General features: G+C 48.4%; 1 protein-coding gene, 2 long non-coding RNA genes, 1 other non-coding gene and 1 pseudogene across 5 annotated transcripts in view; 3 read left to right on the top strand and 2 right to left on the bottom strand.

The window, feature by feature from the left end:
• Positions 1–5,779, bottom strand: part of LOC145716212 (uncharacterized) — an 11,919-nt gene extending 6,140 nt beyond the window's left edge. The window contains exons 1-2 of the long non-coding RNA XR_014138731.1: positions 4,921–5,779; positions 1–3,194 (exon numbers count right to left, since the gene is read on the bottom strand). The exon at positions 1–3,194 is cut by the window's left edge and continues 6,140 nt beyond it. This is a non-coding gene — a long non-coding RNA (uncharacterized LOC145716212). The remainder of the gene's footprint in view (positions 3,195–4,920) is intronic.
• A 4,060-nt stretch (positions 5,780–9,839) lies between these two features.
• Positions 9,840–21,654, top strand: LOC115939937 (uncharacterized). Of its 2 annotated transcripts, XR_014138392.1 has the most exons (3): positions 9,840–10,183; positions 14,221–14,351; positions 21,126–21,654. It is a non-coding gene; the product is annotated as an uncharacterized LOC115939937 (long non-coding RNA). The 2 variants fall into 2 exon arrangements; XR_014138391.1 differs by lacking the exons at positions 14,221–14,351; positions 21,126–21,654 and adding an exon at positions 11,105–11,449.
• Positions 21,655–38,980: 17,326 nt separating this feature from the next.
• Positions 38,981–39,053, top strand: TRNAK-CUU (transfer RNA lysine (anticodon CUU)). Its single transcript has one exon. It is a non-coding gene; the product is annotated as a tRNA-Lys (tRNA).
• A 2,878-nt stretch (positions 39,054–41,931) lies between these two features.
• Positions 41,932–42,370, bottom strand: LOC102729909 (high mobility group nucleosome-binding domain-containing protein 3 pseudogene; annotated as a pseudogene).
• Positions 42,371–67,573: 25,203 nt separating this feature from the next.
• P2RY2 (purinergic receptor P2Y2) overlaps positions 67,574–70,955 on the top strand; it is a 33,707-nt gene continuing 30,325 nt past the window's right edge. The window contains exon 1 of the mRNA XM_081798787.1: positions 67,574–67,587. The gene's annotated coding sequence lies outside the window, so the exon portion shown is untranslated. The remainder of the gene's footprint in view (positions 67,588–70,955) is intronic.

Raw genomic sequence — 70,955 nt, forward strand, 5'->3', positions numbered from 1 at the left:
GTATTTATATATTATATGTAAATATAGATATATTCAACATCAAATAGCACAGTACGTTGGTTTTTTTTAAAGATTTTTTTTTTAATTCATTTGAGACACAGAGATACAGAGAGAGAGAGAGCATGAGCAGGGGGAGAGGCAGAGGGAGAGGGAGAAGCAGGCTCCCCGCCGAGCCAGGAGCCCAATGCGGGGCTCGATGCGGGGCTCGATGCGGGGCTCGATGCGGGGCTCGATGCGGGGCTCGATCCCAGGACCCTGGGATCATGACCTGAGCCGAAGGCAGACGCTTAACCATCTGAGCCACCCAAGCGCCCCTAGCACGGTACATCTTAAAGTGCCCACATGAATCAAAGTATAACACAAGCCAAACAGACACCACTCTAGCCCCCTACAAACAGAGCAATAAAACATTTCACCTAAAAACAAGTAAGGTGCATTTAAACATAACCAGTTACATTCATTTAACAATTCTGCCAGCCTAAACAAAGGGTACAAAGACACAAAAACGAATTAAGACTTACCCCCTGACTTCAAGGAATTCACATGAAGGGGGAAGCCAAAAGCATGTGCAAAATCAAAATCCTCTGAGATCACAGTGAACAACAACTTGCAAACTTAGTGGCAACCATTAATTTGCCAGGTGACAAAGTGGGAGGAAGGATATCAGCAGGCAAAGAGAACAGCACATATAAAGGCACGAATGTACAGAGCACAATTAGATAACTAGAAGTCCTGAGTGGCCAGGGCAAAGGGAATAAGAAGGAAGGATGAATAAGCATGAAATGGCAGTAATTACACCAGGAAAGGAAGCTTGTGGCTAGGATGCAGAGGGCCATATAAGCTACAACAAGATGTGTAGTCTTTATCTAGAAGGCCATAGAAAATGCAGTATATAATAAACAATGTTTTTTTTTTAAGATTTTATTTATTTATTTGACACAGAGAGAGTGAGAGAGAGAGTACAAGCAGGGGGAGCTGCAAGCAGAGGGAGAGGGAGAAGCAGGCTCCCCTATGAGCAGGGAGCCCGATGTGGGGCTCGATCCCAGGACCCCGAGATCATGACCTGAGCCAAAGGCAGCCGCTTCACCAACTGAGCCACCCCATAAACAATGTTTTTAGAAAGCTAACTGGTGGGGCGCCTGGGTGGCTCAGTCGGTGAAGCATCTGCCTTCGGCTCAGGTCATGATCTCAGGGTCCTGAGATCAAGTCCGGACTCCCTGCTCAACTTCTCCCTCTTCCTCTGCTCCTCCCCCGTGCTCCTGCATGTGCTCTCTCTCGATCAAATAAATAAAATCTTTAAAAAAGAAAAGAAAAGGAAAGAAAGCTAACTGGTGACAATGTGGAAGACAGACTTAAAAGAAGAGATTGAGGGGTAGGAGATGTGAGAACACTACTGCAACAGTTAGGATATTATTGCAATAACGCAAGTGAAATGTGATGGGGTCGGCAATAATACAAACAACTAAATAACAGAAGCAGAACAACCTACATCAACTTAGCAGTGACTGTGTGTCCCTATCCTTGACCATAAGCTCGGGTACCAAGGTATAGGCAATAGGGGAAAAAAAGAAAAGAATGTAAACAAGAAGTCTTTAGAAGATATAATCACAGGACTTAATGACCACTGACCTTCCATACCCCACAGGGAATTTTCACTTACACACTAAGTTGGCCTTTCTAAACTGCTTCTGAAAATTTATTACTTTCTTCACTTAGAGATTTCTACTAAAATACCTTATTTCACTTAATGGATGTTTAAAACTTTTCATTTTTAACCTTATGAAGAATTCCAGGTATTTTGTACAGGAATTATTTAAGTCTAAAAATTCCCCTATGGCCACATGAAAAACAAAAAGAAACAAATGCAGAATTAAAATAGAATACTTCCCAGTGAGAAAACAATGATCTTGGTATTTCCAACTTTGGATAAGACTAAATATATATGCCCTAGTTAGAAGTAGACAGTAGAAATAGTCACAAATAGTACCTAAATTAAATATGGGGCAGGAAAAAAGGAACTCTTTAAATTAAAATCTTTGGGCTCCAAACAATTCGGCTACCCAAACACATAATTTTATTGTAACAACATACAGTTCATATTTTTCATGAAATCAACATGAGGTCATGCACCACAGGAGAAAACAGGCAACTGACAGAGCTTACAGACCCAACTCCAATTTGATAAATGTGTTACTAAAGGGAATTAAGAATTGTAGCCACTCGGGCGCCTGGGTGGCTCAGTCGTTAAGCGTTTGCCTTCAGCTCAGGTCATGATCCCAGGTTCCTGGGGTCGAGTCCCACATGGGGCTCCCTGCTCTGCGGGAAGCCTGCTTCTCCCTCTCCCACTCCCCCTGCTTGTGTTCCCTCTCTCTCTCTGTCAAATAAATAAATAAAATCTTAAAAAAAAAAAAAAAAAAGAATTGTAGCCACTCTGTTTCAACATGCAAATTATCTTCCATCCTTTATAAAAATATGTTTGTTGAGCTGTCAATTTGTATTACAGGATTGTTAAAACAGTGGTGTCTCTTTCAATAAAATGAGTCATGCTTCCCTCTATAAAGATACTGATTTTCACAACGCTTACGAATACAGGTAACTTTAATGAAAAAATATGATACACATTTCGCACTAAATTTAATGTTCAAAGAGAAAATTATATTTGTCATGTTCTAACAAATAGTGCTAGTGTGCAATCATCTGAGGTTGACAGGTTCACCCCCAGATATTAACCATTAACCAGAGGTGTCAGTTTAAAAATCTCTGTGAAATCACTAAGGTCAGTAAATGTTACAATTCAGTGGAAAGATTATTTAAATAAGAATTTCTACTTTAATGATTATAATTTGACTAATAAATTTTTAAGATCCTTGTTTTTTCATGATAGTATATGTAGGTTATAGGTCCCGCCACTAAAGGAAAAAAAAAAGTTTGTATTGCGTTAGTTCCAGTTATAATTTCTAGCTGAGTCAAAGCTCTAACAGCCTTAAAGCAGGAAATCCAAAAGGAAATTCCATCATCAGTTCCTGGGGCTTGGTAATTCAATGGTTCTTTGAAACAAAGATATAAAAGTTCTCAAACTATTTACTATAACCTTACCTCATATCTTCAAGTAAATCACATTCTGCTTGATGTTTGGCTTGAAGTTTTGTCATCTGCTCAACTTGAGTGTTCTTCAGTTCTTGTGTAACTTTCACCTAAAATATACCATATATTATGAAGGCCATACTGCAACTTTAACAACAAAGTACTTAAGCAAAATACTTAATACCCGTCAGAATATATACCTCTTGCTCACTTCTCCCCTAAAGGCCATAAATCCATTATTAGCCACCTAATTTTGTTTACTGAGGACACTTAATAAGAAATCTAGCCAAATATCCTGAAAGAGGTTAAATGAAAGTAAAAGAGTATAAAAATTACAGATTAAGGAGGTGCAAAATAAACTGCCAGTCATTCCTTTTCATGCACAAGCTCAGCACATAATGTAGTAGGTCTTCTTAGAGTTTGAAGAGTCTGTCTTCTATTTCTTCCAAAAAAGATTCAAAGATTTTAACCACCAGGAGAGGTGAGCTGAGTATAGATGGCAGAAGTGACTATAGGAATGCCTAATGTATAATGGCCAAAATTTACACAATCATGAAATCATATGCATAAATTGACTACATAAATTATTCCATAATGGCTGCGAGAAAGCACAGTGTCTCAGGATGATGCCAACTCGCTGACAGCGCATCAAATCACAATCTCTTTCTCACAAAGGAGAAAGCAAAAGTGACCTTCCAGCATGTGCAGCGCTTTTAAGCCACCCCAGCAAGCCGGTCCCCGTGGCGGCTCCACTTCAAACAGAACAGCAAATGCAAGCTGTCCAGTGCCTCGCCAGCCAGGCCTGAACCCCAGGGTTCCAGGTTACAGTGGGCCTGGAATCCCCGCCGCCGCGGAGCCGGGCTAACTCCGAGGGGTGGGGGTACATGTGTGAAAGAAAAGAGTCACTTAACTGGAGAAACCCGGATTAAGAAAGAGAAAAAGAAGCAGCAGACACGAGCGAGTTAGGCATTCGGCAAATGTTTGCCCACGAGGGGAGGACAGAACAGCCTTCTCCACCCAATGCCCTGAGTAGACAGTAACCATCTGCAAGATTAAAAAGACAAGGACACAGCCTCAGCCCTTGGGAACGCTGGGGAAGAGGGCAGTGAAACAGTTCTCGAAGGGCGCAGGGGGGAGCCGCTGACACGCCGAGAGCACCCGTCACTCCCACCCCAAGCCCAGATCGCGGTGCACACGCCACACACTGCCCGGTTCTCGCTCTCCGGGGGCAGCACCACCGCCTCCCGGCCCCCTAGCTGGAGGGGCGGGACACGATTGGGTGTGGGGGGAGAAAGGCTTAATTTGTTTTCCCCTGGGGTGGGGGGCGGTGACTAGTCCAACTTCTTTTCGGCCGCCCCGTGGGAAATGCAGGCCGAACCTTACGGCTAGGCTGGAAACAAATTCCCTGAAAATTATCAAATGGGCGAGGGTGGCGACAAGCTGCTGGAGGGCTCAAACCTGGCGCAGACTAAACAATCACACAAGCACAGGCTCTGCAAAGCTGCAGGGGCTCCCCGCCTCCCCTCGGTGCAGCCCCGAGAATGCACTTTGCAGCGAGCAGCACTGCCATGCGCGCGCATACACACAAATGCACACGCGAAACTCTTGTGAAAGGTCTAGGGGTCTCCCGTGCGGTGGAGGGGACGAGCCCGGGCCGCCCCTTCGTCGGAAAGACACCTCATTCGCGTGGCCCTCGCCTGGAGCCGGCGGCAACTCAGTGACAAGCCCGAGGCGACGGCGGTCACGGCCCCTTGCGGAAAGGGGGAGGGGGCGCCCCAGCCGCGTCCCTTGTACACATCCCTCCCAAACCCCAAAGCCCCCCAGCTGCACCCTCACCTTCCTCGGCGGCGGCTGCATGATGCTGAAGGGACATCAATCCTCCCCCGACGGCGGCGTCAGCTAGGACGAGGAGATGGGGGGCCGTGAGGAGTGGCGGCTCGGCAAGCGCGTGTGTGTGTGTGTGTGTGTGTGTGTGTGTGTGTGTGTGTGTAAGGAGAGTCTGAGAACGAGGACTCGCCCGGCAGGGAGCAAAGCAAGGCCGGCGGGCGGCTGGAGGACCCGGGTCGGAGGGCGAATGTGAAGAGAAGGAACAGGAGCGCCGGGAAGGCCTGGGGCTCCGGCGGCCCGGGGGTGTGTGAGGGAAGGAGGCGGAGACAGCGAGGGGGCGGGGGCCCAGGAGCCGGGGCACAGGGTCTCCTAGCTCGCCGAGCGGCTCTCGAGCAGCAGCGTCGTCTCGCTCCCCGCCCGCCCGCGCCGCAGCTCCTCGCAGACGCGGCCCCCCGCCCCCACTCAAGCAGCCCAGCCCAGCCCTCGCTGGGCCCGACGCCCCCGCCCGGCCCGGGGAGGTGGAAGGCGGTGCCGCGCTCTCGGCTTCGGCTCCTCCACTCGGGCCGCGGGAATTTCCGGCCCCACCGTGTGGCGCAGCGCCCCGCTCCGGCGGCAGAAGGGACAACTCAGTCCAGAGCCGGGTTCCAGGGGCCGGGCCACGCTGTAGGGAGGGAGCTTGGCCGCGGCGCGGGGTTTCGGATCTCGGCGGGGGACGTGGGGGAACTAACGGATCGGTCGGCGAATAGGAGGGGTAGAAACGCTAGTGAAGCACGGATATCCCCCCGTTGTCTCCGAGAGTGGCACGTTCCAAACGCCTCCTGTCCTCCCTCCCCCACACCGAGAGCCAGCCGGGGGCTTCACGCGCGCTTTCCCGCCAGGCGACCGGGCGCGCGCCTCCGATCGGGGCCGCGCACGTGGGCGGGAGAGGGCTCTGCGCCGACGCACGCGCACAAGCCGCCCCCGCGTCCTGCCGGCTTTTGGGCTGCAGTGTTTCTGTGTGTATGTGTGTCTCTGTGTGTGTAAGGGGACGACTCTCAGAGTGAAGTTTTTACAGGGGCGCGGAGGGTAGTATGCCTGTGGCAGTAGGGGAGTTCCGTTTTTTACTTCTTTTCGGTCTTCCAACACCCCTCTCTGGCGAGCGAATGCGCTGGCCAGAGAGGCAAGCGTGCGGGGGCGAACATGGACAAGTTCTTCCTCAGCCGGCCACAGGTGCCTGACTGCTGCGGGGGCGGGGCAGGGGGATGTCTAGTTGCCCTGCAGAGAAGAAAACGGCTCTCTGCTACAGGGCATTCACGTCAAAGAACACGGACTCTGCTTGAAGGGAACCGTGAGGTCGTTAAGACCAGGACCCCAATTCACAAATGGGGAGGCTAGTGCCCATAGAAGAGGAGAGACTTTTAGTAGGTCACACAGCAAGACTAGACTCTCTGGGTCACGAAGGGTTCTATGGGTCATTAAAAAAAAAGGTGCAGGTGATAACCATGAGGAAAAGTAGCGGAGGCAGCAGGGGCAAAGGAAGAAGCTCGTTTGGGTAGTCAGGACCTGTGGGTGTCAGTCCACTCTGTCCGCCTCTGACTGGCTGGGTGAGCTCTGCCTTCTTCATCTGTCAGGGAGGCTATTCATCCAGGCAGCCCCGTTCACCCACGTTCCTGCCCTGTCCAGACCATCTGGGGGTAGGGGTATCAGCCTCTCTTGAGGTCCTTAAGAGAATGAAAATACCTCTTCCGGAGCCACACGGATGTGTGGAGGGTGAACTAGATCGCCCCACGGTTTCATCAGAAGTTGGGGTCCCAGACACCTGTTTCTCAGAAGTGTAGTCAGGCAAAAGAGGAAAGTGCCTGAGGCTTGGAGAGACCCAAGTATATTGCCCGAGGCCACAAGTGGCCAGAAATTGGGAAGATGGAACTTGAATCCAGGTTGTTCACACTGAATTACCTAGATTTTTGTACAGGAAGGTGATAGAATCAGAGCTATGCATGAGTCAGATTGTGTAGGAACTAGGAGATCAGGCTTGTGTTTTCTAGTTTCCTTGAGGCTATTCAAAAGTCAGCCCTTCACCAGAGTCCTCAATCACTTATCAAGGAAGGCCTGGGGCAATGGAACAGGTGGGCGGAGTCCCAGCTCCCTGACAGCTGTGGGGCAGCAAGCAGTTAGAGCTCAGGCCAGAAGTAGCCAGGCTGAGCTCCAATCTCAGCTTCAGCACCAATTCATTGTGAGGCCTTGAGCTAATCAGTTTCACTGCTTTCGGCCTTTCTCACATGTAAAATGGGGATATAATACCAGCGCTGCAGGCTTGTTGTATTAAATAGAATTTCTTCTACCACAGGGCCTGGTACATAGTCAGTGTTCAATAAATGCTTACAGATTCATCATTCATTCAAAAGATATTTGCTAAGATCCTGCTTTGTGCCAAGCCTTGTGCCAGACACTGGGGATACAGAGGTTAGCAAGACAGAATCTGCCTCAGCCTTCAGCAAGGCTGAGTTCCAGACCAGCCATTCCATGAATGCTGGAGGGGGAGTGGGGGAGGGGTAACAGTGCTTCCCCAGATGCGGTGTCATGCACACAGAAGGTGCTTAACAAAGATCTGCGGGATCTTAGTCCTGGGTGCAACTAGTCTGGCCCAGAGATTATCCTCCCTTCACCTCTCTTTTCTGGAGGTGAGGACTAGGAGTATAAAATTGCTAGATGTTGGGAGCTTTGGGATCCAGCCTCTACCATTGATAAGCTGGGCCTTTTCTAGGTCTTGGTCCCCAACTATGGAATAAAGTAAGTGAATGAGCCTGGAACTTAGTAGGCTCTTGACAGATGAAGTACAACCCTGGGGCTCTATTTTGTGGAGTGAGGGGGGCATCCTCCACCTGATCTGCCATTATTCTAAAACCAGGAACGGCATAGGCTTTCTGGGATGACTTCCTTTGGAGGTATGATAAAAAGCTAAGGGGCAACACCAGATGACCTGCTAACTGCTTTTTCAAAAATGTGTTTGTTCTTTTGTTTTAAATGTGTTTAACATTTACTAAGTGACTTTCCCAAACTCCAAACTTTCCTATTACTTTTCTGAGCTTATCTTCCCTATAATCCTGTGAGACTGTTATTTTATTCATTTTACAAATGAGGAACTGGAGACTCAGTGAAGATAAGTAATTTGCCCTGAAGTGATGGATTTGGGACCAGAATCCAGTTCTCCCATTTGCCTCTTGTTCAAAGGAAATGAGAGAGTTCACCCAGGAAAAAAAGCAGACTCAGGAGAATACAATCCATATATTCCAAACTCTACAGAGATGGGGAAAGGGATTTCTATGATTTAGGTAAGCCTGACTTAAAACGTACTGCTTTGAATGAGGCTGGGAACTTCCAGAGCCTTGCTCCCGCAGTGCAGATAAGCGCTGTTACCAGATGTAAAATCTCTTGAGATTCTTTGAGGTAATGCCACAGAGCTGTCCTGTGGCCACAGAGCAGCATGCATTATGGCCCCAGAGACAGAACTGGGACAGGTCTCAGCTGCATCTAAGGAAGGTTTTCCAGGCAGAGCTGCCCCTAGAGGGGGTGAGCTCCCCCATCCCTGGGGCAGTGCAAGTAGCTGTTGGCTCCTTTCCACCAAGGAGGCCACAGATGGGATTCTCACCCTGGGAAGGAATTAATAACAGCTACCATTTATTTTGCCTCTTCTATGTTTCAGGCATTAAAGTAGGCATGTTATTTACATTATTTCTAACCTTCACAACTTCTCATGGTACATATAAACCCATTTCACATATTTCACAGACTGAAGATCAGAAGCAAAATGACCAGCCCAAGGTCACACAGCTAGGACAGGAGAGCTAAGGCCTGGCCCCGGCTCCCTCTGGCTCTGAAGCAATGCTCTTCTTCCAGCGTGCATGCTGCTGTACAATCTCCCAGAAGGAACATAATTCTAAATTTAAGTGAGAGCCAGGATTAGAAGCTGGCCTAGAGGGGGCATATGAGTAGGCATTGGAAGATGAGCTATTCCAATATTCCACAGGGCTCCCAGGAGAAACTCCAGGGATGTGAAGTGGGCAGCAGCCCTTGAGCATGACTAGAATGTAAATAGCACCCCACCACGGTTCAGAGTGGCCACCCAGGACAGACTGGCACTCCATCCAAGGCTCTAGAGAAGGCAGCCACCATCCCATATGCCCATACTGCACCAGGTCACCTCCCACCCTCCTTGTAGCTAGGTTCACAGCCCTCTCTACTCCCTTTCCTGCTCTATCATTATCCCCCACTCACATTGGTGCAGGCTGCTCAGGAATACCTGTTAGCCCATCCAGATGCTAGCTATTCCTTGTTTGAGCCCCACTGAGGCTACCTGGCTACATTGCTGCAAATAATGCAGTCTGTGGACCCTACCCCCATTTACCTCCCTACTACTCTAGTTACCTTTCTCCCTGTATTTCCACTCCCCGCCCTCCTCCTCACACACACATACCAGCTTTTTCTCCTGCCTGAGCTAATCCCCTCAACACAGCCCTCTGGTAAGCCTGGTGTGGGAGCGTGCCTCCATTAGTCAGCTCTCAAGACAGAGAATCACAGCCCACTCAAAGAGGTTTCAAGATCAGGGACCAGCAGAAGAGGGCAGCGGCTCCCTAGGACACAAAGTGATTTTGTGGCAGAACTAGACCTTGTATTCTATCTAGCATCACTCAACAAGTCCCTTCTTCTGGGCTCAGTCATAAGCAGGTCTCTGGGGTAAGACCCAGGTCCTGCACTCCAGGAACTCCCAATCTCAACACATGGACCAAAGGTCATAGCCATGAATCCAGAACATGCAGGGTCAGGAGAGTCATAGGGACCCAGATTCCACCTGGTGGTAGTATGGGGTCTAAGGCCAGAGGTAGGTCCCTGAGAGGCAGGCACTGGGACAGGGAATTATCTGGTCAGCTGGTGCCAGGGAGTGTTACAGCTTGGGTGGGGGTGAGGGACAGCCAGTCCCAGGGCTATAGTAGGAGCTGAGAGTCACATGGTTTTGATATGAGGAAGCAGGAAACCAAGGTCTTTGCCAGCCACTTGCTGAATGTGACCTTTTGGGCACAGCTATGTGATCTGTAAAGAACTGAGGAGCTATGTATGCTAGGGACTGCCCATCTTGGGACACATCAGGGAAGCTTGAATGACTGCCTATGTGGGACACCAACAAGGGCCTTCCCACTGGGAGCTGCACTGTGATCACAGCTCTGTGAAACTTGGACTGATGGATAAAACAGTCAGGATTGGGAGGAGGATTGACATCGCAGGGACTTGGGGTCAGGTAAACCTGGGTGAGATGTTTGGTTCCTCTTCTGCCTAGCTTTGAGTTCTTGACCAAGTTCTGAAATCTCTTCACCTGAGTTCCTTTGTCCTTAAAAGGGGAATAATGACTTCTTGCAGGGTTGTGGTGGGAATTAAATGGGAATGTTTACATAAAATGCCTGCAACCATGCTGGCCCACCAATGTGAGCTTCCTTTGTGTGTGCATGTGTTTTCCTTCAGTTTCCCTTCGTTTTGTTCTGGTTTTGTTTGTAAAAGTAAAAAAAACAAAACACAAAAAGAGGAATTCCCATGGGAGGGTGTTGAGCCCAACTACAGTCCCAGCTTTGCCCCTGACTCATTGTGAAGACCCGGGAAGTCCCAGTCCTCCTTCAACCTTCATTTCCTCATCTGGAACACAGGGACTTCCACCAGGGAGTTTCTTCAAAGCCCAGCCTGAAGGCTTGAGACACCACCCCTTTGAGAGTCCCTTCCGTGTAGAGGACCCCCAGGCTGAACGGGGTGGCGGGGAATTGGGGTCAGGCAGTGACCAGGGGAAGGAGATGGGAGTTGTAGGGGTGGGACAGCAGCATGGGGAGGTGGCAGCTCTGTGACCACTGTACGCTGGTCTATGAAACTCAGCTTGGGAAGCCTGCCGCCTATTTTCCCACAGCCTGCCCAGTTAATGCCAAAACAAAACACGCTTGTCTGCTCCCCGCTGGAGGGCAGTGGGCCAAAATGAGTGTCCTGGAGGGCTGGCAGATGCCCTGGCATCCTGCCTCTCCTCCCTGGGCACCCGCCCTTCCCCTGTCTGCAGCACATCCACACACCCATGGCCTGTGGCCTGTGGCCTGGGCGAGCTGAGCACCGCCCTCAGCCAAAACTGGCCCAGGCTGCAGAGAGGAGCTTCCCCAGGACCTGTCCTCCCCCCTCTCATTTTCAGGGCTCCTAAATGGACACTCCAACACTTAAGCCTGCCTGTCTTTCTGGTCCAGCCTTGGCCCCGAGATATGATCTAATTCTCACCATGCTGATGTGGGCAGAGCGCGTGGCATCAGAAGCTGGGAGCTGCTGTCAGTCACTACGGGAGGGAATTCCCTGGCTCAGGAAAGCTCTTCCAGAGCAAGGGAGCAGGTGGCGCGTCTCCCTGAAGAAACAGACACCGCCAACGCGACAGGCAGAGCCAATCCTGGGGTGAGAAGCCTCACATCCGCCACCCCCGCCTTCTCTCTGATGCTTGTCTACACTGGGCACAGTAATAATAATAGCTTATACTTTATAATAGTTACTATGTGTCAGCATTCACATAAATAATTTAATTCTCACAACAACTTTGAAGTAGGTACTATTATTAGCCCCAGTTTACCCTAAGGTCATACAGCCAATAGGTGGCAACCTGAGATTTCTACCCAATTAATCAGGCCCAGGGTCTATGCCAATCTGTCACCAGAAAATGGTAGCCCCCCTAAAACCCAAGTCCAAACTCGGAATGTGGCAAAATGTTTGCACTGATACCCTACAATCCAAGCATTTACCCAGACTCGCCCAAAGCTGGACAATCACCTAGGGCTGCTTGTTTAAAACAGAGGGCCCTCCTCTGAGGATTCAGTAGGTTTGATGTGGGAAGAGAGGCGGTGCCTGACATGTGGAAATTGCTCCCCCCCAAAAAAGTATTTGTTAGACGAATGAATGCCCTGCCTTCTCTGAGTCTCCGTTCATCTCTCAAATGGGGTTTCAGTTCCCCACCCTGTCCCATCTCTAAGTGCTGCTGTGTGTTGAGCCCGTGTATCTGTACCAGCTTTGCTTGGGTGTGAGGAGCTGTTTACAAGCACACCCACTAGCTCCTAATAATAGCTATAATAACAATAGCTGACGTTTCTTGCATGCTTATGAAGTACCAGGCGCAGCTCTGAGGGCTTTGACTGTGTTAACCTGTTGATTCTCACAACACCCCCATTAACTTGACTTTAAGGATGGAGAAACTGAGGCTCAGAGAGGATAAGTAACTTGCCCGTGATTGCACAATTAGTAAGAAGCAGGATTTGAACCCAGATGTCCCTACTCCAGTGTCCAGAGGTTAACTACTCTATCACAGTTTCTGGACTCCCCCAGCCCCTCCCCTTGGGAGCTGGGCTGCCACAGTTGAGCATACGGTTACTGCACCTAGAGTGTTCAGGAAGGGAAGAATGGAAAATTAAGCTAATAGAGACAAGATTTAGAATCCCCTCACTATTGTTTGAGCCTGTATAAGAAATTCCAAACCACGGAATCCAAGTGCTACAAGTTGCCCGTGGGGAAGGCTGCCTCTGTCTGAACCAGGGAACCCCAGGAGGCTGCCTTAGAAGTGGGCCTTGAGGTGTAGAAGGTAGACACTCCCAGGAGAGCAAACACCACAGGCTGGATGGGCTGAGCCATGTTTGGGGACAGTCTGAGTCTCCCAAAAAATGAGCCTACAAAGGTGGACTGCAGTCTTGGGAGTCCCGCTTGGATATTTGCTCTAAATTTTGAAAAGCAATCTTCCTTTATGATGTTTATCACACTCTGTAACCGGCATGTGTCTTGCTCATCTCACCCATCCTATCAATGCTTCCATCCCCACAGATCTCCGGAGGAGATCTTGTTTGTCAGTGTATCCCCAGCACCTAGGACAAGGCATGCTGGATGGATGGATTTGGAAGCCTGAAGTCCCAAAGGTTTACCAACCATGGAACATTAAGTGTGGGCAGCCAGATCACAGAAGAGAAGGCCCAGGACAGCACCCTAAGGAAGGGTGTGCCCAAGGGCCTGTGCAGACCTGTCTTCTGTTCATATTTAGCCCTCTGTCCTCACACACTGCACTGGGCCTGTGACCTCACTGCTACTCCTCCCAGGTGGAGGTCTGTGAGTGTGTTGACCAAAAAGGAGAGGATGGGCAGGTCTGAAAGACAAGGCACCTTGGGCTGGGTCACACTAACTCCATTGCCTTTCTTCCCAGCCCATTAGGCACTCAGCCTAGGGGCTTGGTTAAGAGCTTGGTCAAGTTTTAAGTCAGACTGACCACTTTGAATTTTGGCTCTGCTACTTTGTAGCTGTGTGGCCTTGACTGCATCATCTGGTTACTGCACACCTCTCCAACATCCTCTACGTGTGGGTCCTGTGGCCCTGGGCCCAGCTCTCACTCTCTCTGGGCCTCAGTCACTGTGGAAGTTGGGATGGTTACCCTTGAGGCCCCCCTGGCTCTATCATTCTCTAGTTCTGTAACAATCAAGACTAGACAGTGTTTTCTAAATGGTAACAAAATTAACATAAAGGTGAAGCTTGGTCTTTTCCCTCTGAGGCAGCCAGAGAAACCTTCTCCAACCCAGCACTGATCACAGAGAAATGACTGGGTGGAGGCCATAGGCATCATCCAGATATTGCATCTGGGTGACAATTTTTCAGGCATATCTGGAGATAGTTAATCTCTGTTTTCACGAACCACCCCCCCGCCCAGACCCTTGGCCCTACACGGTGCCCTAGGAGGCTGGGAACTTTGGGCCATATCACCAGGCCCCCTTGCCAACTGGGTTCCACTTGGGTTTGGAGAAATGAGAAACAACAGGACACCAGAGGATGAGAGAGAAGGGAGGTTGGGCTATTTCTCCCTCTGTTCCCTCCCTTCTTTGATGTCTTCCCCACTTCCTCCTTGATCCCATTCCTGCCAGGCAGCCCTACTTCTCACTGGGCTCCAATAACAAGATTCCTGTCCCTCCTTCAGCCTTGGTCTCTGGGTGGGTGCCTCCCCATCCTGCTGTTTGTTCCCTTCACCTGCCCATATCTCAGTACAGCAGATCTTTCAGTAAATCTCTTCACTTGAACCTGAGAGGTGAATTGCTTCCTGCTGGCCTCCTGACGAATACAAGACCCTCCACCTGGATCTGCCTATTTGGCTCAATTAGTTCAACACATTTCCCAGAACAAAGAACCAACCAGCCTAGCCCATGAACAGCCCTCCCATGTGCCTGCGCTAGGGAAGGCATGTGTAACGTGGCTTCTTTAGGGGCCCCAGAGTCTGATTCTGACTTCCTGTCACTCCTAAAGAACTCCTGTGGGCAGAGTCTGATGAGACAGAGGCACCTGCAGCAAGGTAACATTGACTGGGATGGTGAACCAAGACCACAGAACAAAACATGCCTCAAGACAGAGCATGGTTGCACCCCAGCTTCGGCAAGGTGGATAGCAGGGCCGTGGGAAGCCAGGAACCTGCACCACTCAGGACAGGCTTCCTAGAGGGCTGGGCAGGGCCTGGCCGGGAACCACAGGGTGCTGGAAAGGCAGGGAGAAGAGGGAGGAAAAGTTTAGTTCAGGAGACAGTTGAACAAAGACTTGGCAGGAGGAAGTGGGCTTCTTGAGGGCAGGAGTGAGGGGCAGACACTTGGTGGGGCACACAGTGGTCCGTGGCAGACTGTCCCTTGGCCTCCCTCAGGACATAGCCTCTCACCCTGCCCTAGCTGGGATCAGGCCTCCCACATTCCCTCACAGGGTATCCCACCTTCCCCCAGGTTGGGCTGCCTGTCCGCCCAACGGTTTCACTTCCCTTGCTAACCACACCTGCCCAGACCACAGCCATAGTTGGGCGCAGGTTTCAGTTCTCATTTCCTCCATACCTCTGTAGGCTCCTAAAAAGTTTCAATTTCTCAACAGGGGTTAGGCCTGACACTGACGTAGGTAGCCTCAATCGTTTGTCACCACCTCTCCCCCAACCCGGTTCCTCTGCCCTCCTAGCAGCAAGAGCAAGCTTTCTGAAAGGCTATTTTGACTGTGCACTCCTCTGTTCCAGACTCTTCTATGGCTCCCCCTGCCCTAGAAATTAAGCCCCTCATTCTTAACATGACGTTCCAGGCCCCTCACCGCAGGACTCCTGCCAGCCTACCTGACCTCATCAGCTTCACCATTTTAGACATGCTTTGTTCCCAGCACAACATATATATGCATTTTTCCAGAACTCAAGTTTTTTTAGCAGCTTCACGCTTCTGAATATGCTGTTCCCTCTGCTTTCAGCTTTTCCCCCTTTTCTCTGCCTGATAAATTCAAATTTACTTTGCAAGCCCCCCATCCCCCAAAACCCCTGCTTCCTGCTGCCATCAGGTCAAAATTAATGCTCCTGTTCTGGACAACCTTGTTCAGATCTTGATGACAGCATTAAGCTCTGGCTGACCAGACTTCTATTTAGTTATGTCTTTCTGAACTCCCTTTCCTTTCAAGTCTGGCCCAGCTGGACTGCTTTTTTGCTATGTGACCTTGGGCAAGTCACTTAACCTTCTCTGGAGCTCTCCCCAAGCCCCCAAGCTAGGTGAGGTGCTCTCTGTTGAGAGTTATTCAGCACCTGTATGTACGTTGATAATCGTGATTTACCCCATAATTCTGTAACTATCCCCCACCAGACTGAGTCCCTTGCTGGCAAGGTAACAGGCCAGATTTTCTTCCAACCAAATCGTCTCTGTATTCCCAATACCCACCCTTCCAGAAATACTTAGGGCACAGGCAAATTTAATCCCAATTCCATGTTTGCAAGTAGGAAACTGAGCCCAAGGAGGCACCGAGATTTGCCCAAGGACGTGAACCAGCTTTAGGGCTTTTTTCTCTGCCCTCCCCCAAGTCCTTGGGCCCAGCCTACTCTCCAGGGATCTCCCCTGGCCTGTAGCCAACCTCTGGACCAGAGAACAGGCCTGCACGAGGCCTCACCTGTTGCTGTCCCATGGGCTTTCAAGGTAGAAGCTGCCAGATGCTCAGTTTTACTTCCCTCCTGGCTGCAGAGTGCTCTGAGCAACTGTCAGACCTCAGGCACTTCCGCTGTACTCGCAGCCAGGCTTCCTTTTCACTCCTTCCGTAGGCAGCAAGCATACCAAGGGCCACTGCCTCCATGCCAGCTCCTGGGGAGTTGTTTCTCCTTAGGTCCGCAGCCCAGACAGCTTTGTGGTGGACTTCCCCCAAGGACAGTCTCTACCCTTGGGAGTTTGTGGCAGAAAAGCCTCATTACCCCACACCCCAGAAGACTGGAGCCTGGACCTTGATGAAACCTCCTATGACCTGTATAGTTGGGGGGTGAGAGGCCTCACGTGAAGAAACTTCTGCAGAATCATAAACTCTCAGAACCCTTGATGGAAGCCGTTCGTTTTGCAAAGAGGGAGACTGAGGCCCCAAAAGCGATTTTTCCCAGAGCAGAAATCCAGTGATCTACCCAGGAGCATTTATTTGACCCTGAACTAAATGATCCCAATCTGTGTTGCTCTTGAGTGCTTTTGCCAGTGTAATATTGCTTTGTTTTTCTCTCTCCCTTCTACTGGACCGTCAAGTGATTCTCTCCCAGCGCCTGCCTGCAACGGCAGCTTCTCGCCCCCAACAAGGCTGCCAACTAACCTTCAAACTGCTTCAACAAGATCGTCAAAGGCGTAACATCAATGTGTAAAATATGAGTAAATGGGTTCAGACCAAGTGCCTGAGGAACATCTTTGGGATACCCAGGGGCCTTTTATACTTAAAGTTTCTGTGGCCTTTCCTCAACAGAGACAAAAGCCCGGGGACAAAGATGGGGCTTGGGAATATATTTTCACTGCTCTTTATCAGTCCTTTTCCCCAGCTCACACTTAATCCACATGTGCTTGGAGGGTACTTTTGGAAGAAGGACAATAGCTTGCCCCTCTGCTTCTCTCTCGTTTTGGTAACTTATATCATCCCAAAGGCTAGGAAGGGCATAAAAGATCAGGCAGTTCAACCTGGAGTCCAATTCAGAAATCATTTCTCCAGCTATATTTTTTCTCCATGCCCTTTATTGGGCTCCAGGGCTTGGTGTATGAAGATCCAACAGGGTCTTGCCTTCAGGGAACTGACCTGAGGCTGGAGACAGACATGTAAAGAAACCCTACAGTGGAGTGTGACATGTGCCCAGGTGAGACAGTGACCAGGGTTCTCAGAGAAGGAGATGCTTCCCAGGATCTTGAAGGATGAACTCACCAGAGAAGGAAGGGAAAGGCTCCAAGAAGCTCTCTGTATTCCTTCCACCAGAGCCTGCCATCAAGCAGGCCCCTCCTAGATCAGACTCCCTGGCTTCTGCACAACCTTTTGCCTTTTCCCGAGGCATTATTTACTCACTTTGTTGCTCAACCAACTTAACCTGCACTTCATCTGTGAAGATGCTATGCTGGGCCCTGTGTACTCCTGTCCCCAAGGAGCCCCCATCAGAGAGAGACAATGACCACACAGTGTGGACAGGTGATGTTGGGGCGAGGACAGAACTGGAGAGCTAGCAAAGTCACCTGAGCTATTCTGGGAGGTCAGAGAAGACTTTCTGTGGAAAGAGATTCATGACCCGAAATCTTAGATATGGAATCTCCTTTGACCCTCCTGACATTTCTCTAAGGTAGGGTCTTATTTTCTCCTTTGTAAAGGTGATAAAATTGAGGCCCTGAAAATGTCAATGCCTTACCCAAGATCATATGGTTAATGGGGGGCGGGTGTTGTGGGTGGGTTCACCCCTGGACACCTGGCAGCAGGGTCAGAGGGTGGCTCCACTGTAAGGGCTGGGCCTAGGAGAATGGGACCAGAGGTGGGATATTCAGAGGCGTGGAGGGAGGAGCAGAAGCTGAGAGCCCGGAGCTGGGTGGAACCAGCAGGACTTACCATCTTCCCTACACTCAGTGGAGCCGAGGAGGGGCTAGGAATTCACAATAAGCCATCAGATCAAGGCTCCAGAACAGCAGAGCTGGCTCAGTCCTTGGATACCATCTCATTCACCCCCATGAAACTGAGCATCAACCAGAGCAATTGATGAGGACATACAGTAGCACAGTGGCTGGCCCTGGACAAGGACCCCAGCTCTGTCCCCCAGCCCAAGCCTCTGTGCACAGCCCTGGCTGCCACTGCGTCATTAATTCAATCTACATCTACTTATGTGTGCTCTGGATTAGACACTCTTCTAGGGACCACAGGGATTTCCCGCCCCGCCCCCTGCCCCCCCCCCCCACTGCTGTTGTGGGCTTACAGGAGTTTAACTGGAGTGGGGAAGTCAGATCCAGCTTACAGACTGCAGGCAGCATATGAGAAGTGGGGTGACAGCAGGCATAAACAGAGTGCTGGGAGTGAGGGGGGGCGGACATTTGTGTCCGAGTGTCCCGGGCAAGTCCTTGGACCTCAGTTCTCCCATCTGTTCCAAGAAGGGGCTGTCATCAACAATGTCTGAGATCTCTCCATTCAGGCAGTCAGGCCTCTCCCCGCGCCTGCCTTCCAGGGGTGGGGAGGTAGGCTGGGTGGTGGGAGCAGAGGAAGTGGCTTGAGCTGCTTGACCCATTACCAGCAGAGAAATCACAGACTCAGCTCTCAGACATCTGGGAGGCGCTGGGCAGCCGGAGTATTTTTAGAAGGCCAGAGGCAGACATGCCCGGAATCCTGGGCATTGCTGAGCCAAAGAAGCTGGGAGGCCAGCAGAGGGTGAACCAGAAAAGGTGGCCTCTGTGCTGGTTCTCACTTCATCAAGGTCCTTGGCCTTCCCTGTCCCTGGAGGCTAGTGCTCAGGCCTACTGTATTCAAGCTCCGGTGTCCCTGACTTGCCATTGATCACGGATCTGCTTCCTGATGGGTAGTCAGGTGCAGAGCTGTTACAGGGCCTCAGGGGAAGGATGTTTGCCTGCAGCATTTGGTCTACTTTAATTCTTTCAGCTAGCCCTTTCAGTGCTTTCTCCGGTCCAGGTGAGCTGCTGGGCCCTAAGGGTATGGAAAGAAAGCAAGCAACCCTGGAGGCTCTGTGCTCAGATTCCTTGGCGGGGTGGGGGTGGGGGAGGGACAGGGCACAGACAGTAATAACACCCTGAGATCACTTTGGCAGAGGAGGACAAATGGGCCTGGGGGAGCCTGGAGGAGGCCTGTTGGTTTCCCAGGGCGGCCACAAGGACCAGATGATTATCTAGGGACAAAAATGTAAGCTGCAAGATAGGGGGCAAGCTCTGGGTTATAACTAAAGGGTGATTATCAGTCTTTTCTAGAGCCATATCTTTCCTCTTGCATTATTTCTGAAAGGTGATGTCTCAGAATTGGAGTAAAGGGTAGATGATCTTTTCAGCTCTGGACCTATCAACTCCCAGAAAATCTGTCCAGTTTACAGGGGCAGCTCTAACAAATGGATGCTCCTGCCCCCCCTCCCATCCCATCCCCATCAGTCCTTCCTAGCAAGTCCACTCCACTGTATTATAGATGAAGACCCAAGGCCCAGAAAGGGGCATGTCCAACTCAGGATCCCTTAAGAAGGCCTCAGGAAGGACTCTGACCTCTGTCTGGAACCTGCAGATTTCTACGTAGTCAAAGCCACGGGGAAAGACACTCCCAAGCCCTGTCACAGGGCAAGAGCCGAGGTGTGAGGTAAGCAGAGGACAGGAGTCCAGCCCCACACTGTGTCCCATCACAAATGACTCTGCAGCTTAGAGCTGGCCTGTTCCCACCCCCTCCCCAAGACCATCTGTCCTTCTGGCCTAGCAATTCCTCTAACCAGGCTCCTCAGTTTCTTGAGGGTTTCCAGCTTCAGTCATGAGTGGCTACAAATATTCTACCTGAATTTTTAAATGCAGTACCTTCACTTTAATGATAATCTAAACAAATTAATATGAGAATATTCTAGCTTGGTTGGAATGCAGAGCATCTAAGAAAAGAAGCAGCTCTAAGTGTCAGTGCTGGTCTCTGGGTTTATCAGCAAACTCGTGCCAAAAAATCTCCTAAAGCGACCACGTTTCATTTCAGTGCAGTGTCTTAAGCTAACCTATCAAGTCGGAGACTCACTGCTCTACTAAAATGCTTCTTTCAAAAAATGAATAAATAAATAAATAAAATGCTTCTTTCTTTTTTTTTTTTTTAAGATCTTATTTATTCATGAGAGACAGAAGGAGGCAGAGGGAGAAGCAGTCTCCCCAAAGAGCAGGGAGCCTGATGCAGGGCTCAATCCCAGGACCCTGGGATCACAACCTGAGCCAAAGGCAGACACTTAACCAACTGAGCCACCCAGGCGCCCCTAAAATGCTTATTTCTTTCCTGCAAGATCCTGGACGGAGAAAGAAGGCTCTCAGTTAGGGTCAGAAGGCCTCGGTTCTAATTTTGTCTCTGTTCCCAGCTCACCAAATAGCCTTGGACAACTCCTTACCTGGTTCTAGGTGTGGGTCTAGGTTTCTTCATTTGTAAAATGGTTAGCTTGGGTTAGACAATCGCCATGACCTCATCTGGCTCTCAGGAGACAAGATTCCAAATTGTGATGAGCTACCTTTTTATCCCCACCCATCCCCCAGCCCCTACTCCCCACCCACCACATACCATACCCACCCCAGTACTGCTCTGGGCTGCTGGGAAGAGACACAGGCCTAGAAGTGGAGCCTCCAGGAACGCCAGGTATCAGGCAAAAATAAAGGATGCCACCCAAAGGGGTTTGGAGGTCATCAGGAAGAAGACCACCAGGCCAAAGAGAGCTCTTATAACCAGTCACACTGTCAGCTAAGACACAACCTAAAAGCCTGGAGGCTCCTCTCAGGGTGCTGGGATTCCACATCCTGGGCTCCTACAAGGTCAGGGAGCTTAGCCCTTGCTTGTGTAGGGTTCTCCTCTGAGGCTCCCCAACAGGCCATATCCCACCCCATCCCACCCATCCCTCCACTGAGGGACCTGAGCCACCCTCTCCTTTACCCACCCCCTTCCCGGCTCACACTGGGGCTTCAAGGCACAGGGGCCCCCAGGCAATGCTGGACTTACTTTCTCTGACGTGACCACCTTTCTCTATCTCCCACCCCTTGGTCCTGCCCAATTCCCATAGATTGCCTAGATTTCAAATTAGGAGTCCCCTCCATCAGGAAGCCCTCCGAGATTCCCCACCCCAGGCAGGGTCAGGCTCTTTATCCCTCACCCCATGGTCTGTATTAACCTCTGTCTCTGCTGCTGACCCACTGTAAATATTTTCTGTCCATCTCTCCCTACAGACTCCCTGCTGCCTGTGTTAATTCAGACATTGTGGAGATGACATTCTCTTGGAACTAAGAGCTTTTTAATTTAACAGAACTTTCGGGAAATCAGCACTATGCTGGGCACTGCTCAGTGAGGAGCTGTGCTAGAGGTTAACTCTGGCCCTCAGGCCTTTTTCATCAGAGTCGTTCTGGTGTGAACTTGCTGTGTGCCCCCCAGGGCTGGGAGTGGGGATCTATTAAACCTCTCTGCTGTGCTGGGAAAAGGTGTGAAGCTCTGTCCCTTGGCCAGGGAATTTTAGGCCAGGTAGAACAGCTGGAGTAGGAGGAAGTGTCTGTAGGCCACCTGACTTGGGCCACAGGCATGCATGCCCTCTAAATCAGTGTTCACCAGAGACTTGGCAGGCTCTTGACAGTTTGAGGACTAAATAAATGAATCTGGGCACCCTGCAGTCCTGACCCATCAATTTGTTCGGTCTTGTCATCCTTTACCTGAAGGGGTCTCCTGGGGACACAGGCTAGAGAAGTGGGCGGGAGCACTGTCAGACGGGAGGGGAGAGCTCAATAAGGTAGGGAGGCCAAGGGAGGGAGTATCGGTAGGGAAATGCTTGGGGGTAGGTGGAGCATCCCCACCAGACCTGGGTGGGAGTGGTTGCCCCTGCACCCAGCTGTGGGACCATCCTAACTTTCGTAGCTTGATCCCCATCCAGGCCTAGCTGAAGAGGCTTCAGAGCCCAGAGGTCATAGGTCATCACTTCCCAGAGAAACACTGCCAGTCTCAAGGTGGTCTGTTCTCAGCACCCCAGCCCAGGGGAAAGAGCACTGAGCAGTGAGTCAGGAAAGTATATGACCTTGGACAGGTCATGCCTTCTCTGTGAGCTTCACTTTTCCCATCTGTACAATAAAAAATGGACTCTGTAGCCCCTAGAAGCCCTCCAATTAAGACAGTGTATAGGCAGGATGAAGTGGAAGAAAATTGTCACTTTGTGCAGGGTGCTGGCTTGCTGCTCCCTTATCTCTCATCCCATCTCCTCTCCTAGCCACAGAGGAAGAAAAGACTATCTCTGCCCCAAGTACAGCTAACGGAACAGAGGGCACAGGCTGCTTCGACCCCTTCAAAAATTACACCTTTGGGGAGGGAGGGCCTTTGAATTGAAGTGAGGCTACCAAATTTTTGCTCTAGGCTAAGAAGAGGGGCTTGGATATGGTTTGTTTTTTGATAAAATATAGAACAAAAAATTTACCATTTTAACCATTGTCAGGTGTACAATTTGGTGGCATTAAGTACATTCATGATGTGCAACCATCACAATTGTATATTTCCGGAAATTTTCCATCATCCCAAACAGAAACTCTGTACCCATCAAACTAACAATAATTCCCCCATTCCCCCTCCCCTCCCAGTCCCTGGTACCCTGTTATTCTACTTTCTGTCTCTATGAATTTGCCTATTCTAGTACCTCCTGTAAGTGGAATCATCCTATATTTGCCCCTTTTTGTCTCACTTAATTCATTTAGCCTACTGTCTTCAAGGCTCATCCACGTTGTAGCAGGTGTCAGAATTTCATTTCTTTTTAAGGCTGAATAGTATTCCATTGTATGGATAGATCACAATTTGCTTATCCATTCATCTGTTGATAGACACTTGAGTTGTTTTCATCTTTTGGCTCTTATGAATATTGCTAATATGAACACGGGTATACAAATATCTGTTTGAGGGCGCCTGGGTGGCTCAGTTGGTGAAGCATCTGCCTTCAGCTCAGGTCATGATCGGGCTCCCTGCTCAGTGGGAAGGCTGCTTCTCCCTCTCCCTCTCCTCCCCATTCGTGCTCTCTCTCGCTAACTCTGTCTCTCTCTCTCAAATAAATAAATAAAATCTTTAAAAAAAAAAACAAAGACAAAACAAATACGAGTCTCAGCTTTCAATTCTTTTGGGTATATACCTAGAAGTAAAACTGCTGGATCATACGATAATTCTACGTTTAACTCTTTGAGGAACCACCAAACTGTTTTTCACAGTGGCTGCACCATTTCACACTCCCACCAGCAATGCGCGAGGGTTCCAGCTTCTTCCAGGGACACAGGCTGGAGATACTTGTTATTTTCCTTTTTATTATTTTATATAATAATAGCCATCCTGATGAGTATGGTGGTATCTCACTGTGGTTGGCCTAGAATTTATTTATTTATTTATTTTAACCATTTTAGCATCTAGAGCCCTTTTATCAGAGAAGTTACCCAAAGGCCATGTGAGGTCTGGGAGAGGAGCTGGTGGTAGTTAACTGGCGGCGAGAGGGGTTGGTGAGGAGTATGTGTGTGGAGGGTGCTCACGTGTGAGAGTCCTTTCTCTCGGTCCTTCCTTCCCTGCCCTGCCCCACCCAAAAGCCCTTAAGGTCTTTACCTGGTGGCACAGTGTAAAATGCCCCTGACTCATGGTCACTGAAGCCACTTCCCTTCTGGGGCACTAACTGGAGGAGACCAAGTGTAATGGGCAGGAAGCTTCTCATTTTTTGTCCTTGGGGCAGGACTTTGCCGAGGAGGAGGCCCTCTCTGTTCTGGCAGTCACTTGAGGTTATCAGATGTAAATAGGCCTTGGCAGAACAAAATGGGACCCTGTGTGGCCGGACAAAGTCTGCCTCTCCCAAGATCCAACAGGGAGGCGGAGCCCGGCAGAAAGGAGCTTCCAGGGCACAGATGGAAGAAGGGCCAACTCCTGCCCTTGAGAGGTTCAAAGTTGGTCAACTCTCTCCCCAGATAACCATCCCCAATAAGGGTCACTGGTCAATGAGAAAGGATGGTTGGGTCCCCAAGGGGAACTCCGTGGTGTGGGAAAGGAGTCTTGTACTGGGGACAAGACTCAACCCTGCTGCTAAAGACCTAGAAGCCCCTTTCAACTTTCCCCCTGGAGAAAATTGCCTGAGCTCAGGAGTGTGAATGAGAGCTGGGGCTTTGGAGCAGCGAGATGGAGCAAGGTTGGTGCTCTGCAGGAACCTGGGTTGAAATGAACTAGCCCCAAGGGTTTTGAGCAGTCCTATGAAGCAGGAGAAAAGGCCCCCAGAGGGGCAGGTTGGACTTCCTCTTGATAAGATCTTGAGGGAGCTCAAGTAACTAATGGGGGGGAAAATGTGAGCATAATTTGTGCCCTAAGCTGGGGGAGGGACCAGACCAGTTACATGTAGTTCTCAAGTTCTTGGCTTCTCTAGCTCCCAGAAGTGGGGCAGGGTGAGGGGCACCAGACAAGTGTATTATCCCTTTCTGAACTCAGCTCAAGACAACCCTGGGGAATAGGAGGGAAAGTCTCTGAGGCTCTTTCTATACTTCGGTTCCCTGCAAGCCCTTCTCAGATACCCTCTGAGAGCTCCCCGGCTGTTCCTCATCCTCAGCATTCCACCACGCCCCCTGCCTAGGTCTGTATCCCAGCATAGTACTCAAGCCTCAGGTTAGTTTCCATTCACACCCTCTATCAAAATGTATCCAGCCTATGCCCTGATCCCTCTGAATCTGACAGGGACACCCAACTCAGCTGACAGACCATATTGACCTGAGAAGCTGATGGCAATAACAGTTGGTTAATCTAGTCAGCAGAGCTTCATAAACATCCCTTCCCTGATTCCATTCACGTTTTACCAGGGATCATACTCCAAAATACAGCAATCTAAATAATAGGTTGTTGGAATGTACCACCTCATTTTGCAGTTGTGCAAAGAAGGTGTGATTCTATTGGTGAAATTTTAGGCACCCTGAAAGGATGTTTGGAAGATATTTTCTTGCCAAATAGGCATACTCTCCTAACCCACAGAGAGGACAGTAATTTCTGCCTCCAGGTGAGGGGCCAAACAGGCCAAGCCCCAGGTGTGACCTTCAGTTGCCCTTCTCTGGCCAACATGCTAAATCCACACCTCCCCTGAGTCCTGAAGCACGTTATACCAGTCACCATAGGCATTTGCCTGGGCAATCAAATTTGCCTAAGATGAAATCCTGATTATGAAAAGGGCTCTTTAGCCTACAATATTTTCCACATCAAGCACACAAATGAAAACATTTCTTCTTGACTACACTTAGAAGGAAAAGAAAGACAAGCAGGATAAAGTGCAAAATGAGAGAATAGAGTAGGAATCAAGGAACTGAATCCTACCAGCCATCAAACCTTCACTCAACCAGCCTGCTCATCCACACTTTGTATTTGCTAATTCATTATTTCAACCAATCAATCTTCATTCAGCTAATCAAAGAACGAACAAGTCTTCACTCAGTCAAATATCTTTCATTTATTGGAACAGCCTGTCCATTTCATTCATTCAATCAATCACTTTCTTTAACAAATCAACCATCATCCAACCAACAAGTATTAAGTAGGCATTCAGTCTTCATTCACTCAACTATGTATTCTAAATGCCAAAGCTCAAGGCTGGAAGAGTCCTAGTTCAGCCAATTCAATCTTGTAGGAATCCTTTCCATTGCAACCAGGCTCTATTGAACACCTCTAATAACGGAGAGCTCACTATCTTCAAAGACTGCCTGGACTGTTGTGGGACAGCTTTGGCTGGGAGAAAATATGTCTCAAGCTCCCTTGTAATATTCATATCTGTTTCTGTGCTGCTTTTCAGGCCACCCAGAACAACTCAGCTCCTGTCACTGCTAAGACAGTGCATCAGCAGGTACAGATAAAGATTATGTCCTCTGGGCTCCCTCCTTCCCTCACCTGACCCTTGTGGGAACTGTCCCCTCTTTGTTCCAGTCTCTTGTGGTGAGATAGGGCTCCCTTAGTCCAGGGCTCTCTCCTGGTTTGGGAATTGCAATGGGAGGTCACATTCCAGGTGTGATGTGACCAGCTCTGAGGTAAGGGGACAATCATCTCCAGTTCTGAACAGACTAAGCCCTGGAGTGTTTCTCATGCCTGCTATTTTGCTGAAAGGGTCTCCCCTCACCCAGTTCCACATCCCCCCCCCCCACTTTACTACAGCTGAGCACCCTAAGGGCAGCTGGTCCATAGGCTTGCTAAGACCTCAGAGATGATCTGACCCAAAGCTCTGCCCAAACAGGGGCAACAGGGATTCGGTGGGCCAGCCAGTCCTCCTCTGAGGTCTGAGGAGAGAGCTAAATCATTGGAAGCAGGAGATAAGGCAGGAAGACAGAAAGAAGGAGGTAGGTAGATACTTGAGTCAGTACAGGCCATGAGAAAGCAGAGGCTGAGGGAAGGAAATGATCCACTACACCAGTCAGGTTGTGGGAGCAAGTAGTAGAAACAAACTGACCAATTTAAGCAGAAAAATAATTTCTTACAAGGGACTGTAGGTAACTTGCGAAACGGGTTTCCAGTTACAGGGTGATTTAGTGGTGAGGTATACATTTGATTCTAAAGAATTACAGAACATGGCAGGAAAAGATGTATTTGTTTCAGAAAAGTTAAAACTTCCCTTCCCCCGTGCCTTCCAAGAAGATACATCCAAGTAGCTGGAGGGTTTTTGGTGAGGGTTTTGCTGAGAATATAGTCTTGTTCAGGGTGATGGTGGCCTTTCCTGTGTGAATCATAGCCTCGCGTCATGCGTAAGGGAGAGAAGCCCAGAGCTAACTGTGCCACAAAGAAGAAGGAGGTAGGAGAGGTGGGTGTAGGGGAGAACCTGGAGAAGAGAGAGGCCTGGGGTCACTTGCTGGATGTAAAACCCTACTCTGTCTCTAGATCGGAATCTTCGCTACAACATCCATTGCTCACTATAGCCTGTGGTGAAATTGCCTCTGGGGTAAATCAGTGCTGAAGCTTGCTCCTTGGGAAAGGGTATGAGTGGACACTGTGGGCAGTCACACCTGCACTGCATTTTGAGACCCTGCCCAGGGTTTTCCATGGTAAATTCAATTCTCAGCTGAATTTGGGTTTCAATCTTTACCCTAAATAAAGAGCCAAACGTATGCCATCATATAGAGTTAACAATACTGTATTATGCACTTAAAATTTTGTGAAGAGGTTAAATCTCATGTTAAATGTTCTTGCCACCATAGAAAATAAAAAGCCAAACATGCCCCCCCCCCCCATCACTGCCAAAGTACCAGTGTAGGCTGATCCAGCCCGAGCAGAAATGGCCTTGGAATATTATCTCAACACCACAGGAAATCTGCGGTTGTGAAGTCAGCATTCTGGCATGACCAAGAATGGATTTTTCAAAAGGTATATTAACCGGGATCCTGTTTGTAAATCATGGAAATTCATCTCTAACGTGTTAAGCAAGTCAAACAAACAAAACCCAAAAACATAAAAGGGAGGGTGGAATTATTGGCTCACTGGAATGTGAAATCCAAGAATAGTCCAGCTTCAGGAATAGCTAGATCCAGACATACAAGTCAAGTCATCAAGAATTTGTCTCCATCTCACCACTTTGCCTTTCTCTGTGTTGGCTTCTCTCTCAGGATATGCTCCCCATGTAGTGGAAAGATGACCCCCGAAGAGCTCTATCCTGGCATCTTCAGCCCTATTGGAAAAAGCTTACTTTCCCATTCATTCCGAGGAAATGACCAGAGCTGACTCTCATGGAAGACTGATTGGATTATTTCCCCAGCCCTGGAGTTGGGAGGTTAGGGTCAGCCACACAGGAACTCCTTGAACTGAGAGTGCAGGCAGGAAAGTCTCCTAAAGGAAATGGAGGTACTGATACCAGAAATGGCAATGGCAAAACAGCAGTCAGTATAAAATCGAGATATACACCCTATGAAGTGAGCTCAGGAGACTGACGTAAAAAAACAAAAACCAAAAAACAAAACAACACCCAACTTCCTTGTGTGACCCCAGGCTGAAAATTGATGTTTAATCCAGCCATGAAGGATGCATGATTTATTAGGAAACTAGTGTGTCCAGGAAGGGGCGAGGTGGACTGGGGCAGATACCCTTGGCTGATTTGGGCCCCCACTCCCTCCCCTTTCAGCCTTAGCTTCAGAGACAGGATTTCCTGGAGCTGGAGCTGCTGCTGTGGAGCTGGCTCCCAGACAAGCTGAAACCTCTGGTCAAGGCCACATGCTCCCAGAAAGGAGAGATGATTGCAGAGAGTACAGCCCTGGGAACAAGAGAGGAGGATGCTGACTGTGGGTAGAGCTGCCCTCTGAAATGTTATATGGTGGTGGGAGACCAGGAGAGAAGTGGCAAAAATTAAGAGGCTTTAGGCTCTGGCAGTAAGAATCACATTCCAAGCCACAGATCAACGCCTCCAGCTCTGGGCAGGAATGTCCAGTGCTACTTACAGGGATATGCAGTGGAAGGGGCCAGTGCCCGGACGCTGAAAGGCAGACTCATATGAGTTTGAAACACTCACCGTGACCAAGAAGGCCATCCTGTGGCAGAGGTACCCCCGAGGGAGCTTACTAAATGCATCATTTTCCCCCTTTCCAAGAGATGAGGTGCTGGGAGCTGCGGCAAGCAGGGGACTTTCTTGTGCTCTGAGGGGGAAGGAGAGTTAAAGGTGTGGGGATGGGGTTTGTCTCTGAGGGCAGAGGAAGTGAGAGAGAGGATCCAGGCTGAAAATTCCACCAGCTCTCCAGGCCCCTTTTAATGCTATTGCTTCCACATTTCAACCAACAGTGACTCCAAATATCCCTTGTTTCTCTTCCCCATCAAAGCTCAGTGTGTGTGTATGAGGCCTGGGGGAGGGAGAATGAAAGCACCTGAGAGGCTCCCTTGAGGAGACCGGGAGTGCCTGCACAGGGGGAGAGGAGCTTCTGCCACTGGACGCTTACTGAGCTGGAACCCCACAGGCTCATCCTGGTGCTACTGCTAGAATAAAGTGTGGTGAAAAAGCAGGGAGAACCTGGGCCATGTTCCTGTGAGACTGGGGGTGTTTGTGAACATAGATAGTGAACCAGAGAGTTCTGAAGGTCGGAGGTTCATGAAAGGCCTATATGAGCAAGCTTGTCAGGACCAGGATGTGGTGGGCCTGGGAGGAAAAAATGGGTCTACCATGCCCAGTTCCTCATACTTCCTATGGCTCCATGTGACAGAGCATAACGGTTAGAGGAGGGACAGGAACCAGGGAGCTAGTCAGCAGCCACTGGGCCAAGCAATGGGGCCCTGACTTGAAGGAGGAGCTGGGGACCGACAGTCAGTAAGGAGGCCGGTCACCCCTATCTGTAGAAGTCCTGGGCAATGAGGGGCCATAGAGCTGAACAGCACTGAAGAAACTACACATATCTCTTCTGCGGAGACCACCACATCATAGAGACCACCAAGGGCAGAAATACCCAGAATAAGGTCGGGAAACCCTTTCCAGTGCAGAGCGAAGTCAGCGTGGCAGGAGGTCTCCTGAAGCTTCCTCTAGGAGTAAGGACCCTAGGAGCGGTCCATCCCCTCACCAAGCCCCCGTAGTCACAATTCTGACCTGGGTGGGGTAGGTTAGATAGCAGATTAAAGTTTTAAATTGGACTGGTCTGAGTTTTAATAACTGAATGAGTTATTAAAGTTAAAATTATAAAAACTTTTTATAGAAAAAGTTATAGAAAGTTATAAAAACTCTACCTATGATATTAAAAAAGAGTCAAGGGAGTGACTAGGGAGAAAAAGACTTAGCGTCGCTTCAAGTGTCTACCTTAATAGGTTAAAACTCCTCCACAACCGATTGCAGTCACAACATGGCCACTGGCCCTTCCACCTGAGCCAAAGAGAGCACCCATGAACCAGAATGCCTGCAGAAGTCCTGAGATTCACTCCGACCGGGCCATCTTGTGTGATGAGGCCACTCCCGAGCCAATCGCTGTGGCTGAGGGACCACACGTGCTGATTACAGTCAAACTCAGGTCATATTTGCACCCTGGGAGTTGGCTTCCCTTGTACCACAGGGTTCCCCGAAAGGATGTGAGTATTACAGGGAAGAGGGAAGGGAGGATGAATTTGGGGAAGTATTGTATTATGGATTTTCCCCATTCACTCTTCTGAGAGCCTAGAGTTTCTGCCCCAGGAAGAGAGTGGAACTAAAACTAAAATTCCAGGTGTTTTATCATTCCCAGAATAAGAGTTGGTGGCGAGCTTGAAGACAAGGCCAACAGGGACACAGGAGCAGCTGAGCAGAATTAACTGTCCCTGCAGGAAGAAAAAGGGAGCACGAGCTCTTGTGCAGGGAATTCGCCCCCCGCCCCCACCCCGGCTGGACAGACGCCACGAGGGACGGGGAGCAGGAGCAGGCTGACGCAGGGGGACAAGTCCTCTCCAAGGGGGATTTTTCAGACGTCAAATTGTGAAAGAGAAAGTGAAAGAAGCCACAAAAAGAGTCCCCTCCTTTGTTGCCCAAAGGACACCAGTTAAAAAGTCCGTTTTCCTGTTACCGAATAGAGCAGGGGAGACAAAGTGACTAAATGCAAGGGGGGTACCCTGGATGGGATTCTGGAACAAAAGAGGACATTACTGGAAAAACTGGTGAAATCCAATGAAAGTCTGCAGCGTAGTTAACAGTAATTACCAATGTCAGTTTCTGAGTTGTGTTAAAGGTACCATAGGAAGGTAAGGTATGAACAAGGGGGGGTAGCTGGGGATGGGGTATATGGACCCCTCTGTGCTATCTTTGTGAATTTTCTATAAATCTAAAATGACTCCAAATAAAGTTTATTTTTAAAAAATCAGTTTCTCATGCTGTAGATTCACTTTTACTGTGTGGAGAAGCCCCACATCGGGGGTTATAGATAAAAATAAACACTCATTGGGCGCCTGGGTGGCTCAGTTGGTTAAGCGACTGCCTTCGGCTCAGGTCATGATCCTGGAGTCCTTGGATCGAGTCCCACATCGGGCTCCCTGCTCGGCAGGGAGTCTGCTTCTCCCTCTCCCACTCCCCGTTTGTGTTCCCTCTCTCGCTGTGTCTTTCTCTGTCAAATAAATAAATAAAATCTTTAAAAAAATAAATAAATAAATAAACACTCATCTCTCTTTAGGTCATCATGGCATCCCCAGTACGGTGTGGGGGCGGTGGAAAGAACTGAGGGCCAGCCATAACCCCTCCTGTGAACTGTGAGGATCCTGTGAACTGGCCGTGTGTGGATGAGATCGATGCACTTAGCACAGGGCCGAGCACGTAACTAGTGCCCAGTGGAGGTTAGCAGTCTTCGCTCCGCCCATACCTGGAGATGTTATAATGTGCCTGCCTTCTCCTCTTGGCCTCCCGTAACCCCTGTCTTGGAGGTGGGGTGAGTTGTTCAGCCACTTAATTGAGTCTTAATTGAGGCTGAGAACCCCAGCCCTGAGGCCTCTGCATCTTCGGTGCGAGTTGACTCTGCTTCACCTCCTGGCACGTGCGTGGACAGGTGAGATGACTGTGCTGGGCTCTGACCTGATTAATGTCATTTAATCCTTACATCAGCCCAGGAGGGTGGGGATCACTGTCCCCATTTTACAGATGGGGAAACTGAGGCTCGCAGAGGCTGGTGTTTGCTTTCTCTCAGAGCAGCCCCCTGAGACAGATAAGACAAACAGCACCAATAGATACTGAGGCCAGGTGAGCTGGTGAGCAGAAAAATTGGGGAGTGCTGGAGAACTCAGAGAGGAAAGTTCACCCCTGCATCGTGCAGTCAGTGGACTTTGGAGCCAGGAGGGTTTCCAGGGAGAAGGGGATGAAGAGAGCATCCAAGAGGTGGAAATAGTGAGAGGCTTGGCACTGAGGTGGGATTCCTCGAAGTCCAGCAGTTCTCAGGCAGTCTGGGTGGGCTAGAGCCCAGGATCCATGCAGAGAGTGGGTTGGGACCAGAAGCAGAGGGATAGGTGGGACCCCATAGAGCTCTTTACATCCCACTCCCTGGGCTGGATCCTACCCTGAGGCCAACATCCACATTCCCTCATCTGTAGCTGAGGATTGCCTACTCCAGGACCTCTTTGTTTCTGTTGGAAGGAGATCCCTGCTAGGGCCTTTATGGGTCACTGCTGGGAGGACTCAAAATAGAGCATAGATGGGAGAAATAATTTAGTATCTATTTTGTGCCAAGCCCTAAAATGGGCGGCGGGGATCAAGATGACTCAATCCCCTTGTCCTAGGAGCACTCAGGCTGGAGAGTATACTGACTGCCATGCACAATGTGGTGAGCTAGTCCATGAGAAACAGGGCCCAGGACTGTGGGTGCTCAGAGAAAGCCCCCAGCCTCTGGGGGTGGAGGGTCTCCCCGGCCAGACGGGGCCAACCTGGTAGCCAGGTAACCAACAGAATCAGCAGTCCTACTGGGAAGGAGAGCCCCGAGTTCTTTGACTGCCTCTCCAAAGGAAAATCAGATCCAAGAAGCAGTGGGGCCCTGCCAGAGGCCCAGCAGGGTAAACCGGGCCTCCCCATGTGGGCAATCCACCCTCCCACAGGAGGGCAGTATCTGGGCATGGCCCCGTGAGCAGTGTCTTTTGAGCAGGGGCTTGGCTTCCAGAAGATGCGATGGCCTCTCACTGTTCTACGTGACCTCTATAGCTCATACAAGGGGTGTGATGCTCTGAACTTGCCATTTGCCAGCTGCCTGGCACCAGACCAACCCAGCAGACTTAGTATTACCCCCCCATGCTAAGGTATACGGTGCCAGGACCCTCTCAAGTGCTCTGGCCGCTTCTCCAAGGACATGCACTGTGCTAAAGTCCTCTGGGTCTATAGCCCAACTCAAAACGCATTTTTCTGCAGAGCCCCAGGGAAAGGGTTGTCTCGGTGATGGTGAGAACATCCACAGTGTGCTTGTGCTCTTGTGAGTGTTGTCCATTACTTGGGGACCTTTCTTCGTGCAACACTCTTTCTATTCTTGTTAGATGAGTAGGAAGGAGGCAAGATGATTCCCTATTGGAGGAAACCCCATGATTTCAGGGAAGAAGGGCCTAGAGAGACCTGGAGATATACGGGACACTGAGCACTAAGAAGGGAACAGGGGTGGCAGAAGTCTCAGTAGCTCTGGGGGTCTTAGATGAGATGTGGAAAGAAACACCGTGAGGCTGGATACAAGGTGGATCCTGCCACAAACAACATGGGACCTGAGATGATTGCTACAGGTGGGGAGGCGGAGGGGGCACTCATGGACGGGGGGACTGCCTGGGCCTATCTCTGACCCTGTCAGGATCTCAGGATCACAGGATCCCAGATCATCAGAGACAAAGGAGCTATAGAGCCCCTGGCATCCAATCCATTAGATTGAAGGGAAGACCAAAGTCCAGAGGGAAAGATGGCATGGCCTAGATCATCCAGTGTGTCAAGGCAGGGTCCAGCCTCAAACCAGGGTCCTGTCTCCCAGATCAGAGCGTTTCCTTTCCCTGTTCAGGCAAATGAAACCCTGGCAATGTTCTATCTGGGACTGGGGAAAGGGCCTCTGGAGAGACTGGTGTCTCTGCCTTATTTCTCAGATAATGAAGTGTCAGAGAGGGGCAGGGACTTGCCTGAGGTCAGGCAGCCAGAGAGTAACAAAACCTACCCACTAGGCTCAGGCGTCCTGACCCCCAGCCCAGGGCTTCTCACTGTACCAATGTCTCCCAAGGAGAGGGACATTTACTGAACATCAGGTCCTTGACACATATTCTTTCCAATCCCCAAAACCTTGGAGACAGATGTTCTTGTCCATGTTTAGCAAAATCAGAGAACAGAGGTTCAGAAAGGCAAAGCAACTTGCCCAAAGCCACACAGCTGGTGGTTGGCAGCACAGAAACTTAAGCCCAATTCTGCTACTTCCAAAGCCTGTGCTCTCGTTCTTAACCAGGCTATGTTGGGTTTGGGACTCAGGGCTGACAATGCAAGGAAGTGGCTGGGGAGGCCAGGGGCAAACTCCAGGCACTGCCCGGGCTCCCAGCCGCCTGGTTGCACCAGTGATAAAGATCAACAGAAATGACCTTGGGACAGCAGGATCCTGCCTCCTGCTGACAGGTTTTTTTTTTTTTAAAAGGTGTATTGATCCACACCCTGCAAAAAAACACACAAAACAAACAGCTGATGGCATAGTTTCTGGTGTTGCTGAGATACTCACTACCACGTGGCTTGGGGCCCAGACACCACTGACCTCAGAAGCTCGGATTCCTAGATTGATTTAGGAACTTAGACTCTCTCACAGTTCTAACATGGAGGGGCCTCCCAAGCTGTCAGTCTACCCCAAGTAGGGGTAGACTTCCCAACGAGGCTCATCCAACCTTGCTCTCACCTCACTGCCTATCTCTAGAAGCTGCCCCTTTTGCTATGGAACTGCCTTTCTCACTCTGAGTTGAGACCAGCATCCTGGGACATCCCCAGAGTCTCCTTTGGGGGCCCAAAGTTAGCTGCCCCATGGCCCTGGGTGGCCCTATTAAGCTAGGAGGACAGTGACTCCATATTCTCTACCCTGGGTCAGAAACTAACTGGCCAGGGGCATCAGTGCCGAAGCCATTCCTGAGAAATGGGCACAAACCTACAGAGAAGAGCTGGTTGTTCTCCTCCTACTTTCTAGGCTTTATGCCTCTGCTAATACAGCCAGACATCAAATCCACCTTTGTCCTGATCACATCCCACTGTGTCCTTGTCACCTCAGCCTTTTAAAATTGACCCAAGAATAGGATCTTGCATTTCTTTTTTAATTTCCGTCTTGTAAATACTAGCAATTCATAGTGATATGATGCTGCATCGTCTCCTTTCATGCTTAGGACAGTTTATTGGACCCCAGAGAGATGGCTGATGTTAAGTGTCCCCTGGGGAGGCTGGTCCCAACAGGAGTCCCAGAAAGCTGCTGAGATGAGCATGAACATTAGGTGGTCAGGATCCTGTGCTCTGGGGAGTGATAGATACCAAACCACAGGAGCCCAGAGCAGGGAAAACCATATGCAGCCTGTAAGGATATCCAAAAAGGCTTTCTTGAGGGGTGCCTCAGAGGCAGCTCAGAGCCTGGAGCAGGGCTCCAGGAACAAGTGTGATCAGGAGCCTGTAGGGTGAGGGGAGAATGAGTGGAGTCCATCTAGTTTGGGTAGAGTCCTTTCCAAGGCAAAGGATGGACCAGATGCTTTTGAAGGTTCCCCAGCCAGTGTTTGGGTCCCCCTCAAATAAGTGTTACCAATCCTCCTTCCCTCTCATTGGCTGAGGAGGAAACAAAAGCTCAGTGAGGACTAGAGCCAAGGTGTCCTAGATGGCTCCCTAGCCAGGGATCTTCATCAACCCTGATCCAGGCCGGCCCACCAGTCTGTCTTGTGCTCCCTTAGTTGGCTTGAGGAGGAGAAAACTTGCCCTTGCCCTCTTGGGTGCCTGTCTGGTTGGGAAGATAGGCTTTTTCATTTTGTGTGAGGTCATTTAGGCAAACAGATTCCAGGAAGGCTGGGATGGTGGAAATTGGGCACGGGTGACAAGTCTGTAGACATCACTCTGGAGCTGAACCAGCATCCCATCTCATGCTCCTGTCTCTGGGCCTAGGATGGGTTGTTTGGGAGCTGGGTCTGACTATGGATCATAGAGGACCCACCCCAGTCTAGGGGCCAGGCCCATGGGTGGGTCCAAGCTAAACTTCCACACAAGGGTCCATTGTGGTTGCATGGGCTGGCCCTGGGCTCCGCCAGCCCTTCCGGCTCCCGGAAAATGCTTCCCGTCTGGTAGCTCCTGGAGCGGTCTGTCCTTGGCCAGGGTGCCAACCCCACACCCGGCCTCTCTAACCCAGTGGGGATCCTGGACTCTTGTAGCTTCAGAGCTCTGGGGTCCAGCCCCCATTTCACAGCCAGAGTCCCTGAGGCTCAGGGGGGTAGACACAGGTCAGAGCAGCATACCAGGACCAGAATCAGGATCAGAACCCAGCACTCTGGGGTGCCTGGCTGGCTCAGTTGGAAGAGCATGCAAACCTTGACCTCAGAGTCATGAGTCTGAGTCCCACATGGGGTGTAGAGATTGCTTAAAAAAAAAAAGAAAAGAAAAAAGAACCCAGCGCTCTGGCCATTTATTCAGTTCTCACTATTCACAGGACGCAGTAGCATTTGGACTCAGAGAAGGGAAGAGGCTGTCCCATCATACAGCCAATTGTGGCGGAGTCTGGGTGAAATGTCTGGTTCCGAGGTGGCTGCTTGCCTACCCTCGACCTCTCCGGAGATCTGGGCCTTCTTGGTTCATCCTTGTGGCCTCGAGAGGTTGGCTGTTCCTGTGTGTCTGGAGGTTAAGGGGATTTCAACTGGCAATCTAGTCCTGACATCCTGAGTTTTCAAATCAGGTATGGATGCACTGGATGGGATGAGGAAAAGAAGCTCTGGAATTTGGGGGTTTGGCAGCTTGCACCAGAGCTGAGGCCGGAGGCTCCCCAGCCCTTGCCTGGGCTCACAGCGCCACCTGGGGCCCAATTGGTGGAGTCCCACTGGGGCTGCCATTCTGAGCCTTTACTCTGTGAAGGCCCTCGGTGCAGGCCAGTGGTAGGCGCTAGGATAAAGAAAGGACTCTGGCCCCTGATGTAAGGGGAGTAGCCCACGAGGAGTGACTGCTTGGCATGAAGTCACAATAGAAAGTCCAGGGCAGAGGAGGGGCTCTGAACACCACAGGGCAGTGGAGGAGAGGAATTACCATCATGGCAATTCTCACTGACTATCCTCTGGGCCAGTTCTGGGTCAGACCCTGGGGACCCTCAAGAAGTCGATCATGATCTAATGGAGATGGGGGAAGTGGAGGTAGGAGCCCAGGGCCAGACACATGGAGCCGGGTCTTGGAGAGTAGTAGTAATTTGCCTTCTGTACTGAGGGTGTTGCAGGCTCAGGGAAGAGCCTGTGCCAAGGCATGGAGGAGCAAGTTTATGTGTGTAAGGTTGAGAGCGACAGCTGAGGAGAGAGGAAGTGCCAGAAGATGAGGTCAAAAAGGTGGGTACCTGTGGCCAACACAGCTTCCCCACAATTCTCCCTGCCCCACCTCCTGCTTTGACCCTCAATGCTCAAACTCTAACCCCATCTCCTCTGAGTCAAACTACCCAGCTGAGGTCCTGATTTCTGGCGCCCCCCTTCTTCCCCAAGGCCAGGGGCTAGGTCAGGCTGCCCACAGGCTGATCCTAGGGACACAATCCTGTGATCCCTCTGGCCTCCAGGGAGTCCAGGCATAGTCCTTGGACAAGGGGAAGAATCTCTGAGTAGTTACCGAACTTTGGTCTCAAGTTCCTCAACTGTTACATGGACATAATAACAGTTCCTACCCCATGGAGATGTGGTGAGGATTAAATGAGAAAATGCATATAAAGCCACCTTGCTAACATGGGTTGATGCCAGCTAAAGAGGCTTCTTCCCATTGCCCATCCCTCTGGGCACATCCCTTCCAGGAGGGAAAGCTCCAGGATCCAGATCTTGCCCCCTCTGCTGCCCTCCCCAAGGCCTCAGGTCTTTTTCGACTTTCCTGAGCCCAGAGAGGCTCTACTGTGCTGCACAGGAAGATTTGTTTATTATGTTTCTCTCCATTTTTTTTTTTTAAGAAAATGTAAACTACAAAGGAAAAAAGAAAAGTATACAACAAGCATCCATATGCCCCCCTGGATTCAACAATTAATGATTTGCCTTATTCACCTTATTGCTTTCTCTTTTTAAAAAAATCTGAACTGGGGTACCTGGGTGGTGCAGTCAGTTAAGCATCCGACTCTTGGTTTTGGCTCAGGTTGTGATCTCAGGGTCATGAGATGGAGCCCAGCATCAGGCTCCACGGTCAGCGAGGAGTCTGCTTGGGAGTCTCTCTCTCTCTCCCTCTCCCACTGCCCCTCCCCCCTCTCTAAAATAAATAAATAAATCTTTAAAAAGAAATTTTTAAAAATCTGAACCTGGCTGTCTCGGTAAAGCATGCGACTCTTAATCTCAGGGTCATGAATTTAAGCCCCTCATTGGGCGTGGAGCCTACTTAAAAAAAAAATCTGAACCATTTGAAAGTAAGTTGCAGATACCATGACACTAGATGATGCAGCTCCTGAGAACAGTAGCCCCACACAGTCATCCTCACAATCCTGAGAAAAGGATGAATGATCCCGTACTATCATCCAATGTCCAGTCCATATTCATGTTTCTCCCAATTTTCCCCAAATGTATTTTACATCTACATTTGGGAGGGATGGGGAGGGGTCCGGGATCTGATCAATGTTCACTCATTGCATTTGATTGTTGGTCTCTTTGTTCTCTGGAAAACACTTTTTTCTCCCTCAAATAGGAAAAATTACAAAAGAAAATAATCTGTAATCTTACCACCTTGAGCTATCCACTGTTGGCATTTTGGCATTTTTCCTTTCAATTAAAAGATTCCTGGGGTGCCTGGGTGGCTCAATGTGTGAGTGTCTGCCTTTGGCTCAGGTTGTGAACCCAGGGTCGTGGGATTGAGACCCGCACTGGCTTCCAGCTCAGTGGGGAGCCCACTTCTCCCTCTCCCTCTGCCCCTCCCCGCTGCTTGTGCTTTCTCTGTGTCAAATGAATAAATGAAATCTTTAAAAAAATTTTTAAAAAAGATTCCTAATATATATGGCATTTTAAAAATAACATCTCCATGAGATATAATTCACATATCATTTAACTCATTCATTTAGAATATACAATTCAGGGGCGCCTGGGTGGCTCAGTCGGTTAAGCATCTGCCTTCGGCTCAGGTCATGATCCCAGGGTCCTAGGATTGAGTCTCACATCGGGCTCCTTGCTCAGCGGGGAGTCTGCTTCTCCCTCCCCTGCTCCCCCCCGCCCCCGCTATGCTCTCTCTCTCTCTCTTTCTCTCTCTTTTTTTCTCTCAAATAAATAAATAAAATCTTAAAAAAAAAGAATATACAATTCTATGGTTTTTACAATATTCACAGATATATACAACTTGTCACTACAATCCATTTTAGAACATTTCCATCACCTCAAAAAAAAAAAAAAAGTCCTGTACCTTTTAGCTATCACCCTGTAGTCCTAAGCAACCACAAATCTACTTTCTAACTCTATAGATTTACCTATTGTGAACATTTTATATAAATGGAATATATGGGGTGCCTGGCTGGCTCAGTTGGAAGAGCATGAGACTCTTGATCTCAGGGTCATGAGTTCGAGCCCCATGTTGGGTGTAGAGATTACTTAAATAAATTTTTTAAAAACTTAAAAAAAATAAATGGAATTATGTAGTATGTGGTCTTTTGTGACTTTTCCCATGTAGCATAATGTTTTCAAGCTTCATCTGTGTTATAGCATGTATCAGTACTTCATTCCTTTTTATGGCCGAATGATATTGCATTGTATGGATATGCCACATTTTGTTTATCCATCCATCAGTTGATGGACATTTGGGTTGTTTCTACATTTTAGCTATTATGAATAATGCTGCCATGAACATTTTTTGCTTGTTTTTGCATAAACATACATTTCAATTTCTCCTGGGTAGATACCTAGGAGAGGAATTGCTAAGTCACATGATAACTCTGTTTAACTGTGAGGAACTAAACTGTTTTTCAAAGCAGTTGTATCATTTTGCATTCCAACCAGCAATCTGTTAGGATTCTGATTTCTACACATCTTCCCCAGCATTTGTTTCTGACTTTTTTTTCCTTCCAAATTGTAATTTAAATTCTAATTAGTTAACATATAGGGTATTACTGGTTTCAGGAGTAGATTTCAGTGATTCATCACTTACATACAATACCCAGTGCTCATCACAAGTGCCCTCCTTAAAACCCATCACCCATTTAGCCCATCCCCCGCCCACCTCCCCTCCAGCAACCTTCGGTTTGTTCTCTATTGTTAAGAGTCTCTTATGGTTTGTTTCCCTCCCCCCCTTTTTTGTCCCCCTTCTCATATGTTCATCTGTTTTGTTTCTTAAATTCCACATATGAGTGAAATCATATGGTATTTGTCTTTCTCTGACTGACTTATTTCGCTTAGCATAATACATTCCAGTTCCATCCATGTCACTGCAAATGGCAAGATTTCATTCTTTTTGATAGCTGGGTAATATTCCATTATATCTATCTATCTGTATATTCCATTATATATATATATTCCATTATATATATATTCCATTATATATATATTCCTTTATATATATATATTCATACATACCACATCTTCTTTATCCATTCATCAGTCAATGGACACTTGGGCTTTTTCCATAGTTTGGCTATTGTTGATAATGCTGCTATAAACATTAGGCTGCATGTACCCTTTCGAATCTGTGTTTTTGTATCCTGTGGATAAATACCTAGTAGTGCAATAGTTGGATCCTAGGGCAGTTCTATTTTTAACTTTTTGAGGAACCTCCATACTGTTTTCCAGAGTGGCTGCACCAGTTTGCATTTTCACCAACAGTGTCCCCTTTCTCTGTACCCTCACCAACATCCATTGTTTCCTGTGTTGTTAATTTTTACCATCTGACATTTGAGAGGTAGTATCTCATCGTGGTTTTTGATTTGTATTTCCTTGATGCTGAATGATGTTGAGCATCTTTCCATGTGTCTGTTAGCCATCTGGATGTCTGACTTTTTTATTATGACCATCCTTGAGGTTAAGATGTATCTCATTGTGGTTTTGATTTGCATCTCCTTGATAACTAATGATATCAAGAATCTTTTCTTGGGGGTTGCCTGGGTGGCTCAGTCGGTTAAGCATCTGCCTTCCACTCAGGTCATGATCCCAGGGTCCTGGGATCAAGTCCCACATCGGGCTCCATGCTCAGCAGGGAGCCTGCTTCTCCCTCTGCTTGCCGCCCCCTCTCTCTTTCTCTGACAAACAAAATCTTTTAAAAAAAAAAGAATCTTTTCTTGTGTTTATTGTTTACCTATTCGTTTATTTTCCATCCTCTTTGGGAAAATATTTAGTTAAATCCTTTGCCCATTTTTTTTAAATTGGGTTATTTATTTGTTTGTTTTTGCAGGCAAGAAAACCTTTTATTTTTTTTTTAAGATTTTATTTATTTACTTATTTGAGAGAGAGAGCGAGAAACAGCATGAGAGGGGATAGGGTCAGAGGGAGAAGCAGGCTCCCCGCCGAGCAGGGAGCCCGATGCGGGACTCGATCCCGGGACTCCAGGATCATGACCCGAGCCGAAGGCAATCGCTCAACCAACTGAGCCACCCAGGCGCCGGAAAACCTTTTATTTTAAACCACAAATAGTCAGCAGATGGCCACAACTATCCATGTTTCATTAAAATCACATAAAATCAGGGCACCTGGGTGGCTCAGTTGGTTAAGAGAGGAATTGCTAAGTCACATGATAACTCTGTTTAACTGTGAGGAACTAAACTGTTTTTCAAAGCAGTTGTATCATTTTGCATTCCAACCAGCAATCTGTTAGGATTCTGATTTCTACACATCTTCCCCAGCATTTGTTTCTGACTTTTTTTTCCTTCCAAATTGTAATTTAAATTCTAATTAGTTAACATATAGGGTATTACTGGTTTCAGGAGTAGATTTCAGTGATTCATCACTTACATACAATACCCAGTGCTCATCACAAGTGCCCTCCTTAAAACCCATCACCCATTTAGCCCATCCCCCGCCCACCTCCGACTGCCTTCGGCTCAGGTCATGGTCCTGGAGTCCCGGAATCGAGTCCCGCATCAGGCTCCCTGCTCAGCAGGGAGTCTGCTTCTCCCTCTGACCCTCCTCCCTCTTATGCTCTCTGTCTCTCATTCTCTCTCTCAAATAAATAAATAAAATCTTAAAAAAAAAAAAATCACATAAAATCTAGATTAAAAAGCACCACTGATTACTGCTCTAGAAAAACTGTGTGAAAAATTCAAATACACACAGGAGAAATACCACAGTATGCACAGGTCTCAATTTTTAAAACAAGTGCATGGAACGTTGCATCAATTTTGCACACAGCTTCGAATATCAAATTGAAATTTATTTTACTTGAGGATGATGGAAATTTCCAAAAGGCATGATTATAAAGAGGTAAAATGTCCATCCTTATACATCTTTGTATGCCAACTAGTAGTGTCCTAAAAGTTAGCATTTACAAAATCCTTGGTAAACATAGCTTTTCAAAGTCGCCCAAGTGGGACATAAAATCAACTCCAATTTTTCACAATTCATTCTACCTTTTCTGTGCACCTTCTGCTTTAGTTTCACCATTTTCAGATGGTGCAGGACCTTCCTTCCAGCTTTGTGCTCTCCCTCTTTCCTTTTAGTACTTTTGTTAGTCTTCGTTCCAGGTTCTTTGTGAGCAGATGGCTTTCTTGGTTTAGGTTCAGGTTTTGGTGGTGCAGGTTTCGCTGACAACCTGGCAGATGATTTCGTTGCTTTGGATCCACCGTTGCCCTCTGTATTCTCTGGAGACTTTCTTTGGGGCATAAGGACTGTGTTTGTGCAGCCGCTAAACAGTAAAGCAACGGGCTGGACCGGCAGGCATGGCCACCGCTGGGGCTCCTGCAAAGGGTACCGCAGAGACCTGCACCTCCTGGGTTGGTGTTTTGTTGTTGTTCTTGTTTAAATTATTGAATTGTAATCTGTTTTATATATTCTAGATCCAAGTCCCAGATCTCATATATATGATTTGCAAATATTGCCCCCTCTTCTGTGGGTTGTCTTTTCATGTTCTTGATGGTATTCCTTGAAGCACTAACAGGTTTCATTTTGATGAATTTCAATTTGTATATTCTTGTTGTTGTCAACTGTGCTTTTGGTGTCCTATCTAAGAATCTGTTGCCAAGTCCAAGGTTCTAAAGACTTACTCCTGGGTTTTCTTCTAAAAGCATAAAGCTTTTAGCTCTTACATTTCAGTATTTAATCTATTTTGAATTAACTTTTGTTACGTGGTATAAAGGATGCATTCGGCAGCGTTCTTTTGCCTGCGGCACCAACTGTCCCTGCAGCACAGAGCTGAGAGGATGAGATATGCTGGCGGCCTTCCTGTCCCAGGAAGATAACAGAGGCTGCTCCTGGGAGCTGGAAGGGGAAGGAACCCGGTGTTCTTAGCTTCACCTGCCTCCATCGGAGCCTCCATTGGGTTGAGGTGGTGGGGGCAGGGAGAGAGTGAAGCATGGCTCAAATGCTACAAACTCACTTTTCTTACCAAGATTTAGTAGATGGTCCTGAATGAACATTCCTTCATTTGCTGTATGCTCTTAGGACGATTTCTAGGGAATATATACATAACATTTCTAACAGCTATGGTGGTTCCACTGGGAAGAGGCTCTTCAGGGCTCTTCGCACCACCATCTGGAAGTTGGCCACCAGCTCATTACTTTTTATGGCCAAGTAGTATTCCATTGTTTATATGTACCACACTTCATTTATCCATTTACCCATTGATGGACATTGGGTTGTTTCTTGTTGTCTGAGATACTACAAATAAAGCTGCTGTGAATATTTGCATACAAGTCTTTGTTTGGACATATGCTTTCATTTCTCCTGAATTAATGCCTAGAAGTGGAATGGCTGGGTTATATGGTAGGTTTTCCAAAGTGGTTGTACGATATTACCTTCCTGCCAACAGTGTCTGAGAGTTCTAGTTGCTCCATATCTTCACCGACACTCAATACGATCACTTTAAAAAATTTTAGCCATTCTAATAGAAGTGTAGTGGCATCTCATTGCGGTTTTAATTTGCATTTCCCTAATAACTAATGAATAATGTGTTTGAGCATCTTGCATCTGTGTTCATGAGAGAGATTGGTCTGTAGTTTTTCTTTTCTTATGATGTCTTTGTCTGGTTTTTGTATTAGGATGATGCTGGCCTCACAGAATGAGTTGGGAAGTATTCTCTCTGCTTCTATCCTCTGAAAGACATTGTAAAGAACTGGTATAATCCTTTCCTTAAATGTTTGGTGGAATTCACCAGTGAACCCATCTGGGCCTGGTGTCTTCTGTTTAGAAAGGTTATTAATTATTGATTCAATTTCTTGAATAGATATAGGCCGATTCAAATCTTTCAAGGAATTGGTCCATTTCATCTAGGTTATCAAATTTGTGGGCATAGTTGTTCACAATATTCCTTTACTATCCTTTTAATGTCCTTAGAATCTGTAGTGAATTCCTCCCTTTCATTTCTGATATGGTAATTTATGGCCTCTTTTTTTCTTGGTTAGCTTAGCTATAAGTGTATCAATTTACTGATCTTTTCAACAACCCAGGTTTTGATTTCATTGATTTTTTTCCCTATTGATTTTCTGTTTTCCTTTTAATTGATTTTTTGCTCTAATTCTTTTTTTTTTTAAGATTTTTATTTTTAAGTAATTTCTACACCCAACATGGTGCTCAAACTCACAACTCCGAAATCAAGAGTCGCATGCTTTTCTGACTGAACCATCCACGTGCCCCTTTGCTCCAATTCCTCCAATTTCTTTTCTTCCACTTCCTTTGGATTTAATTTGCTCTTCTTTTTCTGGTTTCCTAAACTGAAACTTAGAATACAGATTTTAAATCTCACTTCCTTTCTAATATATCAATGCTATAGATTTCCCTCTAGCACTGCTTTCACTGCATCCCACAGATTTTGGTAAGTTTTTTTTCCATATTTTTTTAATCAAAAATATTTTTAAATTTCTCTTGAGATTCTTTGATCCATGTGTTATTTGGAAGTGTGTTATTTAATCTCCACTTATTTTGGACTTTCCCAATTATTTTTCTGTGTCTCATTTCCAGTTTCATTACAAATGTGCTAGATACAACTCCTTTCTTGGATGTGTGATTTGTAATAGTTGTTAGTAGTCAATGGCTTGAATTTTCATTTTCTTAACAGTGTCTTTCAAATAGCAGATGTTCCTTATTTTGATGAAGTCCAACCTATCAATATTTTTCGTTTCTGAATCATGTTTCTGGTATTGTATCTACGAACTCTTGGCCTAAATCAAGGTCACAAAGATTTTGTTTCTTTGCTTGGTGTTCCTTCCTTCCAAGTTTTGGTTCACACTGTATGTATTTTATATTTTGCCTTTTTTCTCCAAAACCTTTTCTTAAAAATGTCAAGTCTATGGAGAAGTTGAAAGAGTAGTACCATTAACACCCACATACTCTTTGCTGACAGTGCATCAATTGTTAATAATTTGCCACATTTGCTTTATTTCCCTGGATACTTTCTTCCCTCCAGAAACATTTGACAATAAGTTGCAGAATTGTGTAACACTGACTTTTCTCAAAGTCTAAGCAAGCTGTCCTGGAAATGTTCTTTAACAAGCAGTAACAGTAACGTATTTCGCTGAGAACCGAGGCGAAGGTAGCACATACCCAGTGTGGAGGGCTGGGAAGAAATAAAGGAGTAAAAGAAGAAAACAAAACCCCCTCTGGCTTTATTTCAACTCCAAGATCACAGGGGGCCATTTGCCTGAGAGGTGGGTGGGGAGGATGCACAGAGCTCAGATGCAAATCCCTTAATCCTACTCTAGCCCCTGGGGGCCTCTTCCTGCAGAAGAGACCTCAGCTGGGAGGCCAGGATTTCCCTATGTGACCTTAAGCCAGTTCTGCCATCTTTGGGCTTAGCTGGTAAACAGAGACACCATAGCTGCTTGGCCTCCCTCCCAGGAGGCTATTTGTGTCTTTACTGGAGTAACTCCTCTATTGTGAAAGGGCTTGGTGCCCCTCCCTCCAACACCCCACCCCTAGACAGGACTCAGGATCCCTGCTGCTTTTGCCGGAACACCCCTCCCCCGCCCCCCAACCATCATCATCCTATCCTTAGAATCAACCTTGCCTCTCCCTCTTTACTTGCAACAAATCATTCACCGCATGGGCCAGGCCTGTGCTGGAGGCTACTCCACACTCTTATCTCACTCAGTGCTCACAATAACCCTTAAAGGAGGTTATCATGGCCATTTCAGATTAGGAAACTCTTTCCTTAGCACACTGGGCAAGGTCAGTCACCCGAAGTTAGGGCAAAGCCAGGCTTGTGCAGGCCACTGTCTCTGCCTATCGAGACATCGGAGCCCTTGTTTGCAACCTCAGTGCCCTATGTACAGAGAGGTCAGGTCTGTGCCGACGTATCTGAGATCTGTACCCCCCTGCCATCGCTGTGAATCTAAATCTGCTTCTTACTTCAGAGTCCAGCTGGCTTCAGGGTTGTCTCCTCCACGAAGCTCTCCCTGATTCCCACTGAGAGTGATGTTCCTTTTCTGGACGCCCTCACTCTGCAATCAGTGGCCTGATCCTTCTGTCTCTCCCATCTCCACTCAGACCCTCCCTCCAACTGCCCAAGATCCTATACACTGGGCATGTAATAGCTTCATTCAATGCATTTGAATGTTTTATTTTAATTATTTGCATTATCTCTTTCTAATATTTATTGATTTTTTCTTTTTTTAAAAAAGAATTTATTTATTTATTTGAGAGAGAGAGAGATAGCGGGAGACCACGAGCAGGGGGAAGAGGGAGAAGCAGGCTCCCCACTCATCAGGGAACCTGATACGGGGCACGATCCAGGGATCATGACATGCGCTGAAGGCAGACGCTTAACTGACTGAGCCACCCAGGTGCCCCTTATTGATTTTCTTTTACTTTCTTGTATAGTATTATATTTTTTCTTATCAATACATGTTCACGGGGCACCTTCAGCTCAAGTCATGATCTCAGGGTCCTGGGATCACCGGCATCAGGCCCCCTGCTCAGTGGGGAGTCTGCTTCTCTCTCCCTCTGCCCCCCCAATCGTGTGTGTGCTCTCTCTCAAATAAATAAAATCTTTAAAAAAATACATGTTCACATTATCAAAAATTTAAGAAAGAAGAAAAATCACCCCAAATTGCCCACAGATAACCATATTAATATTTTCATAGATTATTTCTTGGTCTGATTTCTACGGACACATATATTTTAGGAGTTAAGACCATACTGTATAAACAGTTCCAAAGCCTGCTTTAAAAAAAAGAAAAAAAAATCTAACATTATACCAAGGACATTTTCCATGTCACTAAAAGTTACATGGGTCATACCCATTAGGGTGGCTAGAATATAAAAAAGACAGATAATAACAAATGTGGCAAGGATGTGGAGCAATTTGAACCCTCATACACTGCCAGTGGGAATGTAAAATGGTGCATTCCCTTTAGAAAATAGCCTGACAGTTCCTCAAATAGTTAAGCATACAGTTATCAGATGATCCAGCAACTTTGCTCGTAGACATACATTCAAGAGAAATGAAAACATACATCTATACAAAAATCTGTACATGAGGGGCACCTGGGTGGCGCAGTTGATTAAGCATCCGACTCTTGGTTTTGGCTTAGGCCATGATCTCAGGATGGTGAGATTGAGTCCCACGTGGGGCTCCACTCAGTGAAGAGTCTGCTTAAGACTTTCTCTCCCTCGGGCGTCTGGGTGGCTCAGTTGGTTAAGCGACTGCCTTCGGCTCAGGTCATGATCCTGGAGTCCCTGGATTGAGTCCCGCATCGGGCTCCCTGCTCGGCAGGGAGTCTGCTTCTCCCTCTGACCCTCCTCCCTCTCATGCTCTCTGTCTCTCATTCTCTCTGTCTCAAATAAATAAATAAAATCTTTAAAAAAAAAAAAAAAGACTTTCTCTCCCTCTCCCTCTGCCACCCCCCAAATAAATAAATAAATCTTTAAAGACAAAACCTTGTACATGAATGTTGATATCATTTTTCATAATAACTGAAAAATGGCAACAACCCTAGTGTCCACCAACTAATGAGTAGATAATACAATGTGGTTTATATTATTCAGCCATAAAAAAAGAATGGAGTAACGGGGCACCTGGCTGGCTCAGTCAAAGGAGCTGGCAACTCTTGATCTTGGGGTCGTGAGTTTGAGCCCCATGTTGGGCGTAGAGATTACTTAAATTAGTAAAACTTTTTTTAAAAGTTTTAAAATGAATGAAGTACTGATACATGCTAAAACATGGATAAACCTTGAAAACATTATGCGATCTGTAAAAAGTCAGACACAGAAGACCACATATTATATGATTCATTAAATGTCCAGAAAGGCAAATCTATAGAGACAGAAAGTGTATCTGTGGGCTGGGTTGGGGGAGGGGAGGTTTGTGAGCAAGTGAGCAGTGACTGCTGATGGGTATGGGGATTTGCTGTGGAGTAATGAAAGTGTTCTGAAATTGATTATGGTGATGGTTGCAAAACTTTGTGAATATACTAAAAATCATTAAACCGTACATTTTAAGTGGGTACATTATATGTTATGTGACATATATCAATAAATCTGTTATTTTTTATTTTTTTATTTTTTATTTTAATGTAATCTTTACACCCAATATAGGGCTCGAACTCACGACCCTGAGGTCAATTGTTCCATGTTCTACCAACTGAGCCAGCCAGGCCCCCCTCAATAAATCTGTTATAATTGAAAACAAAAGAACTCCACGGCAGCATTTTTAATGTCTTTAGATGTTATTCCTTTGTACAGCTGCATCATAATTTATTTAGGTTCCTATTGTTGGACCTTTATGTTTTCTATTAATTCCTTTGTTTCAGAACATTTCAAACACACACACACAAATGAATTGAATAGTACAATGAACCCCTGTACCCATCACCCACTTCAACAATTGTCACACAAGTGCTGTTTTTACAGACATGGATTTATGAACATTCTTGTGCATAAATCTTTGTTCATAGTCCACACTGTTTCCTTCCATTTATACCGAATTCAATTCAGTCCAAACCACTCCCTCACAATGCCTCCCAGCATACCCATGGGATTTGATGAATCGGACACCGCCCCACTCTTGGGGAGGCTCCCAGTCTGGTGGAGGAGGTAGATATTGGATTGGAATGACCAGTAGGGGCAGAGGCTGTGTAACTGGAGAGAGCCCTCAGCCTATTACCCGGGAGGGATACCTCCACACAGGGCAGTCACTCCACCCAAGGAGCCGATTTCCCGAACCTCCGCCCAGCCCTGTCTTTCTTCCCTTCTGCCACATGGGGGCGCCAGAGCCTTTCACAGCCTCTCTGGAATCTCCCATCAGCTTCGTGGGTGGGTGGCTGGGGTGAGCTCTGTGTCCCTTCTCCTGGTGACCCTGGCCTGGTGATGGCCATTTCTTGGCCTTAGGATCCTCACATGGGAAACGAAGGAGATGAATTCAGTGAGCCATCTGGACCCACCTTTAGCCAATTCTCATAAGCAATGTGTCCTTGGGGTCCATTCCCCGCACTTGCTTCTGGGTGGTCCGGGGGGATCCATGTGCGTGCCCCTCCACTCTGGGTCCCAGGAGAGACTAATACTTACCAAAACAACCTCCCACTTTTTAGAGGCCTACAGGAGCCCGCAGATTTGCTGAGACACCCCAGCTCCAGGCACAACATTAGGGTCGTGGGTGGAGGAAGAGAAAATGAGTCACCAGGGACTTCCAAAGTCCCTCCGGCCCAGCCCAGAGGATACGCGGCCCTCAGAGGGAGGGCCTGGTCTGTGGAGGACCGTGATGGCTGATGTGTCTGGCAGAGCTGAGGGTTGAGTCAAGGGACAAGGTGTTGGTTTTCCTGAGAGGGCTTCTCCAAAGTTGGAGTTTCCTGCCTCGGCCAACAAAGGGGACTGTGGGCCAGGCTCTGAACTCTGACTGGATGTCTGTATCTCCCTGGGGTGCTCTCTCAGCTGTGACCGCAACATGCCCCTACTGGCCTTGCCTCTCCTTGTCCTTGTCCTTCCCTCAAATGCCTCCCCTTAATCCAGTGAGCTGAAAGCCACTCCCCAAATGGCCAAGCATCCCAGTCACGAGGGGGAGGAAGGGCCAGCTCATGTATCCCGAGCACCTACTGTGTGTGTGAGCCTTTCCCTGGGCCTGTCACTTTGTATTTGCCATCACATTTCTTTCCACAGCAGCACCTCATAAGGCAACCGTTATACGCTCATTTCACAGAGGAGGAAGTCAAAGCTTAGCCCTGCAGCGTGAAGACAAGCCCAGGCTGGTCTGACTCACACCTGTGTCTCCTTCCTTCTCCCCACCTGCTTTCTGCACATGCTCTGAACTGTTGTGCACAACGCCTACCTCACCTATTCATCCTTGCTGCCGCTTTACTTCTGCACATACCCCTGCCCACCAAGGGCACACATGCTCCCAAACTCACATACGCCAAACTGGGTGCGCTGGCGGACACGTGTGCCCGTGTGGAGCCCAGGCCTGACTGGCAGCCCCAACTGCTGCTTATCAGCTAGGTGATCTTGAGCAAGTCACTTAACCTCTGTGAGCCTCCATTTTCTCATCTCATCAGAATAGTTTAAATAAGATATCGTATGTCACGTTGTTAGAACCTTACCTGTGCAGAGTGCTCAATAAAGGTTAGCTATTTCTTTTTTAATTGTATTATGTTATGTTAGTCACCATACAATACATCATTGGTTTTTGATGTGGTGATCCACGATCCATTGTTTTCGTATAACACCCAGTGCTCCATGCAGTACATGCCCCCCTTAATACCCATCACCGGGCTAACCAATCCCCCCTCCCCCCTCCCCTCTAAAACCCTGTTTGTTTCTAAGAGTCCATAGTCTCTTATGGTTCATCTCTCCCTCTGATTCCCCCCCCTCATTTTTCCCTTCCTTCTCCTAATGTCCTCCATGCTATTCCTTATGTTCCACAAATAAGTGAAACCATATGATAATTGACTTTCTCTGCTTGACTTATTTCGCTTAGCATAATCTCCTCCAGTCCCATCCATGTTGATGTAAAAGTTGGGTAGTCATCCTTTCTGATGGCTGAGTAATATTCCATTGTATATATGGACCACATCTTCTTTCTCCATTCATCTGTTGAAGGGCATCTCGGCTCTTTCCACAGTTTGGCTATTGCGGACATTGCTAGGTTAGCTATTTCTAAACTTTTCGCTACTTGTCATTATTCTTAGACACGTGCATCTCTGTACCCTCTCTACACACAGAACCAGCTGTGTGTGGCATATACACTGAGGCACAAGGATTGCCACGCACACCTACCCAGCCAGGCAGGAGCCCACGATGGAAAAATCAGCCACCTGCTCTATGTATCAGGTGCCTATGTTCCTGTGCCTACTGGGGGGAGGTAGGGAATACCTGGGCAACAGAAGGCAGGGAGCCTGGCCCTGCGGTCTAACCCATCTGGCTGGGAAGTAAAATTCGTGATCAAGGTGTGGTCTGCAGACCAATCTAGGACCTTGTTAGAGTCTCGAAGAATCTCATACCCAACTCCAGAGCTTCTGAATCAGAATCTGCATTTTAATAAGGTCCTCGGAACACCAGGGTAGAGAGGAGGGAAGTGGGCAATGATCCCCCGGCGAGAGGGGGCTGACTTTGGGCATGGCCCTGGTGTCTCCAACCTGCGCCCTATCAGCAGGTTGATACCTCCCGGCTCCTGCCCTGTGCTTGGGAGTTGGCGCTAATGCGTGAGGTTATCCAACTCAGCCTTGGGAGGATAGGTTGGATCCCTCAACCCTGTTCTAAAAGTGTATAAATAGCAAGGTCTGTCCCTGGTCCTTCCCAGGGCTCTGACAGGCTGGGGGCTGGGGACCACGTCAGGGCCCCAGCAACTGGCAGAGGGTGCCTGCTCTTCAATCCCTCTCCTGAAATGTATCCATACTTGTTTCTGATTCTCCCCACCCAGCATCATGGTAGGGTCACTGCCAGAACTCTGGCCCACCTCTCCCTCCTTGAGTAAGGTGAGGGCTGGGTCCCTTGGGGCTGTTGGAGCCTGAGGCCTGGGCCAGTGCCCCTCCCTATCCCTGTTGGGGCTAATTTTAGGGCTGTCTTGACAGCTGCCTCAGCTCAACCTGAGCTCAGCATTGGGGTCAGTTGGGGTCAGTTGGGGAATGGGCCAGACCAGCCCCAGCTTGGACTACAACAGATAAAATTAGACTCCTGACCCCCTGGCCACCATCCCCATGGCCTGGAGAGACCCCCTCAGTACTGACCAGCAGGATGGCACAAGAACTGGTCCTACTCTCAGTCTGACAACCCTCTCCAGGCAGACAAACCAAATTCTGTGGAAACCAGAAGCCACAGAGATCAGAGAACTCGGGACTTGCAGTCCCTGTAGCTCAGCACCTTGCTTGCAGAAGGGAAAGGGCAAGGGGCTGAGGCCTGGACCTGAGTCACACAGCAAGTGAGGGCAAAGCCGGGGCTGAAGCCCAGGCCTCCTGGTGCCCAGCTGGCTTCTATGTGCTGCACCCCAGGGCTGGGTGGAGATGTAGATGGGACCAGTATCTAAAGTAGCCCATGAAGGTCAATCCTGGGCCGTGGTACCTCCCTTCCTGGAACGTGCAGAGAGGGGACCCCTCTTATGCCAACCCAACACATACTTCATAAGCCCCCTTGCCATGTCCAGCTGTCTAGGATTCAGGAGCAGAAGGCACCTGGAATAGTTAGCAGAGGAAGGATTTTAGCCTCTGATAACACAGGGTTGGAGTCCTTGCTCTGTCACCAACATTCTGGTCCTTCGTTTCCTCCCTGAAGACATGGATGTGGCTATACATATTCACAGACTGGTTGGGACAGAGGCGATGAATGGAGGATGGGAAGAGCACTGGGGACTCAGGAGCATGCTGTGCCCACAGGGCTGTCAGCTAGCTGGGGACGCAGGCTTCTTCCTATGAGAAACCGGAACCCGAGTGGCTCCAACAGTCTTCACCCCCATTGCCTCCAACTCCACTGTCCCTCACCCAGTGATGTTGCAAGAGGAAAGGGAAACGAGTCTTGAAGCTGACCTGGGCAAGAGGGAAAGAAAATGCAAGCCGGGGTCAAAGAGGGAAGCTGTAGTTCTCTCTTCCCCCAACCACAGCTTTTGCTCCTTCTGTTCTCTCTGTTCCTGCCTCCTCTCATGTCCTTCTCCTGTTCATTCACTCCAACCACCCTCCCACCTCCCTAAATCCCCATTTCTTCCTGAGATCTCTCGCCCCGGAGCCCTCTGCCCTGGCCCTATGGTTCCCTGGTCGGGTCTGCGAATGGGAGTGTCGCTGACCGCATGTCCATATGGGACTCGCAGTGCCGGGCTGGCACTCAATAAATATTGAATGGCCCACCTCAAATCCTTTCTGAAACAAGGCTGTGTGTACACGAATAAATAGATAAACATTGACTGACTAAAAACACACACATGCCCCCTGAGAAAAGTCTTGTTTATCCATCCTCCCTGGATAGCAAGTCGATTCCCACTGTGGACTCTCCGGATGATTGAAAGGGGAGGAATCTGAGGATTAGGAAGATGGGAGTCCTTCCAGGTGGAAGGAATGTCTTGAGCCAAAGTTGGGAGCTGAACACTCAGTAGTCAGTGGAACAGCAGTGTGAGATGAGCTGGTGAGACTGGCAGGTCATGAAGAGCCTTGAATGCCAGGCCAAGGAGCAGACTTTATCCTGAGGGCAGTGGGGAGCCATGGGAGGGTTTTGAGCAGGAGAGTGACAAGGTTGGATTTGCTGCCACTGGCATTTCCTCTGTGGCGCTGCATGGAGTGTGGGTTGAAGGCAGAGAGCGTGGAGTCGAAGTGCCCTCTGCTCTCAAGGTCAGGTGAGAGAAGATGAAGTATGAACACAGGTGAGGCTGAAGAAGTGGAGAAGTGGACGATCCCCCAGGATATCACAGAGGGGTGGCCAGGACTGAGTGGCAGATTGGAGGAGGGCAAGGAGGGAGGGAGAGCAGGCTCCGTGATTCTCGGAGTTCCAGGCCCAGGTGACCAGCTGGCTGGAGGCACCCTGGCTGGGAGGTTGAGAGGGGAGCAGGTCTGGGGAAAGATGCAGAAATCGGCTTTGGACATACCAGAGAGATGGTCTGACTAGAAATGGGAACATCAGGAATGGTCAGAGGGTGTGGGGCAAGCAATCTGAGTAACAGCCTCTGAATGACTTGGAAGTGTCCCAAGTGGCCCCAGGTTAGTCCTAGGAGCCCCAACCACCTACAGTGTCCATGACAGACAGAACTTGGACTTGAGCCACGGGGAAGGACTGGGACAGGGTCAGCAAAGGGTCCGACAGGATGGAGGGGAGGGTCTGGGACACCCCAGGAGGCAGGGTAGGAGTGACTGATGCAGAGGCCTGGGATGGAGAGGAAGTAGGAAGAGGCCAAAGGTGGGCTGAACTGGCAGGCCTTACGGATCAGCCAGCCTGGAAGCATCATTGTAGAGACAGGCAGAATGAGGGCCAGTGAGGGGTGGGGATGGGCCGGGTCACACAGTGAGGCAGACAGGTCGGCAGCTCCTGGCTCAGTGCTGTCCCCTGGGCCACACTGTCTGGGAGTGGTCAGCTGGGTGGGACTCTGGGATTGAGCTTCCTGGCCATGCCCAGGTGTCATAGGCTTATCTGGTCTAGCAGGGTGTACCAGGGCAGACAGGTGACAACCCAAGTCCTTACCAAGCAGCACCCCAAAACCCACTGTCAGTCCATCTCAGCCCTGTGCTATTACTCTCTCATTCCCAGACCGAGGCTGGGCTGCAGTGGAGGAGGAAGCCACATGCCCAGACCTGGGGACTCACAGCCCCGCACAGAGCCGTGTTCTCCGCAGAAACTGCATGTTTGGGGAGGGGTCAACTATGGCATTATGCAGCGTGTCCTGCACAAGGCGAGACGTAATAGGGGCAACAAATGCTTATTCAGTCCTACTTAGTGCCAGGCACTGTTCTAGGATCTTGAGACATTGAGAGGGATTTATGTTTTAACTGAAGACTGACAAAAGCCAAATGAATACATAATATAATGTCGAGAAGGGTGAAGTGAGATGAAGAAACACAGAACAGGGTAGGGGGTGGGCAGTTTCAGCAGGGAGCACGGAGTACTCATTTGAGAGAAAGAACCTGATTGTGGATCCAACTGGCTGGGTGACTTTGGCCAAGACCCTGCCCCCACTCCCCACCTCACTAGGAATTGAGCTGAGTCATCTCTGAAGGCCCCTGTCAGCTTGGCTATTAGAAGGGCCTGAGGCGGATGGCTAGGCAATGAGCTTTCTGGAAGACCAGGCTCTCCCACAAAGTCGAGCCCCACCCACCCACACCTGCACTGGCTGCACACGAGACTCCCCCCCCACCTCCCCGCCAACTTCGTTCCTCTGGGCAGGGAGCCCAGCAGGAGCTGAGGAGCCCAGCGCCTTGGCACTGCTCCAGATCTGTCCTGACAGGTGGAGGTGACTCACCTGGGGGTGTCAGGATCCGGGAAACTGCCTGGGGGGTAGGGGTGTGGTGGGGAGTAGAGCGGGAACCTTAAGACTCCCGCCTTGCCTTACCTGGAAAGGGCCTGGCCTCCGGGGTCCTTCTGCTCTCCAGGAGGCCCAAGTTGCAGCCAAGGGGGTGTGAGGGGCCCAAGGGCTTGCCAGGGCCTGTCCCCTCTGGGCCTCTGTCTCCTCATCCACATATAGCGGGAGGGATCAGCTAAATAATCTTCCAGGTTCCTTCCAGCTCTAAATTCCTGTTTTGTTGAGTGTGTTGCAGGAGGCCCAGGACCTCTCTGATAGTTTCCCGGAGCCTCATTGTTGGGGTAAGTGGCAGATTCTGAAACAGGGAGTGGGCAAAGGTTTGCCAGGTTTCGCAACTAAAAATTTGAATTTCAGAAAAGCAATGAATAATTTTTTTAATATAAGCATGTCTCAAATATTATTTGTGCTAAAGAATTATTTGTTGTGTTTCTGATATTCAAATTTCAGGGGACGTCTTGTATTTTACCTGCCAACTCCAGGTAGAAAGGTGAAGATTGGAGCCAGGACTTAACCACAGGAAGGTCCTAGACTCTCAGATGACCAGAGTTCTGGCCACCTACCTTGTTGCTCCCCGAGTCCCTGATCCATGGACTTCGAGATACCTTGTTGGAAAGTAGGGGGTGAGGGAGGGAGAACCAGTTGTTGGGGAAACTGAGAGCTGTGGAGAGAGGCCCAAGGCACCTGAACTCCTGCCCTGTGCACCAGCTCACCTCACTGCCCCTCCCCACAACAAGGCCGGGCTGGTCTCCCCACCAGCTCCTGCACAGCCGGACTCAGGCCTACCTCCACACCCTTGCTCCATTTCTGCAAACAAACTACCCACTGCAGGGACCTGCCCTTGGCCGTTCCCTGGCCTCAGGACTGACTCCTCTGAGTCCTGTGGGACAGACACAGCCCCTGCCCATGCACAGTCCAAGCTGGGAGACAGACACACCAACCACCTCAGAATGGGGAGATAATTGCCCTTTCGTGGGAACTGCTGAGGCTCTGTGCAGGCGGGGCCCACGTTCTGCTTCACCGAGGCTCTACCCCGGAGCAGGCTTCCATCAGTATTAGGGGAAGAAATGGAAGTTCTGAGGGAGAAGAGAGGAAGGAGGGCCTCTCGGAACCTTCCCCGACGCAGTTGGAAGAAGGGCCTTCCAGGTGCAGGAAGAACACAGCGAGGGCCCGGTGTGAGCAGTGAAGGTGCAGGGGTGGGGTGTGGCTGGCATGGAGTAGGAGTGCTAGCGGGCCTGGGAGGTCACCGTGCCCATGGCCTGAACCGGGAGGCTCCCGCTAGTGCTGGGGACCTGTGACCTGGGGAGGCCTGACCCTCCGTGCCATGGCTCAGACAGTGGCTAGTCCTCCCGCCTTCTGCATTTCCAGAGGGCAGGGGCAAGGCCTTCCTCTTCTCCCACGTCCTCCAGGACTGGGCCCGGAGGCCAGCACAGGAGATGGATTGCTAGAAAGCTGAGGGCTGGCCGAGAGGACCAGTCACCCGCCCCATTCCCTCCCCTTGGGCACTGGATGGTGCTGGGACGATTTTAGTAGGTGATCACAGGCACTCAACAGTTATCAGGGAAGGTGGCTGGCTCTCTGGCCCTACACGGAGGCCAGTGTGGCTTTTAGTGTCTCTTTGCCCCGGGCTGCTTCACCGCCAGGGTCCTGGACAGTGAAAGGTGATGTCTCCCTACACGTCCCCAAGCCCACGACTGGATGAATGAGCCAGGCCCCCTACAGACACCATCGCCCACACCCAGACTGAAGCAGACACTGAGGCTCAGGGAGTTGAGGTGCTAAGAGTTTAGGAGTTTAGACTAAACTGGGATTTTAACCTGGCTTGTCCAACACTGAAGCTCAGACTTCTGTGACACGGAGCTGCCCTTATTTTTTCAGTCATCTTTGAGGTGGTACTTTATTTTGGCACTTTATCCCATTTTGATCTTTGCTACTTCTGTTGCAGATGCGGACAAAGCTTTTGCTTGTCTGTGGCCCTCTGCAGTGGCCTTTGCCCGGAAGCAGTAAACTATGGAAGGACCGAAGAAAGCAGGCAGGAAGGGATGAGCTCCTCCTGAGGTTCATTTGCCCTTTCCCCAGAGTACCGCACCCTTCCTCCAGCCTGCAGCCCTGCCCTACCCTGAGTCATGCGGCTCCCTGGCACTCCTGGGACAGCTGGGCCCTATACACTCACACAGCATTCCTCCTCGGCCACCCAGGCTCCCACGTCCTCCCATCCATCACCCTAGAAGTACTTCACCCCCCTAAGGTGTCCAGTGGCCACAATCCAGACTTACTGCTAGACAAGATTCTTTGTGGGTTTGCATTGTGCCAAGTCTCCCCTGCTAGACCATGAAGACCTTGAGGACAGAGGCCTTTCATTCTTCCATCTGTGTGCTCAATAAGCAGCGAATATGTGCCAGGCATGGTTCTGGGTGCCAGGGTAAAACAGGGGGGCTGATATGCCCTGAGACTCTGTGGCTGCCCCTGGATGTAGTGCCTGGGCCTCCCCACAGTCCTTCAACTAAAGGGCTAGTGTCTGGCACATGAGGGGTGCTCCAGGGGCTCAAGCCATATCAACCCACATCTTGGATTTCCTAGACTTCCCTAGCCTCTCCAGGTGTGTGCCTGGTGCGGGGCAAGTCCTCACTGGGGTGGAGATGGGGCAGTTTTAATGATGATTTATCTGATGATGACCCTGGAGAATATAAAGTACTACTGGGTACAGACATGCACGAGAACTTGAGAGCCATTCGGCAATGGTCTCCTCCCCAGTGACCCTCCCCAGCAACCCATAGTCAAGTTTGGCTATGGATACATCCTTTGCTGTTCCTTCCTTTTTACCCACTGGCTCTGGGATCCAGCCAGCCCTCTTTCTCTATTCTGGCTTCTGTATCACTAACGGATTTGTGGCCTTGTGGCAGGTGCGAATTCCCTGGAACCTGTGGGCTTCTCATCCGCTTTATTCAAGAATCTTTTTTTTTTTTTTTTAAAGATTTTTTATTTATTTATCTGAGAGAGAGAATGGGAGACAGAGAGCATGAGAGGGGGAGGATCAGAGGGAGAAGCAGACTCCCTGCCGAGCAGGGAGCCCGATGCGGGACTCGATCCCGGGGCTCCAGGATCATGACCTGAGCCGAAGGCAGTTGCTTAACCAACTGAGCTACCCAGGCGCCCCGATATTCAAGAATCTTGACAGGAGTCTGAAACCTTATATACCAGGTACTATGTTAAGCACATTATATGAATTATTTCATCTCATTCTTCAACAATCCTGTAAAACAGACATTATTATTATCCTCACTTTACAGTTGTGGAAACTGGGGTCATAGGGTTTAAGTAAATTAGTAAGTGATGGAATCAGGATTTGAATCTAGGGTTATGTATTCCAAACCATTCCTCTTAATCTCTATACTTCCCTGCCCTGCACTTGTAGTTAAGAAAGGCCTTGGTCTAAGGCCTCCATAGTATCTTCGTGTACCAAATGGAGGAATGTTTGCTCAGCAGAGAAGAAAATGACACCTGGTTAATGGGCAGGAGTGTCTGTGAATATTATGTTGGATTAAGATATCGGCTTACTGTTGACTTAGAGCGTAACCATCAGCCCCAAGACCACACCCCATGGGAAGACAGTGAGAACTCATCTAAAGTTCTTCCTGGTGTAAGTCCCCTGGAGAAGGTGTGTCCAGGGCCTGGAAAGAAGGACTTCTGTGGGGTCCTAGGCTATTGAAGAGAGACCATGGCTCTCTTAGTCTGGATTTTCAAAGGTACTGGTGTCTAAGTGTGCTCCCAAGTCAGGAAGAGGTAGTCAAGGACTTGGAAAGCAGGGTCACAATCAGGCAAGACTTATCTTTCTCTTGGGGGTCAGTTAGCACCTGGAGAACAAGTGACACCTTCTACAACTGTTCAGTAGTGACATCTACAGACTGTGGAGTAGGTCACACTCTACTCTGTTCATTTTCCCACTGCCATCTCTGTTCCAGTCCTTATAAGAATTTTAACCCCCACCTGGTTTCCTCTATTGTTTTTTTTTTTTTTAAGATTTATTTATTTATTTGAGAGAGCGAGAATGAGAGAGAGTACATGAGAGGGGGGAGGGTCAGAGGGAGAAGCAGACTCCCTGCTGAGCGGGGAGCCCGACGCGGGACTCGATCTCGGGACTCCAGGATCATGACCTGAGCCGAAGGCAGTTGCCCAACCAACTGAGCCACCCAGGCGCCCTGGTTTCCTCTATTGTAACATACAGATCTTCCTCGGCTTACAATGGGGTTACATCCCTAGAAATCCATCATAAATTTAAAATAGCATAAGTCAAAAATGCACTTAATATACTTAACCTACTGAACTTCATAGCTTAGCCTAGTCTACCTTAAATATGCTCAGAACACTTACGTTAGCCTACAGGTGGACAAAATCATCTAACCAAAGACTATTCTATTTTACAACAACTTGTTGACTCTCTCATGGATTTATCGAACACTGTACTGAACGTGACAAACAGAAAGCTTGTATAGTACAGAGCGGTTGGAAGCATATCGGTTGTTTACCCCCAGGATCGCCTGGCTGTCTGGGAGCTGCGCTGGCTGCCACCACCCAGCATCACCAGAGAGCCGGGAAAAGATCAAACCTCAAAACCTGAAGTACAGTTACTACTGAATGCAAATCGCTTTTGCACCATCCTCCAGTCGAAAAATCTTAAGTCGAACCATCATAAGTTGGGGACCATCTGTATTCGTCACAACTAATGAACCAACATTGATTCGTTATTATTAACTAACTAAAGTCCGTATTTTATTTGGATTTCCTTAGCTTTTACCTAATGTGCTTTTTATGTCCAGGATACATCATCATGCCTTTCTGCATCTGCACTCTTTCTGGTCTGGGACAGTTGCTCGGGCTTACCTTGTTTTTGATGACCTTGACGGTTTTGAGGAGTATTGGCCGGATAGCTTGTAGGCTTTCAATTTGAGTTTTTCTTTCCTTTTTGGGGGTAAAATTTATTTATTTATTTTAGTAATTGCTATACCCAATGTGGGGCTCAAAACCTTACAACCCCGAGTTGATGCTCTCAAGAGTTGCATTCTCTTCCGACCGAGGCAGCCAGGCACTGCTCCATTTGAGGATTTCTGATGATCTTCTCGTGGTTAAACTGGAGTTACAAGTTCTTGGGAGTAAGATCATGCAGGTAAAGCGCCAGTCTCACCACATCAGATCAAGGGTTTATATTACCAATGTGACTTTGCACTGTGGTTGTTAACCTTGATGACCTGGCTAAGGTTATGCCTGTCAGGTTTCTCTGTTGCAAAGTTTCTCAGAGGATGCATTCTGTGTCATGCCAACCCTGAGCACTAAGGTGGGAGGGGCAGCACCCCTGGAAGTCTGCATGGTGGTGATAATAGTAACCAGTGAGAGAATCCGCAGTGTGGAAGGTGAATTTCAGAGGGTAGCCCCCCTCTCAGCTTCAAAGTCTTTGGGATCTACCAGCTCTAGCAGGGAGCAGGTCTCATTCATCTCTACGTTCCCATACCTGGCACAAGGCTGTCTGCTGAGTGCATTGGGTATCTTTTTCTTTTGTAGATGCATTTTTTGAAAATTGAGGTGAAATGTACTTAACATAAAAGTAACTATTTTAGGGGCACCTGGGTGGCTCAGCCGTTAAGCGTCTGCCTTTGGCTTAGGTCATGATCCCGGGGTCCTGGGATCGAGCTCCGCATCGGGCTCCCTGCTCCTCGGGGAGCCTGCTTCTCCCTCTCCCACTCCCCCTGCTTGTGCTCTCTCTTTCACTGTGTCTCTCTCTGTCAAATAAATAAATAAAATCTTAAAAAAAATAGCAACCATTTTAAAGTGCCCAATTCAATGGCTTTTATACATTCACGGTGTTGTGCAACCACCCCCTCTAATTAGCTCCAAAATGTTGTCATCACCCCTCATTCCCCTCTCCCCTCAGCCCCTGTATCTATTCTGGTTATTTTGTATAAATGGAATCATATAACATGTGACCTTTTGTGTCTGGCTTCTTTCATGTAGAATAATGTTTTCAAGGTTCATCTGCTTTGTAGCATGTGTCAGACCTTCATTCCTTTTTATGGCTCAGTAATATTCTTTTGTATGTATAGACCACGTTCTGTTTATCCATTCATCCATTGATTATAAGGTTATCATCTTATCAATAAGTTGCATAAACACCGCACACATGTATCAAACTCACCCACAACAAGGAGCCAAGAGGTAGAGCTAAAGTTCAATGCAGATATATAAAGAAGGCAAAGTATTAAGTCTTACATTAGTTTCTTCAAATGATCATCCAAGCACAGAATGTGGGAGAATAGTGATGCAAAAAGAGCTCAGAGGGTGCGTGAGTGGTTCAGTTGGTTAAGTGTCTGACTCTTGATTTCGGCTCAGGTCATGGTCTCAGGGTCGTGAGATCGAGCCCCGTGTCAGACTCTGCACTGGGCATGGAGCCTGCTTAAGATTCTTTCTCTCTCTCCCTCTCCCTCTGCCCATCCCCCACCTCTCTCTCTCATTCTCTGTCTCTCTCTCTCCCTCTAAAAAAAAGAAAAAAGGAGCTCAGAGCCTGAGCTGGCCACAAGCTCTACATGAGCCTAGGTGTAGGCTGTGCTAACAGAGGCCTAGGGTCCAGCACACGGAAGGTGATTGCCCTGCTCCCCTGCACAGTCAGCCAGACCCAGCTGGAGCTCCGAGGCCTCTTTGACATGCTGGGGTGTGCTCTGGATCAGAAGAAAGTGGCCAGACTACAGAGGCCCGGGAACCAGGTCATGCAACCAGTGGGCAGAGGACTCAAGTGCAGGCAGGATGGCTGGAACAGGGTCTTTGTGGCGCGGGGTCTGCAGGGCTGGCTGTCAGGGAGGAAGGCTTTTTTCCTACCAGGTAGTGAGTTCCCTTTCTTTTGGGGTTGGGTGTGTGGAATGAGCAGGGGACAGATTCAGAAGGACATCAGGTGAGCTCAGGTGACTCTGGGGGTCAGGTGACTGCCCTGGGGTTTTTCAGTACTAAGAAGCAGACTTAGACCAAGAGAGGAGCAGAGAGAATGAATCTTGAGGTGTTGGGTTTTGTCTCCTCCTTCTCTTTTCTCACCTCCTTTCCCTCTACCTCTCTTCCTCTCCTCCTCCTCCCTCCCCCTTTTCCTTCAGGCTGGCATCCTGAGCCATTCTATCCTGGGGAGAGGCAGCTAAATCCCAACACAAATTAAGGGGTTTGTTAAAATGAGGGGCTGAAATCAACAGGGCAGGATTTAACTGGCTAGGTTGTAAAAACCCAGGAAAATGCTTGTGTCATTATGGTGACTGAAAAAAAGCAGAGTGTACAATTATGGATACGTTAAGACTAGGTTAAAATGCGTAAAAAATTCTAGTATAAAACACACCAAAATCTTTTTTTTATTATTATTGAAGTATAGTTGACATACAATGTTACATTAGTTTCAGGTGTACAACATAGTGATTTGATAATTCTATACATTATCAATGCTCACCATAATGTACTCACCATCCATCACCATATAAGGTTATTGCGATATTATTGACTATATTCCCCACGTTGTACTTTTTCACCCCCAAAACACACCAAAATCTTAACATCAGTTATCTGTGTGGATCAGGACTGTCAGAATTGTTTATTTTGTGTTTTACATTTTTCTGTACTTTTCAAATGTTCTGTGATGATTTCTATAGTCAGGGAAAAAAAAATACACTTTAATGCTTGAGAATGAATTTAACCGGGATAGATGTGGGATGCCACGGAAGGGTGCCCACAATTCTCACCTGGCCTCTTCCTGCTCTGCCCTGCGCTGGCTGTGTGCCCTCACCTCCCTGTCCCCACTCTCGGTGGTTCTCCTGGTCCCCTGGGACCGCCCCTACAGGGCCCTGTTCCCAGCAGGCCCTTGGGACACGTTAGTAAACACATGACATTTAGCTTGAAGAGCCATACAAATAAGTAAGTGTAGAGGAGGAAGGAGAACCCTCGCTCACTCTCAGGTAGAAAAGATCTGAAGGGTGGGGAGACCACAGGATGGACGCAACCAGAGGTGTTGGGCATTCGCCAGCGTGGAGCAGGCCTCTTCTTTCCCACTGGCGCTGCAGTCACCATCCGCCTGGCAGGGAACACAGGCCGCAGGGTCCTGAGGAGCCAGGGTCAGTGCGTGGGGCTCATGTGGTCTCCAGACATCACCATACAAGACCCCAGAATCACAGAGCACCTCCCTAGTGCTGCACTAGGCTAACCCTTGGCATGCATTCGTTTAACCCACCTAGTGAGCCCCCGAGGTCACTGTGATCACCCCATCCTCCCTACAAGAAAACTGAGACTCAGAAAAGCAAGCACCAGGTCACACGGCTAGTATCCAACAGAGGTGCTCTTAACCAGGATTGCACGCTGCCTCAAGAGCGTCTACAACACTCCAGCTTTCCGCTCGGTGGCTTGTGACTTGTCCTTCTTGGCCCTGATATGGCTCCCCTGATGGTGTGGTTATTGCATGTGGTGACGCTTTAACTGTGGCCTCGGAGGAAGGGCCTCCTGCTCACTTCCTCCTTTCTCAAGAACAGCAGAGTACTGAAAGTGACAGTTGCAGTGACCCTCGCCCCCACCCCCAGCCTTGGCTCTGGCTGGCTGTTCGGGGCTCTGGGGGCAGGTGGGATCTCTGCTGAAGTCACGTGAGGCAGGTCTCAGGTCCCAGGTTGGGATGAGTTCCTGTAGCTAGGGGCATTGTGATCCAAGCCTGCACTAGACAGTGGGACTCCTTAATAGGGGAATTGGAGGACATGACTGCAGAGGGTCTTTCTATCCCTTCAGATTCTAAGACTCTACAATTCCAAGACTCTCAGATATTCAGGGGGGAGGGGGCAGTGGCCAGGCAGTGGTTGGCCTTCTACCCAGGGTTAGAACCATGGGCACCACTGCCCACATGCCCAGAATGGCACTGGTGTTGTGTGGCTGTTGGTAGGACTTCTCCTGAGGGGGACAGAGACTAGCCCCTGGGGTTAAGGTACAGCTGTCTCTGAACTAACTTGACAAACATTTTCTATCATGTGCTAGGGAGAAGGGTTATCTGAGCTGAGTGCTGGGGACACAGACAGTGATCACCCAGTTCCTGCCCTGGGATGGAGACAGATAGACCCAGAGCTGGGGGCTTGATGTTAAGGCAGGAGGGCACACAGGGGACTCAGGAGGCAGAGGAAGGGCCCCTAACTCTGGGGACATGCACCGAGGGCTGGTGCTTTCCTCCCTCCAGTTCCAGGAAGGCCCAATAACCTGTGGGGCCCATGCTGGTGACCTCAGAATGACCAGGTTTATGCTGAGTCAGCCTGCTGCCCACACCTCAGATACACTGCTCCACAGAGGCCCAGCTCTGGTCCCTGGACATTAGGAGAGAGTCATGGTGGTCTCATGTGGCCCATTGGGTAACTGAGGAGGGGCTAGAGGTTTGTGGGCATTGAGTAACCGCTGGGTTTCCTGAAACTTCGTTTCTTTCACTCCCCACCTTCCTCTTTCAGGGTCAAGCTGGGGGCTGGGGAGTAGCCACATGCCCACATTCATATATTTTTTCATTCAGCAGTCAATTGCTCACCACCTTCCCTGTTCCTGCCTGTCTCAGGCTGGAGGGACTCCATGAGATCTCCATGGGGCTCTGCCCTTCTGGATTCCCTGGCTCAGATAATGGCATCTATCCCTACAGCCAAGGCAGAAATCTGGGCATCAGCCTGGACTCCTCCCTCACACCCCTTCATGTCCCCCTTCTGTTTCCCTGTAGTGCCCTCTACTTCTCCTGTCACATCATTTATCATCTTTTATTGAAAAAGCTCCAGTTGTTCATCTCTCCCTTCTAGACTCAATGAAGGCAGGGATTGTGTTTATCTTGTTTCCTGCCATATTCCTGGCACCTGGCACAGTGCCTGGCACTTAAGAGGTGCTCATTAAAGAGTGCTGAATGAATCAGGGAGTCCCTTTAATCCCATTTTCTTAATATTCCTTGGATCCATACTCTCCTCCTCTTCCCCAGCCACAGCCTTTGCTCAGATCTCATCCTTCACCAAACCATTGAGCAGCCTGCTCATTGCCCTGTCTACCTCGTCATCTCCCTCAGTCAATTTATTTGCCACACTACAGCCAGAGTGCTCATTCTAAATTGCCCATCTGCCCTACTCAGAACCCTTCCTGGCTCCCCAATCACTCACAGGAACAAGGCCACATTTCTGGGATGAAAAAGTGATAGCAGATATGACTGATCAGCCCACTCTCTACTCTCTGTGAAAATGATCAGGAAGATAAGCAAAAATGCAAAACTTACAGTGATTACTATACACATTAAAGAGAAGAGAAGATCACAAGGCAAAGTACAAGGGAGAAATTAACTAGATGACAAATGGGGACAGATTGAGAAACACAGTCTTGGATGACAACACTACCTGCTCTTCCCTCTGAAACAGAACAGTATGTGTCACATGGTGTCATTAACTGACATGTCCCTCTCCTTTCTTTACTGCAAGCTCCTTAAAGACAAGGACCATATCTAATTTGTCTTGGTGTCTCTGGCACCTAGCTCGGAAGTTGGCCTATAGTAGGCACTCAGTGAATATTTGTTAAATGAATGAATCAGAGGGTTAAGTGAATTAGTGAATGAAGAACCAATGGCTTCCAAAGTCGATAAAACAAACGAATCCCTACTATCTACTCTTTTTTTTAAGGTAGGGAGGAGGGGCAGAGGGAGAGGAAGAGGGAGAGAAAGAATCTGAAGCAGGCTCCATGCCCAGCACGGAGCCCGATGTGAGGTTTGCTCTCACAACCTTGAGATTATTACCTGAGCCAAAATCAAGAGTCGGATGCTTAACTGACTGAGCCACCCAGGTGCCCCAACCCACTGTCTACTCTTCTATCAGGGACCCACTGACTAAATGGACCTTCAGTCATACTCTGACAACACAGGATATGTTCTAAGGCAGTCCGAGTGGTTGAGGACCCAGATTCTGAGACCAGAAAACCTAGTTAGAGTACTGACTCCACCAGTTATTAGCTGTGTGAGCTTAGGCAGTAATATCACCTCTCCGTGCCTCACCTTTATCATCTGTAAAATGAGTATAGTAACAGTACCAATCTTAGAGGGTTGTTGGGACAACTAAATTTACATCTGTGTGTAAATTTAGTGTGTGTGTGTATATTCAGCATATATATGCACACATACCTATATGTAAATTTACATGTATCCAATATACACTATATATACTATATATACAAAATAGCATTGTATATTTTCTATATATAAATATCTATATAATACTATATATATATAACACTATATACATATATATTTGGCACTGCTGTTTAAATGCCAGTGAATATTAATAATGTTGGTGATGACATATCCCTAATCCACCTCATCAGCTTTTCTTTTTCTGTTTCTACACTGTCTGCCTAATAGTGGAACTGAGACTTCCATCGCTTTGAAGTAATGCCACATAAAGTTGAGAGGGTGAGGAGGTGTTCTCTGGCCTGGCTTTATTTCTGCCTGGTCAAGAGAGTGAACAAAGACAGCTCCCTGCTCGGCAGGGAGTCTGCTTCTCCCTCTGACCCTCCTCCCTCTCATGCTCTCTGTCTCTCATTCTCTCTCTCAAAATAAATAAATAAATAAAATCTTTAAAAAAAAAAAAAGAGAGTGAACAAAGACAATCAATAAGGAACCTATGAAAAGATCCTACCTACACACAAGGAGGAAGAAAATTGTTCTGAAGATTCACATGAAGAGCTTATTATCTCTGAAATGATTTTCTACAGGAAACAGAATAACACTCTAAAAGTCATCTGTTTGGTATTCTCAAAACAAACACACACCCCAGGAGGCCTTGATATAGTGGTTATTTGCTGGGTGCCTCCCAAGTGGGCAAAGGATATAAATAGGCAGTTCATAGAAATGGCAATACGAATGGCTCTCAAGAAGGAAAAGATGCTTCTCTCACTCCTAAGAGAAATGCAAATCAAAATTAGTAGTAAGACATGCGTTTTCCCCTATCAAATTGGGGGAAATCCAAGACTTTGGGTTTTTTTAAAGATTGATTGGTTGATGTTAGAGAAGGAGAGAGCGAGAGCACGTGCGACTGTGAGCAAGGGGAGGAGCAGAGGGAGAGGGAAAGGCAGACTCTGTGCACTGAGCCTGGAGCCCAACTTGGGGCGGGATTCCACGACCCTGAGATCTTGACCTGAGCCAATACCAAGAGTCAGATGCCCAACCAACTGAGCCACCCACATGCCCCCAAGTCCAAGACTAATATTGCAGGATTGTGAGGAATCCATCGTGAAATCCATTTTAAGTCCTTGTGGGGATTTTACTTCAAAGAAGTCATCCCTCCCTCACTTTCAGCAATGTTATTTAACTGAGATTTCCTCCTCTCCAGCTCCAGGGATGGCCCTGAACGGCTGAAGCCTGCTAAAGTTCTCATCACCCAGAAGAGATCATCAAATATTATTGGGTGACCTTGGGCAAGCTACTTGGTACTATGAGCTCTGTTTCCTCATCTGTAAATGCAGACAAGAGCACAGACTTGTGGAAAACAGCTAGTACAGTGGCTAGCACATACTCAGTAAGACATTTATTGACTTGGCAATTGGATACATACGGATTTCAATATATGTGCTTGACTAATCTAAAGGTTTATACAATTAACAAATTAGAGTTCTACTTTCTAAAGCATTATAGAAGATAAAAACAAGAAAAGCCTAGAATGTATAGCAAAGCAATAAGGAAGCACAAAAATAAAGAAATAAAATGAGACATCATTTATGAAATAGATATAAATAAGCTATGCTATTGAAGGTAAATTTTCTCACATTCTCACGTTTATTTTTTTTAAGATTTTATTTATTTATTTGACAGAGAGCGAGCGAGAGAGCACAAGCAGGGGGAGCAGCAGAGGGAGTGGGAGAAGCAGGCTCCCTGCTGAGCAGGGAGCCCGATGTGGGGCTCAATCCCAGGACCCTGGGATCATGACCTGAGCCAAAGGCAGACGCTTAACCGACTGAGCCACCCAGGCATCCCTTTTCTTAAGTTTAAAATTTATTTTTAAGTAATGTCTACACCCAACATGAGGCTTTAACTCACGACCCTGAGATCAAGACCTGAGCTGAGATCAAGAGTTGGATGCTTAACTGACTGAACCATGCAGGTGCCCCAAGATTTTTTATTTTTTAAGTAATCTCCACACCCAAGGTGGGGCTTGAACCCACAACCCCGAGATCAAGAGTTGCACGCTCCACTGACAAGCCAGCCAGGTGCCCCAGAAAGACTTTCTATAATGTATTGACTAATAGGGCATCAAAATAGATAAAATACAAATAGGACAGGTTGATGTAAACAAAAAAAGGAGTAAGAGATACATCATTATCAGCCTAATAGGTTATATAAGCTAAAAATAAATATAGATATGCTTTATTTGAAAAAATATGCATGTGTATATAGTACAACTAGACTAATAAAATATCAAAAGGGAACACATATCTCCCTTTTAAAAATCCATAGAACGCATAAAATGGAATTCCAAAAAATAAAATATACACAAACTCCACACTTCAATTAAACCAATGTCCCTTATATTTCTGCAAATAAAACTAGAAATTCATAACCCAAGTTTGAATAATTACAAGAAACAGCAACAAAACCTAAATATTCCCCTAAAAAGACTTCTGATTGGGGTCAAAGAAAAATTAAAAATGCAATTATTTAAAAAATAGTGATAAAGAAAACTTTACATATAAAAACACAGGTAACGGAGCCAAAGCAGAGATCAGTGGGAAAGCATAGCCTTAAATGCTTATGTTATTTAAACAGAATGACAATACCCAAAATAAGTATTCACTTTAATAAAATAGTAGAAAAAGAACAGAAAAGCTACCCCAACATAAAAGCTACTCTTTATTAAGAGAAAGAAAATAATAAAGGCAGAAACGAGTTACTTAGTAAACTACTATAAACTGAGAAATAAATTCAGGTGCATTTAAAAAAATTCTGTAGTAGGACATATAAAACCTGCACTGACTTGGTACTTGGAGTCTATCAACCCCTTGATGACCCCTCCTCCCTCAGTCCTGGACTCTCGACTCCTGTGATTCTGAACTATGGACCTGTTGCTATCTGAACTCAGGAACCAAATAGATTGATCCAGCTAAAATGTTTGAGAGAGGGGTGGTATCCCTGGTTCCCCGAGCTCTTGTTCCTTGCCCACCACTGCTGTCTGCTAGTGATGTCCACCTGCCCTTCAAGGCCCAGCTCAAAGGCCCCTCCCCCAGGTAGGCTTCGTGGACCTAAACTACGGCTCAGGCCAGAGAGGGATAAGCAAGAGAACATGTAAATCCAACATTTGTGGCAGAGTGAAGTTTAAGTCCCACTGTGGGGGGTGAGGAAAGCTGCCTGGTTGAAGGGGCCTTTGAGCTGGTTCATGAGGGAGAAAGAGCTCAGCCAGCAAAGGTCAGGGGGGGAAAACACTCCAGGAAGAAGGAAAAGCATGAACAAATGCAGGGGTGTGTGTGTGTGTGTGTGAAAGCACCAAGTGCTTTGAAGAAATCTGGGACTTCCCAAATGACCAGGGTGTGGAGGGCTAATGGGGAGTAGCGACTGGGGAGTGTGAAAAGGTCATTGGGGCAGGTCACAAAGGGCCTTGAATGATACACCAAGAAGCTTATGCTTCAACCTGCTGTGGGTGATGGAGATTAGCCAGAAGTTTCTGAGCAAGATTGTGAAGTTGGGACTGTCAGATGGTCAGCTGCCTGAGCCTTACCCTCACTGAGGTGGGGGAAAATGGGGTGGTAGGTGGTAGGAGGGGGGATTCCTTAAGTTGGCAGGCTGTCCAGGAGGAGCCAGGGAAAAGTAGGGTGTGCGGTTCTGGCCCTGGAGGCCTGGGGCTGGGGGGAGCTCAGCCCTATTTGTTTCTCCTCGATCTATTTCCTGGCTCCTGTGTGGCACCTCCACCCCCATCACAACCAGGGTCTGGGAGGCAGCTCCTGGCACCTCCCTCAGTCACCATGGGGCTTTTCTACCCTCCCCCCATTTGGTCCAGCCCACACAGGGGCCTCTGTGGTCAGGCCTTTGTGTCTGCACAGTGGCCCTCTTTGTCCTGAGCAGCCCCCACCACCACCTCCCTCCTGCCCTTCTCTCTTTCCCTCTCTCTCTCTCCTGTGTCACAAAAGTACCAGTTTTGCAGAAAGATAGCTAGGGCTCTAATCTTGGCTTCTGCCACTGAATCTCTATATGACCCTGAGCAAATTGTTTTCTTTCTCTGAGCCTTACTTTTGGGTCCATGAAAAGACGCTGGGTGAGGAATCAAACTCCTGGCAAGAACTGGTCTGCTACCCAGTGCTGAGACCTAAGCAACAGATGCTGTCCATGGGGACCCCTGCCCAACATCCATGCTCTTCTCTGAACCTCCTACTTATATCTCCAACCCTATCCTGTCTACTGCCTGGCCACGTGGCTGTCATTCTCCCGTTTGACAAATGAGGAAACCGAGGCCTGAGGACAGGGCTGACTTCATGCATGTGTGACCTATATGGTTACGCAGGGCCCCACACTTTGAAGGGCCCTGCACTTGATTTACTGCGTTGCTGTCCCATCTTGAAATTCTTATTAGTTTTTGAACAAGGGTATCTTCATTTTGCCCTGGGTCCCACAAATTATGTAGCTGGTCCTGCTATTGTGGAGATGGAGGGGAGGCTTGCCCGGGTCTGGACCAGGCTTCCTGCCTCCTGGGCTGCCTCCCCTGGGTGCCTGCATCCTGGCATGCCAAGAGCCAGAGCATCTAGTTTGCATTTGGCATCAGGGACCTGGCCCCTGCCTGGGAAACCTGAGGAGCCTGGGTTCCCAGCCGGCTGGCGAGGGAGGGAGGATGGTCCAGGCTGATGCAGTAGTGCAGAGAGCAAGACCAGGCTGCTGGAGCCAGCGCAGCCCTATGTAATCGGA

The sequence above is a fragment of the Leptonychotes weddellii genome, chromosome 11, assembly GCF_054177405.1.
Source record: "Leptonychotes weddellii isolate Sample4059 chromosome 11, ASM5417740v2, whole genome shotgun sequence".
NCBI lineage: Eukaryota > Metazoa > Chordata > Mammalia > Carnivora > Phocidae > Leptonychotes > Leptonychotes weddellii.